At 44.8% G+C, this 72,089-nt stretch overlaps 5 protein-coding genes across 5 annotated transcripts; 2 read left to right on the top strand and 3 right to left on the bottom strand.

Annotated features, from left to right (window-relative positions):
- Positions 1–26,101: 26,101 nt before the first annotated feature.
- Positions 26,102–27,253, bottom strand: LOC123442411 (BTB/POZ and MATH domain-containing protein 2-like). Its single transcript, XM_045118448.1, has one exon. It carries the CDS (start codon positions 27,251–27,253, stop codon positions 26,102–26,104), a length of 1,152 nt encoding a protein of 383 aa, XP_044974383.1.
- Positions 27,254–31,162: 3,909 nt separating this feature from the next.
- LOC123442410 (fructose-bisphosphate aldolase 1, chloroplastic-like) lies at positions 31,163–34,674 on the top strand. The gene is made up of 6 exons (XM_045118447.1): positions 31,163–31,379; positions 32,449–32,718; positions 32,829–32,938; positions 33,028–33,118; positions 33,764–34,033; positions 34,164–34,674. The coding sequence occupies exons 1-6, from the start codon at positions 31,236–31,238 to the stop codon at positions 34,440–34,442; spliced, it is 1,164 nt and encodes a 387-aa protein (XP_044974382.1). The 5' UTR covers positions 31,163–31,235; the 3' UTR covers positions 34,443–34,674.
- Positions 34,675–38,456: 3,782 nt separating this feature from the next.
- Positions 38,457–40,310, bottom strand: LOC123439169 (xyloglucan galactosyltransferase KATAMARI1 homolog). The gene has a single exon (XM_045115913.1). The coding sequence runs from the start codon at positions 40,201–40,203 to the stop codon at positions 38,608–38,610; it is 1,596 nt and encodes a 531-aa protein (XP_044971848.1). The 5' UTR covers positions 40,204–40,310; the 3' UTR covers positions 38,457–38,607.
- Positions 40,311–49,346: 9,036 nt separating this feature from the next.
- LOC123439168 (xyloglucan galactosyltransferase KATAMARI1 homolog) lies at positions 49,347–51,212 on the bottom strand. Its single transcript, XM_045115912.1, has one exon. It carries the CDS (start codon positions 51,155–51,157, stop codon positions 49,523–49,525), a length of 1,635 nt encoding a protein of 544 aa, XP_044971847.1. The 5' UTR covers positions 51,158–51,212; the 3' UTR covers positions 49,347–49,522.
- Positions 51,213–64,386: 13,174 nt separating this feature from the next.
- Positions 64,387–66,143, top strand: LOC123439167 (xyloglucan galactosyltransferase KATAMARI1 homolog). The gene has a single exon (XM_045115911.1). The coding sequence runs from the start codon at positions 64,416–64,418 to the stop codon at positions 65,976–65,978; it is 1,563 nt and encodes a 520-aa protein (XP_044971846.1). The 5' UTR covers positions 64,387–64,415; the 3' UTR covers positions 65,979–66,143.
- Positions 66,144–72,089: the final 5,946 nt, after the last annotated feature.

The raw sequence follows: 72,089 nt of genomic DNA, 5'->3' as shown, positions 1-72,089 counted from the left end.
GAACGGCACGAAGGGAGAGCTTGTGGGCAGTGGTAGGGTAGACGTTGGGGAAGCAAAGACACCCAAACACTCGAAGGTGATCGTAGGTGGGGTGTTGGCCGGAGAGGCGGAAGAAGGGGGTGGCGTTGGCGATGGTGGAGGAGGGACGCCGGTTGAGGAGGTGGGTGGCAGTGTGGAGTGCCTCGACCCAAAAGGTGGGTGGGAGGTGGGCGTGTAGAAGGAGTGTGCGGAGGACATCATTGGTGGAGCGGATCATTCGTTTGGCCTTGCCGTTTTGGGGTGAAGTATATGGGCAGGAGAGACGAAGGGAGGAGCCGCGAGAGGAGAGAAAGCCGCGGAGCGACGCGGTTAGCAATTCGCCTCCGTTGTCGCACTGGAGGCACTTGATGGGGACACGGTATTGTGTGGCGACAAAGGCGAAGAAACGAAACAGGATGGTAGATGTGTCGGACTTAGAGCGTAGGGGGAACGTCCATGAGAAGTGCGAGAAGTGCGAGATCCAGCTTGAAGCGGAGGAGATGGGTGATGGTGGCCGGGAGACCGTCAGCAAGGGGCGGCGCTGGAGCGTCGGGAGGGTCGATGGTGGGGACGAGGGCGTTGCCGACACCGCGGTGGAGGCGAGCCGCGAGGGGTGCGGCGTCGGCCGCTACCGGGAGCGCCGAGATCAAGGGGAGCTGGTGGCGGAGCCGGGGCGCGGAGAGGGCCCGGCGCTGCAGGGGCGGGTCGAATGGCTGCAAGAGGTGCCAGGGGAGGGAGGTTCGCCGCTGCTGCTAGGTCGGCAGAACGAGAGCGGCGGAGCAGGCGATTCATGGCGGAAGTGTGGGGTGGATCAAAACCTGCTCAGGTACCAAGTTGGATTACAGAACACAGCACACACTTGTATTCACATATGATGGGACTATTTATACAGCAGATGTACAAGGGGGTGAGGGAGATCGTGACCAACAGTCGTGGCCCGAGCACGCCGTGCGTGCGAGAGCTGGTCGTCGTGCGCGCGCACAGCGCGGCGCCTTGGAGAAGCGGTTACGTCGTGTGGTGTCTGACAATGGGCTTCCAACACAAATGGGTAAAAAGGTAATTCTGAAGGTGGCTTTCCCATGTCCCAGCTATTCTTTTGGTTCCCGTTGTTATCCTGTAAACAATTTACCAAATGTGGCCCCGATAGAATAGAAAGACCCAAATACATGTGATCTTGAATGGGTAAGGGAATTCTGAAGGTTTGCTTACAAGCTCTTGAATATCCGCAATGAAAATACATGTGATCTTGAGATGTTGGGCAGGTGTTGAGGAGGTGATACTAAAAGATGCAAATGCGCTGTGAGCTGAAGAGCCTATAAATAACCATGACCGTGAGGGTGCCAGTGATGATGCGGATGCTGGTGGCCGGAGTGGCGTGTCGAGGGATTATGGATGATGCTGATTATGGTCGTTCTGCAAGACGGTGCTTCTGGCTTGTGTGCATTGATCTGACAATGACCGCTGCATTTGTCAGGAATAAGGTGATGGGAGCACTAACGAAGGCCTGCAGTTTCTGCAATCAGCAGGTTAATTAAATACCTGGAAGAAGTCGAAGTGATAAATCGTGCGCTGTCAAATTTAGCGTCTCCTTTCTGCAGATGATATACAAGTTGGAGGTGTGCGCGCTGCACTGCCGCTGAAGCAGAAGTTGCTGCCGCTCACGATTTCACGAACCACCTATGTATACGCATGCCAATCGTTATTGTTGTGTATGGTGAGTCGCCGAGGTTATACAATCTCCCCTAATAATAAAGCGCGGAGCGCTTCTTGCATCCGTCGTCGGTTATTTTGTAAAAAAGCCCTCGCAGTTTCAGATAATTAACCCGCAGTCCAATTTTAAGTCAGAACGAACCTTTTTTATCATTTTGCAGAAAAATCCTCACAATTTTAAATAATCAATCCGGGGTCCATCTTTTAGTCACAGCCGAACCGTTTTTTTGCATTTTTCAAAAAAACCCTGATGTTTCAGGTAATCAACCCGTCGTCCCTATTTAAGTCAGCCAAAACGTTTTTTTATTTTAACAAAAAAACCTGACTTTTTAGTTAATCAATCCATATTTTATCTAAAACAAAATTATCCATATCTTTTAAACCGTAACTTCGATTTTAACATGTTATATATGAAATTTGATTGAAAAAATGTGTAGAATCTAAATAGGATGTTATTTTTAGCTGTTGAATACTTCTTAAATATTATTTTTGGTGCAAACTTAATCTGTAGTGCACGGTACTTTTTTTTCCTCTCTTTCCGGCGACCATACGAATTGCAATAAATATCCATTAAATTAAAACTAAATTGACAGGAAAAAAACATCGTTAACCACACATGCACACCTTTGGAAAATCTCGTGGGAAGAAACAACATATTTCTCATCTTATTCCGAGTGATTGTACATTTAAACACGTTTTCGTTATGTGAGCACTGAGGCCATTGTCGACAACACAAATGTGATGCCATCTGAAAATATATTGTGTTCAAAGCGTGTGTTATTTTCTCTTCCGTTGCAACGCACGGATTATTTTGCTAGTGTATGTTTATCTGCTTTTGTTCCTAACAAGCGTGGATATCGCTTAGGACCAATGCTAATCAAGCATCATATAACATCAATTATGGTAAGATCATGGTAGCTAGAAGCAAACCAACAAATACTATGGCCCTGTTTGGATACACTCAGATTATATAATCCGGTTTTTATAATCTATTATGTCTCCAAACAGGACAGATTATATTGCAGTTTATAAAAACTAGATGGCCAGATTATTAAAAACTCATAATCTACTCTACCCCAGCTAAAATCAGATTATGGATTACTAATGACCCATCACCCTTGAAAACTTGGAGATAATTACCTACTGCCACCGCCATCGTCCTCCAAACATGCCCATCTAAATTATTACCTTTGCAGTTAAAAAACAGAGGAAATACATGTCATTGTACAATATAAACCTGGATTACAGTTTATATAATCTGGCCTCCAAACATGCCCACCTAGATTATTTTTATAAACCAGATTATATAATCTATCTTTATAATCCAGATTATTATAATCTATTATGATTCCAAACATGGCCTATATCTCTGTGCGTGCATCTCTTACAAAGCTGCAGGCATGATCGTGTGTGTTGTTTTGAGCAGGATTTGCCAAGCTAACACAACCAACGTGGTATCGTCCAATTTACCCAGAGGGTTGGTTAAAAAACATAAATCCATAGCAAATTAATTAAGGCATTACAATAAAACTGAATAACTTAGAAATGTAAAATACACATAAAGTGGGAGAAGGGTTGCATGCACATCATCTTGATGCACATGGCTGAAAATAAATCGAAGACTTGTAAGAGGCCAAGAAATAATACTTTAGACATGCAAAGTACACGATAATAACTGATTTCAAGTCTTCATGGTTCATATCATGGCTCGGTATTTCTCTTGTGTTGTTGTAGTCTCATTTATTAATTGTTAAAGTACCAACAACTTGGCCTTCCTAATCCTACACTACGAGGAAGAACGCATCGCTTAGAGGTTCTCGTGCTCATGTCAAACACCCACGGCGTGCATAGCACACAATCTATCCAATAGACACAGTTGGGCCTTACTCCCAGCGCGGACTCAGCCTGCACCACTGCCGTGTTGTTATGGCCGATGAACACGGAGTAGCCTCCCAGATCCATCACTACATCCCACCATGGCCATCGCTCCGGGTAGTACCTGAGAACGAGTTGCTAATTTTTTTTTAATATTGCATTTTTTTATTCTTTTTAAAAAATAATGCACCGAATTGAAATTTTCCAAAACTATACCTGCCTCGGCCACCCTCTAGCCGACTGGAGGCTGTCGGCTTTGGTGCGGCCGACAGGAGGCAGTCGGCCGTGCCTAAACCGACTAGTTGCTCTCGGCCACGTGGGAGCCGACTAGTGGCCAGGTCACTGCCTGTCAGCCTTGGGGAAGCCGATAGGGCACTCGGCCTAGCCGTGGCCGACTAGTGGCCACGAGCCAGCCCCAGCCCGCCGCCCCTCTCCTTGTTCCTCCTTCCTTCTCTTTTCTCTATTTCTTATCTCCTTCCTTCTCCCATTCTACCTTATCTCCTTTCTCTATTTCTTCTCCTTCCTTCTCCCCCCACATAAAAATCTTCCATTTCCACGTTTTGAACCGTATATTTGTTGTGTAAGGAGGAGGGCATCCAAACTATCCGTCTCACTCGCGATGATATTTTATGTAAGAAACTTATGTGTATTTTGAACGTTAGCTATTTTCCCTACTCCATTTCCTGTCCATATTCCCCCAATCGGCCACGCCATTTCGTTCCCTCCTCCGTTGCCGCAAATATTTCCACGTCTCCATTCCTGCCTAATTTTTCGCACCACCTTTCCCGCCAAATTGTGCCCGTTTCTTTTCCCGCCACCTTTCCCGCCAGCTATTTAACCTCTTATTTCCCGCCAAATCTTTCCCGCCTCATTTCCCTCCTTGTTTTCCCGCCATCTTCCTGGTCATCTAATTTTATAAAAGGAGGCATTGGACTGCCTTCCTCCATCATCCAGCCTCACTCGAGAACACTATACCTGCCTTCCTTCCTCCATCATCCAGTCAATATGAGTTTGCGTTGCTCGGATCAGAGCATCAGGCCTAAGAAAATGCAGAGTGCGAGTTTGTCTCAGGGTGTGGAAGCAGTTCGATGTTGGTGCGGTGATCTCTGCAAGGTGAAGTAGGTGACGGATTTTTTAGATTGGTTGGCCATGAAGTTTTTCATGTGCGCCAATTATGAATCTGATCCGCCCGAATCTATTTCTGTGTACCTCAGGCCTCCGGTATGCTCAAGTTATCCAGAGTAAATATGTTGTTGATATTATTGTTTACTTGATATTTATATATATTTTTTCTAGTCTCCTCCTCCTCTCTGCATGTACTATCGTTGGATTGACACGGAAATGCCGGACTGGGCGGTGACCGATATTCGTGAAAGAGGTCGCCGTGCATGGGTTAGCTTGGACTTGGAAGAGCGCCGCGCGAAGGCTGAAGCAGAGGAGAAAGCAGAGCAGAAGAAAGAGTGGGCAGATTACTGTGTGGAGCAGAGGACTTTTATTGATGAGATGATAAGGAAGAATCAAGAAGAGAAACTTCGGTTGGAGGAGGTTTACAGACAGCGGGAACAGGCCCGTGAAGCTGAGAGGGAGAGAAAGAGAGAAAGGGCTCGTGCGGCCAAAGCAGCAGAAGAAGCCGGTGATGGAAAAGGCAAATATCCACGCTGGACTCAGTAGATTTATTTTAATTTCAGCAAGTTGTATCTTAGTTTCAGCAAGTTGTGTCAGCACGTTGTATCTTAATTTCAGCAAGTTGTATTTTAATTCCGGCAAGGTGTATCTTAGTTTGTCTGTAATCTCAAGTTATTGGTAGTATATGTGTTATCCACGAAGAACCAACTGAGCATTTTTGTTCCCGCCATTTTGTTCCCGCCTTGCTTTCCCGCCATTTTGTTCCCGCCTCGCTTTCCCGCCATTTATTTCCCGCTCTTCGGCACCTATAAAACCCTCTCCACAGCAAGGTTGGTAAGTAGTGTGCTCAAAATGTCTCATTATCCTTTCGATCGTAGTTTTTACAGTGATATGTCCGAGTGTGTTCTACGCTTGGCTAGCAATTTCAAGATAGACAATAGAATAGTTTCATGGGACGAACTCATCAGTAGTGACACGCTACTGAATGAGGTTGCTCATGCATTAGCTAGGAAGGGGTGGCCTGCAAGGACATATGAGGAGATTCGGAAAGAACTTCTATGGTTGAATGAAAGATGGAAGAAGAAAAGCCAGCACATACGCGTTGGAGGTGGAGTAAAACATCCCTTTTTATGGATTGACGATAGCGAGGACGAAGACGATATCTTCATGCCAAGTAGCAAGGACAAGAGGGCAGCATCAACGAGTGCCAAGAGTACCGCTTCGTCGAAGGGACAGAGCTCTGCATCATCGAAGGATGACGACGACTTTATGTAGTTTTTGTATGAACTCTGCATCTTAATGTATCTTATTTTATGTATCTTATTTCATGTATCTTATTTTATGTATCTTCGGAATCTTACTTTGTTTGTAATCTCAAGTTATTGGTAGTATATGTGTTATCCACGATAAACCAACTGAGCATAGAAATAGATAGGAATATGTCTCATAGATAAAATACACATAAGTCTCATAGATAAAATACACATAAGTCTCATACATAAAATACACATAAGTTTCTTACATAAAATAGACATAAGTCTGAAGTGATACATAGCAGGGCAAAGAGTTTGCTTCACTCACGACGTCTCGGTTGGTGCTCTAGGGGTGTGGGGGGTGTACTCCATCCCCACCTGTGGGGGGGGGCTTAATGTTACGAGGAGGAATCTCGGATCCACCCTGGTCATACTGTGTATCCTGTGTGGGCCACGGTGGAGGAGTCGAAAACATGTCCAACCACATGTTTTGCTACGATGGTGGCTCATCTGGTTCACTCCCTAACCCGGATCCGGACGCCGACACATCATGATATGCAGGAGGGACCATACCTGTTGGATGTGGATGAAACATGAAACCAGGAGTAGGATTGTGATGTTGCGGAGTTGGCTGAAACATGAAGCTCGATGACGAAGCGTGGTGCTGTGGCTGATGCCACGCTGAACTGCCAGGCTGGTCAGATGGGGGTGGATGTGGCGTCGGTTCCACTCCTTGTAGACGTGGACATGGCTGATGTCGATGCACGGAGTGACGTGGCACCGGCGTAGGCTGCGGCTGGTGATGCACAACATCTGAAGTGCGCGTGCACGTGATAGCTTTATAGATATCTCTTATCCTCTGCTCGAGCCTCTTGAACCATGGTTGAATCTGAGACCGAGGTACCATAAGAGGTGCTGATGACAATTGTTGATCAAAGTTCATCACGTCAGTATGAAGACTGTATGCCAACTCACCCTGAAATTGTCATTAAGAATAATAAGTACCGATGATGAAGCAAGTAACAACAACTTAAATGACGTAAAGAGAACAAATATTACCGCATACTGCCTGGAGCCAGAAGTATCATACGTCGGGTACGTTTCAGACGTATGCGGGTCCGGAATCTCATCTGTATTGGAGTGCTGAACAATGCGTAATCGTGTTCCTCTCATGTACCCCTCCAAATATGCATTGTATTCAGCGAGATCAAATGCTTGTTGTTGATGCCACCTACGTTCAGTGACAGTTTCCCATTCTAAAACGTACTCTTCAAGCCTTTGTAGCCACTGAGCCCGTGTCCTATTGGTTCCCTTCCTTGTCATCCTGTAATTTATGATGATATTTAACCATAGGTCATAGAGAAACAAAATATAATATATAGTTAGTATAACATACCTATGGACTACTACTGACAGCAGGTTCTCTGTGTTGGGCGGAGGAGTCAACTGTCAAAGACCGAACTGTCTCATAATGCGTTGTTGCGCCATCTCCTCGACAAAGACATCGAAGATAATCTTCGATTTCATCATCCAGTAACCCCGATCTCTCGTGCATAGCACAGGAATACCACCGGGATATCTAGAAATTCTGGCTGCTTCCGTGTATGGTTGCCAAATAACTCACGTGTACGTATCAAACTGCTCATTTAGTGCAGTGTAGGCTCGCCTAGTCTGTTCACTAGCATATCGTCTATGCGCAAGACATAAGTTAGTTTCAACAATAGTGTAAACTAAGAAGGTGGATAACATTATACCATGGGACATACCTTGCGACGCGTCCAACACAGGCCGAAAGTTGGCAAGTCGATGTCATCACCATCAAGCATGTTGCCCACATGATAACTGTGGTCCACATCTATGTTTGGTCGTCCAATAGAGAACCTCTCCCAGGACCATAGTTGTAAAAACAGCGGGCAACCAAGAATGGCCGACTTGGCCGTGGAAAGCTGACAACCGTTGCACATACCTCGGTAGGTAGCAGCTAATACCGCAGATCCCGAACTCCTCGGTGTGATCTGTTCAGCTGACTCAGCAGTCGCGATTTCCAGTGCAATGGGGATGTAACGCGCACTCAAAGTAGTGACATGGTTCTCTGTGAACATCACCTTCCCGAGAAGCCACAATAGGTATGCCTCCAGGCTACGAGTAATCTGTATAGCACTCAAAGGGACTTGTGAATAACCTGGAAATCTCTCGATCTGCAATCATGTAAGGAGAAAGGGACTTGCGAATAACCTGGAAATATTGCAACTTGAAACATTTACCTTTGATAGATATGCGAGGTAGGAACTAACCCTGAAATGTTGTAACCAGTCATACTTAGGTCCGTGCGCCTCTGACGCCAGTATTGGAGCCCCATCTGAAGTAGGAGTCATCTCACCCCATCTGAAGTGGAAAGTGTGGGTCTGAGTCCTCCATAGGTCCACTAAGCAAGTGAGCAAAGAAGAGTCAATGTTGAGGTGCCGCGACGTCTCAGTGGCCTCAACTAGATGTGCGAACGGTAAAAGTCCGGTCCATTTGAGTCTGCATATCCACCAATCATAAAATTTATGTTACTTACATTGCATATTTAATACAATGATTAAAGTTTAAAATAAAAACATTTACCTTTCAACCCACAGCGGATGTATACTCCAGTTCACCTTAGCAGTACGAGTGACTAGTGGTACGAGCTTCTGCTCAGTTAATAGCGAAGCACGATGCTTACTATCAACGTCCGGATTAAGAAGATACATTCCCTCCATTGCTATACAATACAAAACGTAGTGCAGCACATAGTACAAACTTAAAACATAGTGATAGTACAAACTTAAAACATAGTGATAGTACAAATTTTAAACTCTTCCACCTCCTCTTGCCCTCCCTCTTCCTCCTCTTCTTCCTCGGCTGCCTCGTCCACGCCTAGTGCCCCTTGCAGTGACGAAGGTGGGACAATCAGGATCTCTATGCCCAAATTCATTACATAGAATGCATTGCACGGTGCGCCCGCCGACCTCAGATTCATCCATGTCATTCCGGATGCGCTGACTCTGCCGCCTCCCTCTACTTGTGCGCATATGCGCAGGATGCGGAATGTATCGAATTTGAGCAGGCTCAACAGTGTTGAAGTTACCCATTGGTCGGAAACCCATCAACTCACATGTCCAGGTATTGAGGATAGCCTCTTTTAGAAAATACGGAGACACAAAAGAGATTGCGTCAAGACCTATAAGCCCGCAAGCAGCAAGTACATGCGAGCAAGGTAGGTGAAGCAACTTTGGTTTGTTGCATGTGCATTCGCACGTTGGCCACAATTCATTTCTAATTTTCACCTCGTGTGTTCTCATCTCATTTGCACATCCGAATTTGTTGTTGCTAAGCGAACCTCGAACCTTCGCTCTAGATTTCCAATGGCGACAACACTGTGTGACCGGGCTTTCTTCATCTTTTCATCCATGTACTTCGTAACCCTTTCACAGTAACGTGTGTTCGGATTGTTTGTCATATGCTCCGCAGCAATTTGACGTCTTTCCCTGAAATACTTCACTGTGCCATAGAAAATGCCCTCAACAATCGTTGTAAGTGGCAAAGCTCTGTTTCCTCTTAGGACAAAATTATATGTTTCAGAGGTTGGTAGTCATGACACCATACCTGGCTCCATGTGTGTCATGCAAGAGAGACCACCTCTCCAATGACTCATGCTCTATCCACTGATCGAAGGTTTTAATCGTCCTCGCTAGCCTTCTCCTTGTACCAGGAGGGTCAAATCCTGGCAAGTCACAAAGCCCAACCAGCTCTTCCTCCACGGTAGCAGCTCCAGTTGCTAATTGTGCAGCTACTGCTTCAACATGTGCCCTGACAGCAGCATCTCTTGGAGCTCTCCTGTCCCTAACATGTCTCTGTGTGCAAACATTTAGTCTATTACGTATCAGCTCATATTTCCATTGTTTGTTCTGCTTGCAGAGTTTCTTGAATAGATTCATGAGGTTCTTATTTCTAAACTGCGAGAAGAAATTTGCCCCTAGATGGCGCATGCACCAACGACTCTGAATGTCCTGCCAAGGAGTTTGTTCACCGGGAGCAGGGTTTGACAATGTCTTGATCGCGTTGAGTATACCTGCATGCCTATCATGAAGGATGCACATATTCTGCTTATCTTGCACAACAACTATTTTCAACTGCCTGAAGAACCATGTCCAACTATCGATGTTCTCGCTCTCCACAAAAGCAAATGCAAGTGGGACGACTTGATTTTGCCCATCTTGACCTATGGCTGTGAGGATCTGACCCTTGTACTTGCCGGTGAGAAATGTGTCATCAACACATATCACCGGTCGACAATGTCTGAAAGCTTCAATGCAGGCACCGAAAGAGAAGAACATCCGATGCAACACCCTAACCATTGGGAACTCTGGCAGGTACAACTCTTGGATGTCAACATACGTGCCAGGATTCCGGTTTTGAGTGTCTGCACGAGCCGAACAACAAAGTCATATGCATCAAAATATGAACCAAATCTGGTCTCCAGTGCCTTCTGCTTAGCCCTCCAAGCCTTGCCATATGATATGTTGTACTTAACCTGACGAAGACTTTTTTCTGGATAGCCTTCACTTCCATCGCCTTGCACTCCACAATCTCGTTGTAAAGCAAGCGAGCTATCACAGTGGAAGTAAGGTTAGGATGATCTTGAGGGATGCATAGAATAACACAATTATGACTAACTAAGTCACTTATGACCCAACTTGTGTCGTACTTAGGGAGATATCCATGCACCCTTGCGGGACAACCCTGATTTCTACAAACCATTGTCAACTTATCCGGACAAGAAACTTGAGCTAAAAATACCCTTTGAGTGGACATTGCCCAATTAAGGATGGCATCCTTCAGAGCTTGTTTGTTCGGGTAGAGGGCACCTGTTGCAATGTTGTTTTGGTGATACTGCCAGGAAGAATCATGACCGTCGTTCACCAACATTGTAGATGAGAAGTCCTGATTCCATGATGTAGGAATAGGCACTTCATGTGTGTGCTCTTCTCCATCTGATTCGGCGGATTCATCGGAAATATCACCCGCTATATCTTAATTCTTCATGCATCTCGTTTTGCATGTGCCCATCTATCTCGTCGGCATCCGCCTCACCGCTGAAATAATCATCTGCATCTCCCCCTTCTGCCTGACTACTCTGGCCTGCTTCGTAAAAATCATCCCCAGCATGGGACGCATGAATTGACTGTGAATCATGCATTCCTACACTGCTCTCACCATATTCATAGCTACGTTCCACTTCAGGTTCAGTAACCGGCTTTAACACGGGGAGAAGTAAGGCCACAGGATGACATCCCCTACTCGCAAGATTGTAACAAGCGCACCCACTGGTCGTCCCGCTCTATATGCTTCAAATACCAGAAAATATTACCAGTGGACCGGATCCATAATGCATAAACACCGACGGTGTGTGTTTCAGTATTGAACCCTAAACATCGCGCAAGCCATTCTATCAACTGACTAACATACCATGTTTTAGGGGAGGACACCTGCACCTCTGTGTACTGAAATTCACTAAGATTAGCTCCCATCTCATTTGTTTGAACGGTACCACGACCATAGTGCAAACATAACGTCACTAAATCAGACATCTCTGCTGACCTAACATATTATTCAACAAGGAAAAAAATTAGAAGAACGACAAACCGAAATATATTTTCCAAATCAATGGAAGAACCTAAAAATATTTAAACTACTTCATTTACAAAACTAAATTTGTACTAATCTACCGGAACACCTAAAACTAGTTAAACAACTAAATTTATACTAATCTACCGGAGCACCTAAAACTAGTTAAACAACTAAATTTATACTAATCTACAGGAGCACCTAAAACTAGTTAAACAACTAAATTTATACTAATCTACCGGAGCACCTAAAACTACTTAAACAACAAAAATATTTTACCCTTGAAGCGTGTGCAGAAACGATGAACGACGAACGACTCTTGACGAACACCGAGATTAATCCCACACCACCACCTCCAACTCCACCAAAACAACCAACTTCACCCACACCACCACCACCACCACCACCACTACAACCTCCACCTCAACCTCCACCACCACCACCAAAAATAGCTTCAAAACAAGCACCACAAACTACCCCATCGCGAGTGAGGCGGATAGTTCAGATGCCCTCCTCCTTACACAACAAATGTACGGTTTAAAACGTGGAAATGGAAGATTTTTTGTGTGGGGGAGAAGGTAGGAGGAGAAAGAGAGAAAGGAGATAAGGTAGAATGGGAGAAGGGAGAAGGAAGAAAAAGGAAGGAGGAAGAAAGGAGGAAGGAGGAAGAGAGGGGGAAGGGGCTGCCTCTGCTGGCTAGTGGCCACTAGTCAGCCTCCCCCAGGTCGATAGCCTTATCGGCTACGCTAGGGCCGACAGGCAGAGCCGAGAGGGCAATCGACGTGGCCTGGCCACTAGTCGGCCGCCACGTGGCCGAGAGCCACTAATCGGCCGGGCCTAGGCCGACTGGCCTCCTGTCGGCCACGCCGATTCCGACAGCCTCCTGTTGGCCACGCCAGGGCCGAGACAGGCCTATTTTTGAAAATATTCAAATCGGTGCATTATTTTTCAAAAAGAATAAAAAAATACAATATTAAAAAAAATTGCTCGTCCTTGCATATTGTGAATACGCCGCCATCCGGTAACCAAAACCGCGTGGTCACCCCGATGTTCTGCCACACCTGGTATAGACTGCCCTCGCAGAAGAAGAGGCGCCTGAGATTTATCTTTCTCGACACGGCTTCGTAAGGTGGGGCAAAGGAAGGACCGACACGGTCAGCCAGCAAGGGCATGACGGTGTGTTCCTGCATTTGTTTGCGTCGAGGGATGTGGAGTACTTGCACGCCCCCGTGTTCATCGAGGCAATATACGTCGCCGGCATCGTAGACCAGGTCGACCAGCCTCCATCCATGGCGACATTGAAGATGGTCCACTCGGTGTCGCCGCTCGTCACGTAGGCGACCTTGGTGGATTGTCCATGGTAGCAGATGGCCACGGCGGTGTAGCAACCGGGCCTTGGGTTTGGCCCAAGCACGACTCTTTGCGGGCAGGGGTTGTGGTTGGTTGGCAGAGGAAAGAGGTCGATCTGCTCGCCGGTTACGGGGTTGAAGAAGAGGACTCCGGGACGACGGCCATCGATGCCGTTGTTGATGGTGAGGTAGCCTCTACTGGAGCCGGTGACACTGATGTTGTGGTTCCGGAGCATGGGGAGGTGGAACGCGCGCTGCGTCGGGATGGATAGCGCCTGTGCAAGGGTGTTGTAAAGAACGAAGCCAAGGTGCGAGGCGGCGAGTCGTGGAGCACGAGGACGCACGGCCGTCGGCGTAGTTTGACCCTCGGCATATTTTTCATGAAACGGTTTCTAACGGCGCCGTTACTCCGTCGGCCGTCCCGCGGAGTGACGCGTGACGCATCTATGCCTACAGCCAGGCCGTCGGCATAGATGGTAGATGTCCTGCGCCGGCCGTCCCTCGGACGACACGTGGCGCATCTATGCCTACGACCAGGCCGTCGGCATAGATGGTAAATATATGCCGACAGCTAGGCCGTAGGCATAGATGCGCCACGTGTCGGCTATTGGTGCCATATCTATACGCCGACGAGCTAGCCGTCGGCACAGATGTGCCACGTGGCAGCAACTGGCTTACTTGGACATATCTATACCGACAGCAAAGCTGTAGGCATAGATACCCTCTGTTATTTTTTTATATTCTCTATTTTGACCATTTCATTCAAAATCAACACAATAATATGACAGATATATGACAACAAATATGACATCACACTAAGATCATCATAAAGTCCAACATCATCATCATCTCACATAAAGTTCAACATCATCATCTCACAAATATCACATAAAGTTCAATATGACAACACATATCATGATTATCTCAAGAACATCATCTAATGAACACAAGTAGAAACTTAAAGAACACCATTAAAACTCGACGAAGCAGGAGTCGAGTCATCAGTCCCCTACATGTTTGAGAAAAGATTGTAAGGATAAATATAATATGATAGTGTTGATTGAACGAGAGCTAGTCTGTCAATAGTTAGGTAAATGTACTAACCGGAGTCTGACTGTGTAGTGCCACCCATTCATCGAACGTGGGCACATGTGGGGGTTCTCCAGCAGGTGGTGGTGGGGGTCCCATTTGTTGGGGAACGTCGCATGGGAAACAAAAAATTTCCTACGCGCACGAAGACCTATCATGGTGATGTCCATCTACGAGAGGGGATGAGTGATCTACGTACCCTTGTAGACCGTACAGCAGAAGCGTTAGTGAACGCGGTTGATGTAGTGGAACGTCCTCACGTCCCTCGATCCGCCCCGCGAACAGTCCCGCGATCAGTCCCACGATCTAGTGCCGAACGGACGGCACCTCCGCGTTCAGCACACGTACAGCTCGACGATGATCTCGGCCTTCTTGATCCAGCAAGAGAGACGGAGAGGTAGAAGAGTTCTCCGGCAGCGTGACGGCGCTCCGGAGGTTGGTGATGATCTCGTCTCAGCAGGGCTCCGCCCGAGCTCCGCAGAAACACGATCTAGAGGAAAAACCGTGGAGGTATGTGGTCGGGCTGCCATGGAAAAGTCGTCTCAAATCAGCCCTAAAACCTCCGTATATATAGGTGGGAGAGGGGGGACCTTGCCTTGGGGCTCAAAGAGCCCCAAGGGGGTCGGCCGAGCCAAAGGGGGGAAGGACTCCCCCCCCCCCAAACCGAGTCCTACTTGGTTTGGTGGGTGAAGTCCTTCTTTCCTTTCCCACCTCCTCCTTTTTTTTCTCTTTGATTTTTCTTCCAATGCGCATAGGGCCCTTTTGGGCTGTCCCACCAGCCCACTAAGGGCTGGTGCGCCACCCTCAAGGCCTATGGGCTTCCCCGGGGTGGGTTACCCCCCCCCCCCCCCCCCCCGATGAACTCCCGGAACCCATTCGTCATTCCCGGTACATTCCCGGTAACTCCGAAAACCTTCCGGTAATCAAATGAGGTCATCCTATATATCAATCTTCGTTTCCGGACCATTCCGGAAACCCTCGTGACGTCCGTGATCTCATCCGGGACTCCGAACAACATTCGGTAACCAACCATATAACTCAAATACGCATAAAACAACGTCGAACCTTAAGTGTGCAGACCCTGCGGGTTCGAGAACTATGTAGACATGGCCCGAGAGACTCCTCGGTCAATATTCAATAGCGGGACCTAGATGCCCATATTGGATCCTACATATTCTACGAAGATCTTATCGTTTGAACCTCAGTGCCAAGGATTCATATAATCCCGTATGTCATTCCCTTTGTCCTTCGGTATGTTACTTGCCCGAGATTCGATCGTCAGTATCCGCATACCTATTTCAATCTCGTTTACCGGCAAGTCTCTTTACTCGTTCCGTAATACAAGATCCCGTAACTTACACTAAGTCACATTGCTTGCAAGGCTTGTGTGTGATGTTGTATTATCGAGTGGGCCCCGAGATACCTCTCCGTCACACGGAGTGACAAATCCCAGTCTTGATCCATACTAACTCAACGAACACCTTCGGAAATACCTGTAGAGCATCTTTATAGTCACCCAGTTACGTTGCGACGTTTGATACACACAAAGTATTCCTCCGGTGTTAGTGAGTTATATGATCTTATGGTCATAGGAACAAATACTTGACATGCAAAAAACAATAGCAACAAAATGACACGATCAACATGCTACGTCTATTAGTTTGGGTCTAGTCCATCACGTGATTCTCCTAATGACGTGATCCAGTTATCAAGCAACAACACCTTGTTCATAATCAGAAGACACTGACTATCTTTGATCAACTGGCTAGCCAACTAGAGGCTTGCTAGGGACAGTGTTTTGTCTATGTATCCACGCATGTAAATGAGTCTTCATTCAATACAATTATAGCATGGATAATAAACAATTGTCTTGATACAGGAATTATAATAATAACTATATTTATTATTGCCTCTAGGGCATAATTCCAACACCATTTGTGGTGGCTCCGCGCGGTTATTTCAAGACGCCACCATAGCCTGGATGTTAGTTAACCAAGCAAACTAGAAGGTCAGAAGGAATGAAAGTGCAAATTTTAGCTTTGTTTGAAGAGGGCAAAACTAACCGCCATCATCTCACGATTGTAATTGTCGTTTGCCTTCACTAGGCGCAAGTACTCCCGCGCCGCGCCTCGAGATTCCTAAGCTCGACAAAGGCCATGTATGCCTACAAAAATTAGGTTGTTTGTAAGTGAACAATGTTGAAAATAAACTAAAAAAGTGAGAAAGAAAGATGATAAGGGGGTAATTACTTATATCACGCTGGGGGTCTAAGGGAGGTTGCGAACGCCCCTTACTGATGCACGGGCTTGGATTGGTAGCCCGCAGTTGTGTGTAAGAGACTGAAGGAGTGATCAAGCTATCGAAACATGGATAGCGGCCATGGGCTTTCCCCTGAATAGACACCACCGCTGTCTCATCGATCTGAGACTCAATCACGTCAGGAGCATCCGGACCAGGCGGATGCAACCTCTCAAACTGTTGCTTGTAGGACTCCATGTGCTCCTCTGTATTGTCATAGTACTTGCTCTCGCCTTCCTTGGGATTAGTCCTAGCACGGGCCAGCACCCATGACTGTATGTCTGAGAGTGACCTCTTCAACTTGGCCTCCTGCAACGTCACACGGAAGTTAGCCATACATAGAAAACATGACGGTAAATGTAAAAAGAAGAACAAAAATAAACCATGCATATAGATATACCGTCATTGCCTTGAAGCCCCAGTGGTTCCTGTTTCCTTGGCCGTGTGTCCCATCTTTTCCACGGTTAGCCCGGGCCCTGCTGCTCTTGGCAGCAAACTCTGCATCGTCGCCGAGCCACCTATCCACCAACCTAGCCCATCCATCATCCTTTCCCAAGCACCATTTAGGAATAACCTAAAAATGGAAGCATGACATGTCAGCACAGAACAACATGTCAGCACAGAACAATGAAATTGACTGCTTATACGTTGGATTGAAAAGTCTCTAATACTTACCATCATGTACTGCTCCGTGTTCAAGGTAAGTCGTTGTTTCTGCGCTTCAGTTTTGCTCATCTTTTGATTAAGGTAGGTGTGATAGTAGTGTGAGACGGCAACCCAACGCACCTCGTACAGGAACTGACGAGCTTTATTCTTTGCAGCCGCCAGCAAGACCCCGTCGGCTTGGGCCTTGTGCTCGTCAAGAACTCTATAGAATTCCTGCAATCATGCATAAAACCAGAAGTAAACAAGGCATGAGTTGAGTGATTCAATGACAAACTATGACTGAAACTGAAGACAAGTTATTCAAAACAGAACTTACCCAAAATTTAGTGATCACGGCCTTAGCGGCCGTCCCATACTCCGCGAGGCTGAAAGCCTCGAAGTGGGCCCAGCTCCGGCTCCTTGTCTGGCCACGGGCGGAATAGGCCCGACCAAAACTCCTTCAACAGGACAGTGATAAGGCCGTTCGGTTTAGATGTTCGGTTGAAGGAGTGATAAAGCATTCATCTAGAATCGCAAGATAATCTCCACTAAAATTTAATTACCCATCAACTAAGTTAAAAATTGTCGGGCCAAATTTAAACCAATACAATTGTATAATGTTTCAGTTGCGCATTGCATTTTTTTTTGTTGCGTTAGACATTTCTTTTCAAGTTTTCTTTTTTTTAGCACTCCGCCTGGCTCCGTCCAAGATGCATGTAATTTTTCTTAAAAAAAAATTTAAGAATACTTTTTTTAGCACTCCGCCTGGCTCCGTCCAAGATGTCCATGGAGGTCACGGCTGTAGACTAACCAACATTAATCAGAGAAGACGGGGTTGCGTTCGTATCTGCTTTTACATTACACTAGATCTTTAATGGCGCGCGTTGTTGCGCCCGTGCTTTTATTAATATAGTATGGTAGCTTTAGAGATTTGTGTAAAAACATGAGGTTATTTTATTTAGCAAAGTTCTTGTTTTCTTTTCAAATGTGAGTGCAGACTGGAAGTTTAGTCATTTTCGCTCAGCTGGTTATGGGTCTAATTTGAAGACACTTGAGAAAACATGTATGGTTATAAAACATAAACAATACGAAACTGATATATGTATATAGTGCATATTTCCCAATCCAACAAATGATGTATCCAAATTAGCATACTATTATTTTTGATTCAAGGTATAATAAAACAAAATCATAAAACATAAATCAAACTAACAACAAATTAGCATAGGTACTTCCCCAAATCATCATAGCACTAAAATGAAATAGTTTACATAGCCCACTATCATTTTTTGATTCAAGCTATAATAAAACAAAATCACAAAACACAAATCAAAATTACAACAAATTAGCATTGGTGCTTATCGAAGTCATAGCACTAAACATTAAGAAGCAGCGTGGTATCCTCATTCGGCTACACATACAACTACATGCATCATCACCACTTCAATTGTGCATTATGGCTAACTTGGTCAGACAAAACACTTCCATCTATGTTGTATGTTCAAAGGGTAGCTCGCAGACAAGTTTGCACTTGACAAATAATGAAATGACAAGTATTGTTTCTTTGTTATTAACAAATCACAAGCATTTAGATTAGAAGTCTACAAGGGAGAAGTTTTGGATGGAAACGTTGTTTTCTTTAAATTTGAAAGAAATGTGATATATGTAGTAGCCCAAAATACATGAACATAAAATATCCAAGACCATGCTAAATAAAATATTAACACTGGTAATGAGAGCGAAATTCTCTAGTGGAAATGTTAACTATAACACAAGATGTGATACCTGATTTTGAATTTATCGGTCTAGAAAGTGAATTTTACTTTAACGACATCAACACCCCATTCTAGTATCCCTGAAACAAACAAATAAAGAATATATTCTTTCTCTGATTATTGCATGAAATGTACTCCCTCCGTCCCATATTATAAGATGCTATTACATCCAATATACTCACATATTGGATTTAATAACATTTTATATTCTGAGACGGAGGGAGTATATCACAAATGCAGGAGGAGGAAACAATATAAGACTCAGTAACTCACTCCATAAGGAGTATTGAGTCGGCACGAGCATCTAGTAAGCACTTCATCGTATCAGGTAGGACATTGTTCGTTGCTTGCAGCCATCAATTAACACCTATATGATCAATTTTACACACATAAGCACCAACACGTAAATTAATTATAATTTTTTGAGTAAATGCTTGAAATGTCATCACAGAAAATGTACACACCAATAAATAAAGTTGCATCTATAGACTACGCTGAACGAAGCTCCGTAAATGAAGACATCAAGAAGTAATGTTACATAAAAATAGCAAGAACAATTAAAATAGTATACACACATATTAAATCAAACAAAAAATTTCAGCTATTTCTTCAAACTATGGAAATGAAATTGCTAGGTCTCGATCCTCCTTTATGATGGGCTTGTTTGTAATCACAATTTATTTATTTCAAGGAAAGATATCTACGTAAAGCTTAGAATGGACATCAACAGTTGTGAACTTGCCGGAATGGTCACTCTGTGATGTCTCATTCTAGGAGGTAAGGGGGTTTTAGTGGTGTTTCTCGGGTTAGTGGATAACTGGAAACAAGTTTACCTAGTATCCATACACACATCCGGTGGATACGACAATAACATATGCACTCTAAAGCAAATCTAGTAATAAGGTTAAGTGTTCATATTAAAAACATATGTTCATTTAATCATATTTTACCATTGCTTCTTGGAGAATATATATGCCACCTGGACAGGTGTGTATGCTCCTAACACACACAAAAAAAAGAACTGCTACATGATATCATTAATCTAAGATAGAATGAAAAAACTGAATCCAAAAGTTAGGCAACATAAGTCAGTTAGTACAGTTCATATGACAAACATTTCGGAAACAACATTTTCCAAATACATTTTCTGTTGCAGACTTTCTCTGTTTAAGCCAGGAACCATAAGATAAAAGCACTTAAGGATTTCAAGGTTGAATTTCATTACCCATTGGTTGGAAAAAATAACAAAAACATTGTAGTATTTGATTTCAATAACTTTGTGGCTCTTAAATTTTGCTTCCTTTGGAGTACCTTATCTGAAAAACATGAGAGTAATTATTAGCAAAATTTACCAACTGCATATCAGTATAGTTTCTTAATTCAAAACTTTGTGGAAATCGAGCACCAATATAACCTTCACCATAGTAAAATACCTTCTAATGGATATATTTTTGTGGCATAGATCTAATAATGTTATGCTATCTTTGCCATTTTCGTATATGGATGCATACACCAAAAGGAAGCCTCTGCCAAGATTAAACACCATCACAATTAGTACTTTAGCGGTGGTAATCATCTGCCTTAACTTTAGCATGGAGCTGAATTAGATTCATAATACAGCAGATCAAATCAACCTGTAACCCAGCAGGTAATAGGTCGAAAAGAAATTCTGGCAACAATGATGATTGTTCCTCATGTTGACGCTCGTGAGGAGAAGGCAACGAAGCTCGCCTAGAGATGGGCGCTATGGCATCTGAAAAAAATATTCTCAATTAAAAACATGAAGAACGGCGAACTTGTATGGAAAAGTCAGCAAGTAATCATAAACAAGAGAACTACACTAAGTTACTTCTAAGCCAACCACTACTGTGATATACTAAGTCATAGAGAAACAGTTAGCGCATCACAAATTTTGTAGACATCATTCACTAAAAAGAAATAGAATTTAGTCAAATAGTTCAGATTTGCACATATATGATCCTATAATGAGATAGAGATGGAATAAAACGTGAATTAGACAGCCAAGAATGATTCAGAGCCAAAATCGAACTGTTGAAGTTCCAGATTGCGTGAGAGGGCTGGGAACTTGTATGTTGGTGTTGTGCCATGATGGTCATTGTTGTCATCCGAGCATGAGGTCACACCTGCCGGATCGGATGTCCTTGCAGCTCCGTGCGTGTGGATTGTGTCCAAAGCCTATCGACACACATTGACATTTGCCTCTGCTTCTCCAAGTGGTGATTTGACTCTAGAGCATGAAACATCAAGTACTATGTGAACGAATACAGGGATCGAACATAAAAGGCATGTGTGAATTACAAATCATCAAAAATCAAAATCTGAGTACCAACATGTTCACAAGATAAAGAAAAATGTTCTTCACCAAAATTTTGCTACGGCTTGTTCCTTTTCTTTTCTTTTCCTTCACAAACCTGCACAATTATCTGAAGAAAATGATCTTTGATATATATTGACTGCAGATTAACACTGAAACACTACTGAAAGTGTGTTCTAGGAGAGAGGTTGGGGAGAGGCGGGGAGAAAAAAATCATGAACCACTTAGCATGTACTTGTTCCCCTGGAGAGATAGTGGCAGCAAGGGACATCGGAGTGCAGACACAATGAGGAGCTCGACGGAGTCCATTGAAGCGCTCAAATCCATGGTCGAGGGCTTCCTCCTCCTCATTGCCAGTCACCGTGGCCGCTATAAGTGCGCCGGTGCGGGGTGGCATCATCGAGGTTTGTGAAATCGCTACATGAGGAGCTAGGCGAGGATGCGGTGGGGGAGTCCGGCGGATGGTGACGAGGTGCAGGTGGCGTGGGTCAACGGGGAGGAGGCATCGCTGGATGTGTTAAAGGAGGATCGGAGGAGGGATACGAAGGGGAGCAGCCAGCGGAAGGTGACGAGGTGTATGAGGCCGTGGTAAAGGTCTCGGGGCGGCGTGGCAGCTAGGGTTCGCCAGATCGAGAGGGCAGAGGTCGGGAAAGATGTGGACAGACGCTTGCTCTCTTGGTCACGGGTTGGTGGATGGGGAAATTGTTTAACGGGTTGGTAATTCCGTGAATGAGCGGCCCGAACTAACCACAGGCCTCCGAAAATGCTACGGGAGTAGCAGCCCAGTAGGACAGTCGGTCCAGTTCGCGATCCAAACTTAGATCGGACGGCCATGTATGTATCCAACACGAAATCTAACGGCTTGCGGGTAAGGATGCGTGGGAGGCCAGGGAAATGGTGCAGTTTTACTTTCCTAAATAATCGAAGCCCACGGGATTTATTTCGGCTTACCGTGCATTACCAGGGCCGCGTCAGGTGTTAGGCAAGCCTTAACAAAGCCCGGTCTAAAATGCCTAGCCCGGCACAAAACGGATGAACAATTTAATTATTTTTAATTTTTAAAATATATCATTATATTTTGGGAAGCGAAACTTTTCCTTGGCGCGCCGGTCGCTCGCTGCCCACGCGCCTCGTGCGCGACCCGTGCGTATGGCCATGCAACATTTTCTCCTGTGGCGATCGTTTAAATTTGCTACAACCGGTGTTTAAATTTGTTACATTTGCCCACTAAAAAAGTTGTTTTTTTTCTACAACCGTGTTAATTTTTGCTACATGCGGTATCATATTTTGCTGCAAGCGTTCACTAAAAAAGTTGCATACACGTTCGTCAGAGTTGCAACCTGAGTTCACCGGGTTGTTTTGCTACAACCCTAATTTTGTTTTGCTATCACGCATCATCAGCTTCGTTTTTTTGTTACAAAGACGTTGATATTTCTTTTGCTGCATCTATATTTTTGTTGCAACCGTAGACGAAAATGACTGCATCGTGAATGAAATTTATTGCATCGAGAAATTTTGCTGCATGAAAATCTAAGGTGCGACCCACGTGCAGCTGACGGATCAGACTGCCCGCGCGCGGCCGACCGAAAGTTTTGACCGACGCGCCAGGGCAGAGCACTGCCCTTTTGGGAACGCTTACATTCAGCCGGTTGATCACCTGCGGGCATGTACCATCTCCGTGTCAGTTCGATTGACTCTTATTAGACGATGGAGAGAAATCACTTACGTGTCTACTTTTTATGCAACTGAGCCTCTGCCTTGAAAGAGAATTTGCAGCTGGCCTAGAGTTTTACAGTAACGGAGAATTGTGCGGCTCGAAAGGTGATGGCGGGGATGCGGGCTGTGGGCGGTATGGGCTCCGACGGGCGACCTTCTTGGCGCAACAGCGAGGTGTAGGAGAAGTGACGGATCCAGAAGTTAAGGTTTGCCGGGTCGGTGAACGACAATGAGCTTCATTGTGCTGCGCCGAAGGTCGTTAGGCACGGGAGATACCCTGCTTCGGTGGCCGCCCCAATGGTGGATCCGCCACTGTGTAGGAGGGCTTTGTTGGCTCCTCGTGGTGGCAGGGCGTGCTGGGTGGCCGGGGGCAGCGGTCGGCTCCGTCAGATCTGGGAATGATGGGTGGCCGGGGGCGTTGGCGGTGGGTGCCAGATGTTGGATCTCGTATCGGTGGCTGCAGAGTGGTGGAGGTGGTGCAACGTGGCTGGGGTGCCGTGGGCGCATGCAGGGGTGCGCGGGGGCGGCGCTGGCTCATGCCCTGCGCAGATCTGGCGCAAGGTGCGCGGCTGATATACGGCTCGGGCCGGCGGCCACGGGGGAGGGGGTGGCGGGGCCTCGCCGGTGGCCTGCCTTTTCGGCGGTGCCTCCGGTCTCGGCAGTGACGTGGCTCAGTAGCGGGGTGGCGCATGTGATGGTTCGGGTGAAAGCCTCGTGCTGATTTGGGTCGGCACCAACGGCAGCTTCGCTTCCTAGCGTCGGATCCCTCCTTGGAGGTGTTCTTGTGTGATGCATTGATTTCGCGTTTACTCTGTTCATTCTCTGGGCGAAAGCCTTAGATCCATCTTCTGGATCGGACGGCGGCGACGTCCTTGACGTCGTTTTACCACAATGGTGGTGCCTTTCTTGGGAGATGCGTTGTTACTCTGTTTGCCTGAGATTTGGGATGGTAGTTGGCTGGTTTGAGGTGGGTGGTCGGTGGTGGTGGTGCGGCCGGTCTGGGGTCGACGGTAGTGTGTTGTGCTCGATTGCTCCTGGTGCGTCTCTGCTTGGTGGTCCCTGCAGCTACGCTGTGGGCACGCAGGTGTCAAGGCTCGTCTCGGCCTCGCATTTCCATTTGAATGCACCCCCGACGCAGGTGTTGTCGCGGCGTCGTGCAATCTTGGTTTGTGAGGTGTTGTTCGATTGCGTCGACGATGCATTGCTTCAGATTGGTTTGCTTGGCGATGCCCCTCGACTATGATGATGGCACACATGAGCCGTGGTGTCGTCTCGGCCTTGCATGGCCTTCGACTGTGCCTCGCGATGCAGGTCCTGTGTCGCGGCGTTGTGTAGCCATGGTTAGTGAGGTGTCGTTGGATTGTGTCGACGGTGTTGTGCCATGGTTTTGTCCGGCTGCCAATGTTGGTCTTCTCCTATGGTGCTCTTTGTTGTGTTTTCCTTGTTGTCCCTGCTATGTGTGTTGTTGGCGTGCGTTTTTTGTTTATCTCTTCTTCCTTATGTCTCATGTACTTCTGGTTCGCTTGAAGCTATCTTGCGAGGTTGTAAAGCCTTATATGCAAATTTGAATAGAATTCAGGTCTAAGGCCTTGCCCTCCCCCGCTGACCTTCAAAAAAGACACGAGTAAATCTGAAGTTGCAAGCTTGATTATACTAGCAAAAGAGCCCGTGCGTTGCAACGGAAGAGAAAATAACACACGTTCTGAACGCAATATATTTTCACATGGCATCATATTTGTGTTGCCGACGATGGTTTCAGTGCTCACACAACGAAAACGCGTTTGAATGAGTCACTCGAAATAAGATGAGATATATGTTCTTTCTCCCCATGAGATTTTCCAAAGGTGTGCATGTGTGGTTAACGATGTTTTCTTTCCTCTCAATTTGGTTTTAATTTAATGGATGTTTATGAAATTCGTATCATTGCCGGAAAGAGAAAAAAAAGGACAGTGCACTACAGATTAAGTTTGCACGAAAAATAATATTTAAAAAGTATTCAACTGCTAAAAATAACATCCTATTTAGATTCTACATATTTTTTTAATCAAATTTTATATATAACATGTTAAAATCAGAGTTACGGTTTAAAAGATATGGATAATTTTGTTTTAGGTAGAATGTAGATTGATTAACTAAAAAGTCAGGGGTTTTTTTTGTTACAAAAAAAGTTTCGGCTGACTTAAATACGAATGGCGGGTTGATTACCTAAAACATCAGGGGGTTTTCTAAAAAATGCAAAAAACGGTTCGGCTGTGAGTAAAAGATGGACTACGGGTTAATTATGAAAAAGACAGGGACTTTTCTGCAAAACAGCCAAGACAGACGACGGAAGCACTACATGCTTTATTATCATGGAGAGATTTTTGAAGATATTTACAAATATATTTTCCCTAGTGGACATGCAGTTCGAATAGCAATAACTAATTGTCAGCATGTGCTCCAAAACTGATTGATTTGAAATAAGCTGAGCACAAATAGTTTGTTGATTATTGGTAGCAGGTACAAACACCCTTTTTTTTTTCTTTGTGCTCTAAGTTATATATTTTTATTTCTTTTAGAGTATCTAAGATGAAAATTTGTTAAACAACAACAACAAAGCATTTAGTCCCAAACAAGTTGGGATAAGCTAGAGTTGAAACCCATCAAATCTTACGACCAACTTATGATTTTGGCACATGAGTAGAAGGCTTTCGAGCAACCCTATCCATGGCTAGTTCTTTGGTGATACTCGAGTCCTTTATATCCTTTTTAACAACGGTCGCTGGAGACAGCGTTCCACGGCGCGTAAAAACTGGCTATCAAGGCGTTGTAAATGTTTTTTTGGGAGGCGCTCTTATAAGAATAGCAAAACAAGCTAGTAGGTGACCATATATGATACAGCAGCAGTAGCAAATATCAAAAGGATATGAATGAGTTAGAAAGAAAACAAGAATTGAACAACCCAGCCTCATACATACATACATACATACATACATACATACATACATACAGGAACAAATTTGATTACACGAGAAGAAGCTAGCTGGAGTAGTGGTGGATGAAACAAAAAATCATCTTTACGCAAAGAGGAATTAGTACAATAAAGATAATCGAATACATGGAATTTTCTTCTTTTCTTCTTCTGTTGAATTCATTACAGACCAACAATGTATGCTAGCTGAAAGGATAACACCTAGAAGAATGATAGAGATAGACACAAAGCTTCAAGCAGCAAAAGTAAACTAAATGTGGACGTTGGCAATTTCCTCAATATATAGCTAGCTACATGTTGCTATAATTTATTACAAAAGGGGGTTTACGAGCAAGTTTGGGAATAAGCTCCTTCATAATAGACGGGCAACTTGTTGCCAGATGCTCAAAGTCAGAACTCCGTGTGATCAAATCCAGCGTGCTATTATTACTGGACTCGAGGAATCTCAAGCATTCCTCCTTGAGTGCAGGACAAGCATGTTGCTCGGCGAGTGCCAACGTAGTGGCAACTGTACTAGTGTTGAAGTAACTACATAGTTTCTCTTCACAGGTCAACTTTAGTCTCTTGAGGCCGTACCTGTCAGCGGCAACAAGCAGATGCTGGATCATCCCTAGCGCTTCAGCCTCATCGATCTCGGGCAGCGAGTCGGTGTAGATGAAATGAAGCAATGCCTTGAATACTTTTGGCTCCATGTCCTCTATCTGCACACACGTTGATGTGCTCTCCTTCATTGGTCCCAGAAGCTCCGCCCTGAAGACGAAGGAACGAGCGCCGAGGATACACCTGTGTGCGGCGAACGTCTCACCGCCGACCTCGAACGTGACGTCCACCCCTTCACCGGAGGAGAGGAGCTTGCCGAGATCATGGAGAATATCCGGCGGTGGCACTAGCATGCGGTCATGGTTCCGTCCAGGGACGTATTCGGTGGAGCTCTCATCGGACACAATGATATCGAACTGGACACTGAAACCACCGTTCTCCGACGACACGTGACCTAATCTCTCCAGATCAGCCCTCGTGATGAGCCGAGAGTAACCCCACGGCCCTTCATTGCTCGAGAAGGTGCAGCTCCTCCACGCTCCTCTGCTGCCGTAGGACGGCACCGGCTTCCCGTGCGTGTCGAGTAGGCTGATCTTGAGCTGCGTCGTCACGACCTCGTAGGCGCCGGCCTGGACGAGGAAGAGGAAGAGAGATATCCAGCCAGCGTCCCGCGGGCCATGGCCGTCCGGGTAGAACTCGACGTACCAGCGACGGCCTCCGGCGAGGAAGGTCTCCGATTTGACGCACTTGCCGTTGCCGAGCCGTTGGTATATCGCGTAGGCGTTTATGTAGAGAAGTAGAACATGCGAGCCTGACCTGGGTGAGACGGTCTGAGGCTTGACGTCGGCGGCGGCGGAGGGAGGAGTTGCGGTGGAGAAGCTGGACGACATGGCACAACCCATGGCCGGCGGTTGGCTTGAGTGCACGTACGAGATCGATCATGCGTGCCTGGCGGCCCTGCAGGCCTCCATTGATGAGTTTAGAAGGAAGGTAGTTGGGATTTCAGCCGAGATGCATGGATAGAGATTAGAGAGAGTCAGTTACCATGCATGCAGTCATTACGGCTCGATCTGGATCATGGATGGTTACGCGCTGACTCTATTGGCTTCCGTACGTGGTTGGTGTGCGGCCTGCAAATATACTGAGTTGAATACAATATATATTTTTTTTTTGAACAGAGTACAATCAAATTCGCTCACATACACGAGCATACACTCACCCCTATGAACGCACGCACGCACAGCCTACCCATATGAGCATCTTCGAGAGACTAAGCCGGCACATCATCTTGAGATTGACGAAGTCGTCACTGACGCCTTCGTTGTCGACGGGAACGTCTCCTCCCACTGAAAGCACATCGCCGGAAGACCTGGAATAAATCCAGGAAAATGCAAGCACCGACGTCAAGTCTGGGACTTGAGCTCTGGTGGGCAGGGGATACCACAGTCCTTCTAACCATCCAACCACGGGTTGGTTTGCGAGTTGAATACAATATATCCTAGGTTTTTTTCAAGGGGAAAATATAATTTGGGTCATTGTACGAGTACTCGGCAGCAGCCTCTCGTTACGCTGAATCGCGTCCTAAAACTCAACAGTCTCATCTTTCTTGTTAGGTCCTGTTTGAAACCATTCAGATTATATAATCTGATTTTTATAATCTATTATGTCTCCAAACAAGACAGATTATATTGCAGTTTATAAGAACTAGATGACCAGATGTGTCGCCTGGCTGCTGAGCGTCAAGCCATCCACTAATCCAAATTCAAGGTAATGAACCACAACCTCTGCATGTCTTCACAACACATATCTTCTCCGCATGGTTCTATGATAGATTGGCCGATCTTTGCAAGGTTTTTAATGTCTGCTGGCCGATCTTTCCCTGTTGCAAGCCGTCAGATCTAGTGGATCATGCAGCCAATTGACGTCTCCATTATTGCAATCAAAATCTTGTTGCTGATATTTTTGTAACAAAGTTCTTGTCACATCAATTTTTGACAACAATAAATTTTTTTGTAAGAGAGGACTTATTGCAGAATTTTTTGCCACACAGGTTTTGCTGCAGAAATATTTTTTACAACAAAGTTGATGTTGCAGGAATTTTCTCCCAGGCGAGGAGGTAGCCCACCGGGCCGTGGCGTTTCCCTACTGCAGGTGATGTACATGCTCAAGTAGTGTGAGGTGGGGAACTGGTCCATGACAGGATGTCACACGTCGGCAATGCGAGAGGAAAGGTGAGGTGCGGAGAAGGGCTGGGACGAAGCAGATGCGGGCAATGGCGGCCATGCACAGCTCAGCAGTGGCGGTGCAGTCCAGCGACCGGCGAGCCCAATCATTTCCATGGAACTTCCGGCCGACACCGGTGACCTTGCAGGGGCAGCGCGGTTAGATGCAGCGGCACGGCGAGTGGAGCGAGAGAAAGAGAGCGAGCGGCGGCGGGGTACTTTAGATGCACGAACGACAACCCTTGAGGGCTTTAGATCCTGCAACATACGAGCTGTTGCGCGGGGCAAACTGTAACAAGTTTGCAATAACAAAAAAGTGATAATGCTAGATGAGACCACGCAAGACGCCCGCCTGCAATCTGCCGGCTGAAGCCGATCGTTTCCCATTGCTTATCACCTATGCTTTGGTTGATATAGACTATGGAATAATATTTAATTATTTATCAACTAATTATCAATCGCCATATCCAAATAATGATGTGGTCACTCCAAATAAAGTCGGTAGATCCAAGGAAAGTGCATCAAATATCTATGCTGCAAGTAATCTGTCTGATCGAAAGATAATTCGTACGTAGAAATTCCTATAAGAAGTAATATGTGCTTAGGTGAAAATAGTTGACCATAGGACCTTGCTGTCCACCACCTAATTTTCATTATACATAGAGGGTCATTGGATGTTGATAACCTACAAATATAGGAGATTATAACACTCTTTGATGTTAGTATTTCACCTAATTTATAGATTTGATGTAAAGGGAGTCAAATAATATTTATGAGTTTTAACAGTTGAGTTGTCAATTCAATCACACCTGAAAAACTAAATATCCACAGCAAAGTGTTTAGTAGCATAGTAATATGGTAGTTTGATAGTAGTCGTAACAGTAACATTAGTAGTAGTTGTTTATAATGATTATAATAGCAGCAACAGTAATAACTTAGCAGAAACGAATATGAGAAAAGTATAGACATTAGATTGGTGATGGATATTTCGATGACATTCATCATATAACAACCACAACCGAGAGGACACAACTAGTTCCCATTAATCAATGTAATATAGGCATGTATTCTATAAATAGTTATACATACTTACAATAAGACCTTGCATAAAATCTTTTGTCGTACCCTCCTGTCGCAGGAAATATAAGGAATATTAAGGCCTCTTTTTATTTACTAGCAAAAGGGCCCATGCGTTGCAACGGGAGAAAGAAATACCACACGGCACACGCTCTTAATTTATAAAAAATGTCTATAATTTGAGAATATAAGGAATATAAGGAATATTAAGGCCTCTTTTTATTTACTAGCAAAAGGGCCCATACGTTGCAACGGGAGAAAGAAATACCACACGACACACGCTCTTAATTTATGTGACGCCTCATCATGGTTTTGGGGTATACAAACGAGGCACTAAGTGGATGTCGATGACAAGTTCAAGACTTATATATTTTAATTTCACCACCCTAATATGTACAATCTGGTTCGCCAGGATTAATTGATTAGTTCAATCAAAGAAAGTCCATGCTAGCAAAGTGACACACGTTTTCTTTCCCGACGGGTCGCGTCATATTGTAACGGATGCGTCCTCTTAACCCCTTCGATCGAATCCATCATGTTTGTGCAACGTGTCTCTTCACAGAATATAAATATGTGCATCATCATTATTAACAGAAAGCGATTTTTATTGTTTATTCGCACTGTTTTTCACATGATCAATGGTGGTACTGAGGTGGGAGAATATCATACGAAAACCAACGTTCAATGAAAACTTCGTGAAAACCATATTTTAAAGTTCCAAAAAAATCTGAAAAAATATGGGATGTTAAGATGATGATGTTTCATTGCCACACAAAATTTCAAATTGAAACACAGTACAACATATGAGCTACGAAAAAGGAAAATTTCAGCCTTAAATAGTGACATTGCTATTTGACATTATTCAAAGCTGGTTTTATCTTTTTCGTAGCTCATTTCTCGTAATGTGTTTTAATTTAAAATTTAACATGATAATAAAACATCACCGTCCTAAAATCCAGTATTTTTTTCATTTTTTGTTGGAATTTTAATATACATTTTTTGGTTTTCATCGGTTTTCGTGGAACGTCGGTTTTCGTATTCTCTCTCTAGTGATGTACTCCTTCCATTTCTAAATATAAGTCTTTGTAGAGATTTCACTAGTGAACTACATGCGGATGTATATAGACATACTTTAGAGTGTACATTCAATTATTTTACTCCGTATGTAGACACATAGTAAAATGGATTAAAAGACTTATATTTAGCAACGGAGGGAGTAGGAACGGATGGTCGTTGTGGTGAGTTGGTGAGAAAAAGAGGGGCGTTCTCGTGATTTCCACTTCCATTGTGGGCGTCTCATCTCGCCTCGGCGGATCCGCCATGCGGCGGAGAGATCCACGGCCAATATAAAAAGGGAACTATCTCACTTTGACCCGTCACCTTTCACATATCACGCAAATCGCCGCATTCCTCGGAGGAGATGGTTGGTCAGGGGCTCGAACGAACTCATGCACAGCAAATGGAGGGCTGATGTGCATAAATCCGCGGCCCTACTTCCTCCTCCGCCAGCCACCACCAACCCACCCCCTCCCTATTTCTCGCCGTCGCGTCCAAGAGCAGAACGCATCGACCGATCGGAGAATCAATGGCGATGGTGACGGCCAAGCTCAGCTCCCCGGCCACCGCCCGGCTCGGCCCCGTCCGGTCCGCGCAGCCCGCCCGCCGCGCCTCGCTCGTCCGCGTCCGCGCCTCCGGCGGCTCCTACGCCGACGAGCTCGTCTCCACCGCGGTGAGCGCCCCCCAGCCCCAACCCCGTCCGTGCCTGATCCCCGTAGGCCATACGAGTCGGTGGCCCGTGGAAAGATCTAAGCTTTGGGGGCGTTGCACGTGTCGCCTACTCGTGTGCCGCGATCTGTTCGGTTTGCGTTGGCGCCTAGCGATCCGTGATGGGGACTGCTCTGCCGTGGGGTTGGGGAGTCGAATTCAATCCGGGTTGCAACAGACCTCTTGTCCATGGGATGTATTCTTCTTCCATCCAATTATATTATATTAGCACAATCAAAGGGATCGCAATTCTTTTTCCGTTGCAATCGAGTTCGGGCTGGTAGATGAGCGGGCATGCCGTGTTCAGTCAAATCCTCTGTTGTTATTTTAGATGGCGGGTTGCGTGCTGTGGGGAAACCACGGATAGATAGATTGGCGCGGCTACTCTGTTTTTTTCTGCTACTTGCATCGTCCCAGATCAGGACATGGTAAATCTGCTTGTCTTTGTTAGGGTTGACTTATAAATTAAGGTTGAACAACGAGCTTGAGTATCAGGGTGATTGTCCCAGCGGATACGCAAGGAGGTAATGTGATGCTAGGTGTTGCTCTTAAAAGTAAATTCTCAGATCCAAATACCGTACAACTGTTTCTGGGAGATGTGGCCAACTGGACACCCATGTGTTCATATTTGGTTTGTCGATTGATGGCTGGACTTGCTGTCGTATGGTTGCTCTGCGATGGTTTGCTGTGCGGCAAACCTACCAGCAGTGTCTTAAGTTTTGGTTTTGCTAGAATTAATGTTGGCCTCTCTGCTCGGATGAAAAGGATTTGTCTGCTTTCATGCTATGTCCTTTCCATCATGTGTATGTTAGGTTTTATTCTGTTTCAACTGTAATGTTCTGTTCAAGTGTTGATTTGGCAGTTAGTGTGAAGCATGCCCTCATGTAAACGAACCGTGCCTTTAGATTTTGAACCACCGCAAGTCTAAAACTAACACTGATGACCACATTTATTCAGTGTTCCTTCCTTCACAGCTGCAATGCATTCTCTGTTGCGTTTCGTGACTGCAAATCTAATAGTTCGCCCCGTTGCAGAAAACTGTTGCTTCCCCTGGCCGTGGGATCCTTGCGATCGACGAGTCAAGTGCAACATGTGGAAAGAGATTGGCATCTATTGGTTTGGACAACACGGAAGTTAACCGCCAGGCTTACAGGCAGCTTTTGCTGACCACTGCTGGTCTTGGTGAATATATCTCTGGTGCTATTCTTTTTGAGGAAACTCTCTACCAGTCCACTACAGATGGCAAGACCTTTGTTGACGTCTTGAAGGACCAGAATATCATGCCTGGTATCAAGGTTGACAAGGTATGTATGCCATGATATGACAATTGTTGACTCATCGTGCTGTTGTAGTCAGCAAGACACCTCTAGCATTCTAATTTTTATTACTTGGTTTATTTTGTTCTGCTCAAAAGGGTTTGGTTCCATTGCCCGGATCCAACAATGAATCCTGGTGCCAAGGTCTTGATGGTTTGGCCTCAAGGTGTGCTGAGTACTACAAGCAGGGTGCACGCTTTGCGAAGTGGTGAGTTCATACTGTCCTTGTGCATTTTCTGACTAGTTTTATTCTCTTGCCCTTTCTAAACTTGCTATGCTAATATCGATCTTGTACAGGCGGACTGTTGTTAGCATCCCTTGTGGTCCTACTGCATTAGCTGTCAAGGAAGCGGCATGGGGACTTGCTCGCTATGCTGCTATTGCTCAGGTCACTATACAGGCTTTCAACTACTGAACATTTTGCAATGAAGAAGTAATCCTTCATTTAGTTTGATATTTTACTCATGGAGAGTTGATGAACACCATAATCATTTTTATGCTTGTAGGAGTATTTGATATCTTATACCTGGAAACCTATGTGACGACATAACATATCCTACAGTATTTTCATCCGTTGAACACTATCTGATACTCCCTCCGTCCGGAAATACTTGTCCTAGAGATGAATGTATCTAGACTTATTTTAGTTATAGATACATCCATTATATCCATTTCTAGGACAAGTATTTCCGGACGGAGGGAGTACATAGTAAGTAGGGAGAACTAATTAACAAGTGAAAAAAGTAAATTTTTGTATGCTCGTGTCGGTATGCTGTTATTGAAATCATATATACCATTGAACACTAGCATGGTGGTTTTGCTCTGACACCACCGATTGGAACTATTTGTCCCTTTGAAATTTCGAAATCAGGTTCCTGTTGTAAGCTGATACTAGAATTCGATGAAATAGATACAATAATAGTAGTACATATTATTATTGCTGAAAATATGCAACCAAATACACTACAATCTCTACTATTTTGCGCCCCTCTTTATCTTTACTCATCTTGTTTCAAACCTGAATAATCTGCAGGACAATGGTTTAGTGCCAATTGTGGAGCCAGAGATCCTTCTTGATGGTGACCATGGCATCGAGAGAACTCTCGAGGTAGCAGAGAAGGTGTGGTCCGAGGTGTTCTTCTACCTGGCCCAAAACAATGTTCTGTTTGAGGGCATCCTGCTGAAGCCCAGCATGGTTACCCCTGGTGCTGAGCACAAGGAGAAGGCTTCTCCAGAAGCCATTGCGCAGAACACCCTCACAATGCTGAGGAGGAGAGTACCACCTGCTGTCCCTGGAATCATGGTATTGTCTTCAACCTTGAACCATCTGAGCTTCTGCTGATTATCTTTCGTCGGTCCATTTCTGATGGGTATATACATAAACAGAGTAAAAAACAGTAGCTATAAGTAACCTGATCACCCTTTTTCCTCAGTTCCTTTCGGGTGGACAGTCCGAACTGGAGGCGACCATGAACCTGAATGCGATGAACCAGTCCGCCAACCCGTGGCACGTGTCCTTCTCCTATGCCCGGGCCCTACAGAACTCGGTTTTGAAGACGTGGCAGGGGCAGCCCGAGAACATCGAGGCGGCGCAGAAGGCCCTGCTGGTCCGCGCCAAGGCCAACTCGTTGGCGCAGCTCGGCAGCTACACCGGCGAGGGCGAGAGCGACGAGGCCAAGAAGGGCATGTTCCAGAAGGGTTACACCTACTGATGAGGCGGCGGCGGGATGATTTATATATGAGATGCACGTCATTTTGCGGGGTTTTGTTTTCTTAATTATTATTGGTGTGAATAACAACCAATCGCCAGCGTGTTGGTGCCAAGGACTGTTAGCTGTATTGGCAGTGCGGAAACTCTAGAGTTGCCTGAAGTTATATTTATGAGAACAAACAATTACTGTATGCATACCCTGAGAAAGTTGATGATGAGAACAGCTTTGGTTATGGACCTGAGAAGCTATGGCACACATGGAGAATTTACCCAGGCATCGGGCTTCTGCAGACTACAGTTTTCTGAAATTTCCTGAAAATTCAGATAACATAGATTCAAAAAAAATATACAATTTCTTGAAAAATCAATTCAAAATTCAACCTATAACCCTAGAAAAATAAATTGTGATGATATTCTGAATATTTAGGGTGTGCAATGCATTATATACCGTGTATGGTCTCACAAAATTTCTGAATATTTTAGGAACACTAGAATGTTCTAATAAGCCTTGACATGGGGATTCTATGATCATCTTCCGCAGACTGCCAAAAAAATCTCTCATTTAGTTTGTAGGAATTTCATAGGATAATAGTTTTGTAGGATTTTTTTTAGAACCCTTTGGTGCACATGAATGTATTCCTTTTCTACATAGGATTGATTTTTATTCTTCAAATTTCAAAGAAAGAAAAACATGAGCATTGAGTCAATGATTTTTTTAATGATCAGAATCAAATGATATCTCTTTTTCTAATACTACTCATAAGATTTTCATCGCATTTCCTACATTTCCTACAAGTTTTCTATTTCTATGATAATCCCATCCTATTAATCAAAGGAGGCCTAAGTGTTTGCAGGAGCTCTATACCAATACCTTTATTGGTATTCATATACACACCATTACAAAACCATAAGCAATACTTTTTTTATAAAAAAAATATATATTAATATCAAGATGTACCAATCCAGCCTCTGCAACAACATAATGTCCAGAGAAAGTCTAGACATCATGGATGCACATAACCAAAGAATAAAAAAATAAGAAAAAGAAAAATAAAGGCTCGAAACAAAGAGAGGCTCGCAACACCAACAACACCATCAGTGGTGCAAACACCTAGACTCCAAAAAATGATTCTGCAAAAATGACGCCATCTGGAGGTAACAGCGCACAAACACCATCATCGTCCGGTCCAACCACCATAGTCAGATCCTAAGTTTTCACCCTTGAGAAGGTCCTATCTCAAAACAATGCCTTCAACAAGAAAACGACTAGGAAGTCCTCATTGCTAGGTACAAGACATAGGGTTATCACCCCAGAAGTTGAGACCGCCAAGAACGAAGTCTGCCAGTGTCGTCACCCCACTTGCCGAGATTACTACTGCAAAACTCCAATCGTCCAACACACAAACTTCTTCCGACCAGTCCCATCCATTCTTCTTCTTACCAAGAAGTCTCACACAATATAAGTGTGTAAAACCTATGGTCTTCGATCCATCTTGACATACCCACCTCCGTTAATCCGTGGCCGGGGGGGGGGGGGGGGGGGGGGTAATGTGTTGTGGTGGCACCGCCACTTGTACCTCATCAGGGTGATTTGTGCGCAACATCGAAGATCTCGGGCAAAGACCACACAATGGTACCAGACAAGGAACATTTATGGGCAGCTCTGGATGGCATCATGCCCCTCGCCTATGGATGACCGCGGCTGGAGGGGCGCGCTCCTGCCAGATTGTGATCAAACGCTGGGATCGACGCCGCGATCTTGACCAAGTTGTCTCGGCAATCAGACCAGTTCAGATTGAACGGATGTGGGGATAGGAGAATGAGCTAGTGCAAGGATAAAAATGAAGGAAAAACTGAGGGCGGAGGTGAGGGTAGGGACAGGGGCGGGCCCACCTCAATTCAAGGATATTTAGCTGAATACCCATTATTCTGGCTAAAAAAATGAGGTATATATGTATATATATTGTGTTAGAACATTGTGCCCATATGTTTGGTTTTGGTAATTGATGACAATTCTTATGGACTAATGGTTGCCTTAAGTTATATTTGAAGAATTTGCCTATAGGCATTTTTTGAAGTTCATTTTTTTTGTTTCAAGGAGTTTATGAGATGATCAAGGTGGTATTTAAAAATTTATTCAAAGATTGGCCATGTGAGAATTGAGCTTAATGCAAGCATGTCTTAAAAAAAAGATTATGTAAACATTCATGTTTACCTTCAAGACATCACTTTTATAGAAAGAAGATAAGTCTCAAGACTTGAAGATAAATCTCATGTTTACCTTCAAGGCATTCTTTCAATATGATTGTATCACCTGGACATATCAATTGAATGAAATGTTCTCCATATAAAAAAGAGGGTCTGCTACGCATCCACCGACGGATGTTTTATATACATCCGTCACCCGCACAACCGTACGATCGAGGCGAGCAGCCGTCCGATCCGCAGATGGGTGCTTCGTCGGGCATCAAAATTTTCCTGAAACGGCGGTCAAGTTGCAGAAACAATCGTTTTGTTGCAAAAAAAAAAACTTTGGACCTAACAATTCCTGAAACAACTGTCGAGTTTCAAAAACAATCGCTTTGTTGCAGAATTTTTTTTGTGTCTTTCTGCAACATAGATAGTATTGCGAGAGAAATTTTTGCAACAAAGGTCATGTTGCAGAAAACTTTTGCAGCAAAGGTCAGGTTGCAAGAATTTTTGCAAACTTGCTGCGGGCTGGGATGCGACGGCGCTCCGGCGGCGCGGGGCGACGGGCGGCTGGCCCGTGGCCGCGGGAGGCGAGGCGGCTGCCCCCTTGGTCGTGTGAGCTCGCCGGCGTGGCCGCCGTCGGACATGGCCACGGTGGCCCTCTTGTCTTCCCAGATCCGTTCCATGTCAGATCTGAGGCATGCGATTCCTGTATAATCCAACGGTTGGGTAAGAGGTGGAAGCATCAGTTGAATCACCCGGTTGAACGAAAACTTTTCCCATAAAAAAGACACAAATAAGGGGCACCTATGCCTCACGCGACTCAAAAAACTTAATCGCATACGTTACTTATAGTTCAGGCCATCATCATCATCATCATCTCAGATCAATAATACAAGGACTATTTCCATCGCCCGGCGGATCCTATTATTGCATCGGTCTTCTTCATTGATAACCACATGTCCTCATGGTCCTAAACAGCACGTGTCCCTTCTTTACAAATTTCATGAGCATTACATCTCCTTCCCCGCCTCTCTATGCCCGCTTGCAGCCATGGTCACTACTCGGGCGCGTATGCATCGCTCCGGCCACCGTCGACCTAGCTACGCTGCTCCAGCCTCCCCTCTAGCCCTTCGTTGCCGCTCCGGCAGACTGCGGTTTTTATACTTCCCAACGAGAACCTTGTTGCACAAGTCACGCCACGCCGCTATGGCATGTTCGTACCGCGGGAACTGTTGGCGTCACTCTGTCATGGCATGTTTGTCCAGCTCAACGATGCCGAGGCAACGCTCCCGCCTCCATTCCTGGCACGGTCCTTTCCGATGACAAACCACGGAGGAGGTGTGAGCCGCTGCGTCCACTCCCGCGTCATCACCTCGAAGAAATTCATATTCCTACTAGGCCGGCCGAGGCGTCATACGTGCAGGCGGCCTCTTCGACGGTGTCGAATGTGACGAGACCGAGGCATATGTCGTCGGAGCGGATCTCGATGTAGAAGGTGCCGGAGGGCGCTCGCAGACACCCCGAAAGTCTAAACTTTCACGACGGTGCGGCGGCGGCGAGGTGAGTAGAGACGAGAAAGTGCGGCGGAAAGAACAGCGTAAAGACGCGTAACAAGGCACAAAGCGGTAAGAACACGTGTGAAGAGACGCTAAATTTAAAAAACACATCGAACGTTATATGTCAAAACTAGCGCGCGCAGGAATCTCCCGCGCCCGCTGGATCGGGCGAAACCCACACGTTTTTTATCGTCCCTCTTATGGAATCGACTGACACATGAATTATTTTAGGGCACCCAACGAATACCAAACCGTGCAAATAAACATTTAACCGCGGAAAATAGACCGTGCATGGCTTCTTATGAGCACTTTATTAAGTGAGAAAACAGTACTAACTCTCTAAATTCCAAATTAAGTCCCAAAAGGTAAATTTGATGCTGGTTAATTTCGCTGGACAAACATGAGCTGAATCTGCATTTACGTGTTGATATACGGATCGAACTCGTGCGGGGCAAACATTTTCTCCCTATCTTGTAGCAGGTCGTACTTCCAGCTATATTTCCCGTCGAAGCTGTCCACGTACTCCCGTCCCTCGGCGGCGGCGCGCCGGCGCTTGGCCACCCGGTCGATGACGCGCTCGAGGGCGACGTCGAACGCGTCCTTGAACGCCACCCCCTCGGCCGCCGGATCCCGGTACAGCACGGTGGGGATCAGCCGGATGACCCGCTCCCGCATCCGCGCCACCTTCGCCGCCGGTATCCTGCCCAGCACCTCCTCGATGCTCGCGTTCCGCTCCACCACGTCGCCGTGCGGGATGAACACCGAGTAGCTCCGGTGGTCCCTCGGCAGGTGCCACATGTACTGCAGGTAGGCGGAGATGGGGTGGAAGAAGACCGGGATGCAGCCTGCCAGGATGGTGTCGAACGTGGACTTGCGCGTGTACCCGTCGCCCCGCGGCTGCACGCAGAACTCGGCGCTCTCCAGCAGCCGCATGGCGCGGCCCGGCGCGTACTGCCCCGGCGCCGGCACGCCGAGGAGCGCGCACCGGCTCGACCGCCCGCACTGCTCGATGATCTGGGCGCGCACGGTGCGCTGGCTGCCGCCTCGGGGCCCGCCGGCGAATCCCCAGAGGAACGGGCGGTTCGTCCGCCACATGCGGTCCTGCCAGGCCACCACCTCGGCGTTGGACGACGGGTGGAAGTGCGACGGGAACGGCACGGCGAAGTCGTTGCCGTGCCACGGGCTCGCCTCGGTGGTCAGGAACGTGGCGTTGAGGATCGCCGGGAAGGACATGAGCGCGTTGCCCCAGCCCACGGCGTCGGGCCGGACGATGAAGTCCCACGTGCCCCGCCCGGACACCAGCAGGTGGTCGCGCCCGCCCATGGCGCGCCACTCCGGCCGCTGCGCCAGCCAGTCCACCACGTCCCGCGACAGGGCGTCCCGCGCGGCGAGGTCCTTGCTCCCCAGGTGCATCGCCGAGTCGAGCCCGGCGTAGAACGGGACGTACACCACGGCGGCCGCGGCGGGGTCGGCCGTGAGGCACTCGTGCCGCCGCATCCGGGCGTGGAAGATGAGGCCGAGCATGTACTGGTCGGTGTCGTAGGCGCCCCGCTCCGGCAGCGACCCGGCCTCGCCGCCGCCGGTGATGGACGGGCCGAACCCGTCGTTGGCCACGTCCTTGCACACGTCGGTGGAACCCGAGATCCGGCGGCACTCGCGGACGAGGTCGGCGTTGAACCGCGGCGGCAGGTCGTACATGTACACGTACCGGCCGGCGCACGGGTCGCGGCGGAAGAAGCGGGGCACCGAGAAGAAGGCCGCCGGCTTGAGCTGGAGCACGGTGGGCGCTGCGCCGACCGATTGCTGCACGCTGGTGGAGAAGTGGTGGTAGAACACCAGCGCCCAGAAGACGACGTAGAGGAGCGCGAGGAAGAAGAGCCGGGACGGCCGCCGTGCGCCCCTCTCGGAGCTCTGCTTGCCGCTGCCGTCGTCGGCGGAGTACTGCTTAACATCGTCGTCGTCGTCGGCCGCGGCGTCGAGATCTCGCTGGAGGCTCCGCGAGAAGGGCTTCATCGGTGGTACCGCCGTGCTTGTGCTGATGCTGGTGCTCTGCGGCGTGCAGCTGCTCCAGTGAGTGTCAGTGTGTGCGACCGTACTACTCGTATAGTAATATAATTTCATCGAGGTTACTCGTATTACTCGTCGAGTTGACTCCATTAATGGCGCTGCACTGCACTACACTACACTACGAACGCCAAAAAGAATTCTCATGTAGATCCTTCGAGCAGCTTTGGATCCCGCGCGGTAAATAAGTTTTCTTTGTGAGCAGCTCGCGCTAGTACTAATTAAGTTTAATTACTAATTACCTGCACCGAGACTTTGGAACCGTCGAACAGCTTTGGATCCCGACCTGTTTACCCTATCTTCCACGTTTCCCAGGCTCACCGACGCATGTACCATCCGCTGTGATCCGTGCTACCTTTTTTCACTTTTTTTTTTACTTTGTGTATAAGATTTGTTTGAGGTCAATCTCTGTTAAGTTTGATTAATTTTACAGAAAAAATATCGACATTCACAACGCAAAATCGTTATCGTCGTTAGATGCATCATGAAACTAATTTTGATATAGTATATCTTTAGCATTATAGATGTTGATATGTTTTTATACAATGGTGTGGCTAGGTCTGGGTGGACTGGTATTTAACCAAGTCTCAGTCAAGTGACAAAGTATATAAGAATAAAATGGAAAAATTGAAAAGAAAAAATTGTCTGGAGCCCGATGCAAGATCAAAGGCATATAGCATCGACTGAAACATAACGAAGTCTAAGTCGACTGAGACTTAGCAAAACTGTTTATACAAATTTGGCCACATTTTACTAAGTTTGGCTTCAAACATATCTTGTATGTGAAGTATAAAACAAACAGAGGGTAGATGTGACCTTTTGCTAAATATTCAAATACCCCTAACACAACCTGCCAATGCTTGAATCGTACCAGATCAGGTTCGTCCGATCAAAGTGAGAAAGTGCGGAGAAGGGAAACTGTGAAATGACGGTTGTATGTAGATGACTCTTTTGGATACTTCAGTTCGCATTGAGAAGATCTTCAGAAGCAAGATCAATGTTGGATGCATTTGAACTAGTTTCGATTTTACTATTTTAATAATCTTTGAAACCAGTTTCTTAAACATTATGTTGCCTCGAATGATATTAAACACACATTTCATCTATTGACTCAACTCTAGAAAAACAACATCGGATTATTTCATGCAATTAAACATTAGCACATATCTCAATTACTTCACTCAATTTCAATATTCAAATATACATTTAATTTTTCACATACATTAGACAAATATTTCAATTATGTTGGGAAAAAGTGAACACACATTTTCAATTATTTCACTCACCTTTCGAAAAAAATGAACACATATTTTAGTTATTTTACACAATTTCAGAAGAAGTATTGCTTATCAGGGTTGTCAGAATTGGGATTCTGAATCGGATCGTAGCTTTGATGATAGGATCGCAACTGCACAATCTTAACTATCAGGATCATAGAAACATAGATCCTATGAACTAAAATCGTAGAATTAGAGGGGTCAATTTGGATCGTAATGCCCTAGAATCGTATAAAAGAACCGTGATTCTGACAACCTTGTTTCTTATACATTGAATTATATTTTTATTTATTTCACACATATTTTAATCATTTTTAAAAATATACACATTTCTATTATTTCATTCATCAATTTTAGAAAATATTTAACACATGTTTAAAACGATTAGAACTGAACACATATGATAAAACAATAACTCATGTTGTTTCTCTCTATTTTGGAAAATATTTAGCACACATTCCAGTTATTTCACTAAGAAAAATATTGGGTAAAATAATTAAAATTACTTATTACATCTTTATTCAATTTATTGAAATATAACCAATGTGAATTTACTTTGAAAAACATTTCCCATACATTTCAAACATTCCACTCAATCATACAAAATCATTTGTGGAACTAGTTCTAACTTTGTATATATGTAATGAATTCGCATGTGAAGATTTTTAGAAGCAAGGTAAATCTTGGATGCATTTGACCTAGTTTTATTTTTACTATTTTAATAATCATTGAAATCACATTCATAAACATATTATAGTGTCTCAAATGATATTAAATACATATTTCACTTATTTAATCAACTCCATAAAAGATAACCATCCGATTATTTCACCCAATATTTACAAATTGACACATATTTCAATTACTTCACTCAATTTTAGAAAATGTTGCACATACGTTCAAATATGTTTATTTTTTTCACATACATTAGACAAATATTTCAATTATGTTGGACACAACATAACTCACATTTTCAGTTATTTCACTGAACTTTCTTAAAAAATGAACACACATTTCAATTATTTCACTCAATTTTAGAAGAAGTATTACAAATACATTTCAATTATATTTTAATTGTTTCACACGTATGTTATTATTTTGAAAAATACGTAAATTTCTATTTTTATGCAGAAATTTTAGAAAATATTTAACACAGATTTAAGACCATTGAAACATTACACATAATACAAAATAAATATTCATGTTGTTTCACTTTACTTTGAAAAATATTTAGCACATATTTCAACTATTTTAATGGTAACAACATTGAGTCAAATAGTTTAATATTCCTATTACATCTTTATGCAATTTAATGAAACAGAACCAATATAAAAAAAAATCCCATACATTTCAACCATTCAACTCAATCATACAAATCACGTAACACATATTCCATGCTTTCGCTCGATGTTTTAGCATACTATTCAAACTTCCATCTTGTATCAATTTTTTTAACTGAGGTGTTTGTGGTAAAAGTGATATTCTCTTCTTCCATGTATATTTCGGCTCCATGTCAAGTCGGATGGATTAAACTGAACACAGATGGTTTGTATGGTGAAAACTAATCCTCATGAACGTGCATGCTTCTTCAAGATCACTCAGGGTACAAAATATTCTCCTCATATCAACATACAATATCATTTATCTATATGCATTTGTGCCCGAGGATGATTCGCTCGCCGGTGCCGGGCCCACCAACAAGTGCCTCCCAATTACAACAACTATCAATATGCGTATATCCTCAATTACTAACTTTATCTGCAGCAACTAGACCAACGTGAGCTTGAACGAGGCCTCGGCAAACGTGTGTTGCAAGCAGGGAAGATAGTAAGTCATTCTTGCACACCAATATAAGAGCAGCGGTAAGGCTAGCCAGGCATTTAGGGATGCTCTTCAACTCTGTGAAGTGGTGGATCTAGGCTTTATGGGCACGCCCTACACATTCGACAATGGCCAACTGGGACAAGGTAATGTCCGTGTCCGTCTAGACCGGGCATGTGCCTGTGAAGAATGGCGGTAACTCTTCCCTTATGCTAGGGTGCAGCACCTTGTCTCCCCTAGATCAGATCATTGCCCTATAGTGATGATCCTAGATTCAACTGAGGATCGACGGCGCAAGGGAACCCCAAAGTATGAGATTATGTGGGAGCGTGACCACAAACTCCCGGAGCTTATTTCACAAACATGGGCCAACGTACGGTCTGGTGGAGACCTGGGCAATGTGTCCAATTCTCTAAGCTCGGTCATGAGTGCCTTACGCCGATGGAGCAAAGCAAACTTTGGGCAGGTGGAAAAACAGATTGAGGAACTACGTAAAGAGCTTGAGAACGTGCAACTAGCTAATGCTGACCGACTCTTACTACGTATGAAAATGCAAAAACTTGATGAACTCCTGTATAGAGAAGAGATGATGTGGTTGCAACGGAGCAGAATATCATGGTTGAAAGAAGGGGATCGTAACACAAAATACTTTCATCGTCAAGCTGTCTGGAGGGCAAGGAGAAACAATATCCGTAGACTCCAGAAGGAGGATGGTTCCTGGTGTCATTCTCCAAAAGAGATGGAACGTATGGCTCCGTCCTACTTCAAGGAATTATACACTAAGGATCCAACCCTGAATCCGACCCCCGTTCTGGATACCCTTGTGCAGAAAGTCTCCCCTGAAACAAATGATCGTTTGTTAGCCCCGTTTACAGATCAGGAAATTTCAGATGCTCTCTTCCAGATTGGCCCCTTAAAAGCCCCCGGTCTGGACGGCTTCCCGGCAAGGTTTTTCCAAAGGAATTGGGGATGCCTAAAAGAGGATATAGTGGCTGCGGGGCATCGGTTTTTCGAGACTGGACAGATGCCCTTGGGTGTCAATGATACTAGTATTGTTCTTATTCCAAAAGTCCAACACCCGGCCACCTTGAAAGAGCTACGGCCTATATCCCTCTGCAACGTAATCTACAAGGTGGTCTCTAAATGTCTGGTGAACAGGTTGAGGCCGTGCTTGACGGATTTGATCTCTGAAAATCAAAGTGCTTTCATCCCAGGGAGATTGATTTCGGACAATTCCCTTATTGCATTCGAATGCATTCACCACATCCAAACTAATACCGGGAATTTAGATTTCTGTGCCTACAAACTTGATCTATCCAAAGCATATGACAGAGTGGACGGGGATTATTTGGAAGGAGCTCTATTGAGATGGGGTTTTGCCCCACGTTGGGTCTCTCTTATTATGGTTTGTGTCCGATCAGTCAAGTTCTCTGTCAAGTTTAATGGGCGTTTGCTGCAACAGTTCACTCCCACACGCGGTATTCGTCAAGGTGATCCCCTATCTCCCTTTTTGTTCCTCTTTGTGGAGGATTCATTGTCTTCATTACTGCATAAGGCTATACAACAAGATGGGCTGGAGGCGCTCCAAATCTGCCGTAGAGCACCGGCTGTGTCACATCTTCTTTTTGCGGACGATTCATTGCTTTTCTTCCGAGCAAATCTTGAGAATGCAACAATTGTCAAGGGTGTCTTGAACACTTATGCCTCAGCGACGGGTCAACTTATTAACCCTTCAAAGTGTTCCATCCTTTTTCATGACAACTGTGCTCCTCCAGTGGCTGATGAGGTAAATCTAGTCCTCCAAATCACACAGCAAGCATTTGAGCCAAAGTATCTCGGCCTCCCTGTGCCGGAAGGTCGCATGCATAAGGGACGTTTTGAATCTTTACAAGCTAGGGTGAGCAAAGGTCTAATTGAATGGAGTGAACGCTATTCCTCATACTCGGGTAAGGAAGTGCTTATTAAAGCTGTGGCGCAAGCTATTCCAGTATATGTCATGAGAATCCTTAAACTCCCGGTGGCAGTGTGTGATGAACTATCAAGAATAATGCGACAATTCTGGTGGGGTGTTGAGAATGGAAAAAGGAAAATGGCGGGTAGCTTGGGATCGACTTTCTCTTCCAAAATCCCGTGGTGGTCTGGGTTTTAGAGATATGCAGGCCTACAATCAAGCTCTCCTTGCAAAGCAAGCATGGCGGCTCATCACCACTCCCGATTCCTTATGTGCTTGTCTTCTTAAGGCAAAATATTACCCCAATGGTAACCTAGTGGACACGGTCTTCCCTGCTAACTCTTCGGCAATATGGAAAGGCATAGAACACGAACTCGCCCTTGTCAAAAAAGGTATGTTATGGAGGGTAGGGAACGGTGAACATATTCGGGTTTGGAGAGACCCTTGGATTCCACGAGGGCCACCTTTCACGCCTATTCTTCCGAAAAGAACATGTTGGCTCACAAAGATTAAGGACTTCCTCGATGTTCATGGGAATTGGAAGACTGAACTGCTGCAAAAAAAATTCTGCCACGTAGATGTGGCATCCATCACAAAGATCCGTACTTCAGTGCACCAATTGGATGATTTTATTGCTTGGCCATGGGACAAATCTAGAAATTTTTCGGTCAAATCTGCTTACCACCTAGCTATGACCACATGTTGGAACCAGCTGAGTCCTGGTGCAACCTCCTCTCCTCCTACGGGTGACCGTTCTATGTGGAAGCTAATTTGGAAAATCGCAGCTCCCCCAAAGTTGCGCCACTTCGCGTGGCAGGTGATCTCTGGTTCCCTTACTTCTTCGGCAGAGATGCACAGGCGCCATATGACTACCCAATCTACATGCCTCTTATGTGACCGCGATGTGGAATCATCATTTCATGCTCTCCTGGTTTGCCCGCATGCGGCTACCCTGTGGGACGCAATGCAGACAGTGTGGCCTTTACCTCCTCGTACGGACATCAAATGCACTGGCAAGGAGTGGCTGTTTCACTTCCTACTGGAGGTTCCGGAGTCTATTCATAGCAGGATCATCATGGTCTTATGGAGGATATGGTACTTGCGGAATGAAGTTGTTCATGGCAAAACGGTACCCCCCCCCTTGATATCTCCTGTTCTTTCCTGGCTAGCTACTATAACTCCTACAAGAACATATCATTGAGTGTGGAGGATACGGTGAAAGGGAAAGCCCCAGTGATGGAACTACTCCCTCCAACACCTGCACCCGTAAGAGTGATGAAGAAGTAGCCGGCTCCGGATTCTAACATGGTGGGCTTATCTACTGATGGCTCCTTCAACCTCGAGGATGGAACAACTGGTTCAGGGATGATCCTTAGAGATTGTCAAGTAGATGTCATATTTGCATCCTACCAGAAATTGTTCCAATGCAATGATGCGCTAGAGGCGGAGCTTCAAGCAATAAAAGAAGGGCTACAACTGGCTTTTATTCATGCCTCATCACCGGTGGTGCTGCAATCTGATTCGGCTATGGCTCTAAAGATGATAGTTACTGGTGCTTATGATAGATCACTCTACGGTGTCCTAGTGGTAGAAATTAAGAGTTTAGTTTTGAATAGGGAGGTTACTTTCTGTAAGATTAGTCGTGAACAAAACAGAGTTGCACATTGCTTAGCAAACTTTGGTCGTAGTGGTGATAGCACGGCATGTTGGTTGGGTAGACCACCTCCATGTGTCACTATGCTAGTTGCTGAGGATTGTAAGTCCGTTGCAGTTTAATAAATCTCCCTATTTCCCCGCTAATAAAGACTGTTGTAGAGCGATAGACAACCGAAACATGCTACTCCATGGATTTGTGAGTTGGGTGGTTGCTAATTAGCTAATTTAAAGACCATGACAACCATCACCACAACCCCGTGGGCTAGCCGAGTAGCCATCCCCACGCGCAATCCAGGGCTTTTCACTCACTTGTAAAAAGAGATTAGCCTGGCCTGGCCTGCTCTCTATATGTGTGTCTATCCTGTCACTGCATGTCAGGGCGAAAAAAATAACTTGTGGATGTGAGGAGCAAGGAATGTGCATGCTCCGAATCCAATGCTTTCCAGGTTATATAATATTATTCTAGTATATGTTGAAAATTCTGCTATTATATTCTTATTCTAGTATATTATTAAAATGCACAATTTATATGTAAATTAATTACAAATTTTACCATTATTTGTTTTTCTTATTTTTTTTGTTTTCTTTCTTATTAAAGGTAAATCAATTACACCAATTCATTCTTTGTTAGAAAAAAAAATCATTATTTCGATAAGTTTTTATCCCATATTTTTTCTTCTTCAAGGTAATATCATCCCATATTCTTTCTTCTTCAAGGTAATATCATTGCCACTAATTCATTCTTTAATATTATAAAAACACAATTGCTGTGTAAATTGTATGCAAAATTTCAATATTATATGCTTATTGTTTAATATTATAAAAACACAATTGCTATGTAAATTGTATGCAAAAATTTGAAATTATTTGCTTATTCTTGGCTTTTCTTTCTTCTTAAAGGGTAATACTGATGTCGCAAGTTCATTCTTCCTTGGAAAACTTCATTATATTGATTTTGTTTTTTTTACTTGAAGGTTAATATCAATACTACTAATTAATTGCTTCTTAGGAACTATTGTATTCTTATTCTTTCATATTATAAAAAGGAGCTATTTCCACGTAACATTGTTTGTAATTTTTGTCATTATTTTCTTTTTAAAGTGTAATTCCGATGTCATCAATTCATTTTTCTTTTAGAAAACTTCATCATTTTGATTTTGAGAAATAGAGACTCCATGGATTAAATACGAGTAATGCATTCTTTCTTTAGAAAGCTTAGTTTTTTGCAAAAACAAATCGACTATTATATATTAGGTCTTGCATATTATAATAAAGCATAATTCGTGGATCCAACCGTCCTTAACCACTTCCCAGCATTGCTGATAAAACTCAATGGAGAAACTGTCAGTCCAGGGGACCTATTAGAGTCGATAGCAAACAAGGCCTTTATAATCTCCTTAGTTAATATTAAAATGTCTAGTCAAAGCAGCATTGTCATCCTCAGTAGTAATTTTTTCATTGTCACTCCACAAGTCAGGAGAGCAGGAGCAAAAAGGTTCTTATAATAAGGAGTTGCATGATTAATCAAATCATCAGTGACATCAGTCATAGCATCACTACATTGAAGAAAGTGAATTGCTCTTTTTTCTTTTCATACCATTAACTGCTTGATGAAAGCAAGCATTATTAATTAGGCCCCTCCTAATACTTCACCTTAGACATGTGCTAAGCCTGCCATGTAGGCAAAAAGGATGATGTGGCAAGGCAATTATGAATGTGGTGACCCCAGAAAAAAACAATGTCAAGCGCGCGAACCTAGGCAAAATACTTAAATTAAAGAAACCTAGCAATGCATGAAGAACTTTAGTAGCTAAATCATTAAGTAAAGAATGCTTAGCTAGAACAAGTTAATCATCTATGCATTAGGGGCTTCAGTTGCTAAATATTTTAATGTGCTTAGCACCTTATCTTAACATCAATACATTGGAAGTAGCCTTACCAACCCCATGGAGCAAGCATCTCTCGTTAGTCATTTTAAACCAATGAAGTTCCTCATGAGCATACATATTATGCAATTCAACCACAATTTCTTTTTTTTTCCTAAAAAGTCTCCAGATCATGAATAGTAAGTTCCCGAAGACTCTCCAGGATTTGCAAGTCAACTTGCAATTCTGGCTTCTTCTTTTTATTATGCCCACCAAACACATTAATTAGGTCTAGTTTGGTTATCCCATCCCTGCGGGGATTGGAAGGGATTTGCAGGAATTTTGGCTTGTAGGGAATTTAATCCCCATCAATCCCCTTCAAATCCACCTTAACCGAACAAGCTCTTAGCGAAATCCGCCAACATCATACGTATCATGGAAGGAAGAAGAGGAGGTGCCGGAGGTTGAAGATGAACAGTAAAAGGACGACATTCGTTGAATTCACATCGTACGGCTCAGATAGAATCGACCAAAACCTTTTCTTGTTTTATTTTTTTCATCGGTCACTTGATCGCTCTCAACAATAACTATGTTTGACAATCCATTTCAAAAAAAAAAAACTATGTTTGACGACAATCCTGCTAAAAAAAAGTATGTTTGACTAGAAACGAAACTAGGCAAAGTAAATTGATCTGCGGTTAGTGCAGATATTGATCAAACTCATGCGGACCAACCTTGGTCTGCCCATCTTCTAGCAAGTCGTACTTCCAACTATCAGCTCCGTCGACGCTGTCCACGTACTCCCGTCGTCCCTCGGCCGCCGCCCGCCGGCGTTTCGCCACCCGGTCGACGACACGCTCGAGGGCGACGTCGAACGCGTCCTTGAACGTGACCCCCTGCGCCGCCGGGTGCCGGTACATCACGGTGGGTATAAGCTGGATGATCCGCTCCCGCATCCGCGCCACCTTCTCCGGCGGTATCTTACGCAGCACCTCCTCGATGCTGGCGTTCCGGCCGACCACGTCGGCGTGATGGATGTAGACGGAGTAGCTCCGGTAGTCCCTGGGCAGGTGCCAGGTGTACTGGAGGTAGGCGGACACCGGGTGGAAGAAGACGGGGATGCAGCCGGCGAGGATGGAGTCGAAGGTGGACTTGCGCGTGTACCCGTCGCCGCGCGGCTGCATGCAGAACTCGGCGCTCTCCAGCAGCCGCATGGCGTGGCCCGGGACGTAGTGCTTCAGCTTGCCGAGCAGGGAGCAGCGGGTCGAGTTGCCGCACTGCTCGATGATCTCGGCGCGCTCCGGCCCCATGCCGCCGCCGCGGGGACGTGGCCAGCCGGCGAAGCACCAGAGCCACGCGCGGTCTAGCCGGCGCACGCGGTCCTGCCAGGCGGTGACCTCGGCGTCGGAGGATGGGTGGAAGTGCGACGGGAACGGCACGGCGAAGTCGTTGCCGTGCCGCGAGCTGGCCTCGGTGGTGAGGAAGGTGGCGTTGCGGATGGCCAGGTCGTAGGTCAGTAGCGTGTTACCCCAGCCGGCGGACTCCGGGCTGCGGAGGAAATCCCATGTGCCCCGCCCGGCGACCAGGAGGTGGTCGCGCCCGCCCATGGCGCGCCACTCCGGCCGCTGCGCCAGCCAGTCCATCAGGTCCCGAGACAGGGCGTCCCGCACCGCGAGGTCTTTGTTGCCCAGGTGCATGGCCGCGTCGAGGCCGGCGTAGAACGGGATGTAAACCACGGCGGCGGCGGCTGGGTCGGCCGTGAGGCAGTCGTACCGCCGCATCCGGGCGTGGAAGATGATGCTGAGCATGAACTGGTCGGTGTCGTAGGCGCCCCGCTCCGGCAGCGACCCGGCCTCGCCGCCGCCCGTGACGGGCGGGCCGAACCCGTCGTTGGACACGTCCTTGCACACGTCGGAGGAGGCCGAGACCCGGCGGCACTGGCGGACGAGGTCGGCGTTGAACCGCGGCGGCAGGTCGTACATGTACACGTATCGGCCGGCGCACGGGTCCGGGCGGAAGAAGCGGGGCACCGGGAAGAAGGCCGCCGGCGTGAGCTGGAGCACGGTGGGCGTCGTTGCCGCCGCCGCGGTGCCTGAGGCTGACTGTTGCACGCTGGTGGAGAAGTGGTGGTAGAATACCAGGCCCCAGAAGACGGTGTAGATGAGGGCGAGGTAGAACAGCCGGGGCGGCCACCGGACGCCTCTCTCGGAGTTGTGCTTGCCACTGCCGTCGTCGGCGGAGTAGTGCTTGCCGTCGTCGACGTCCAGATCTTTCTGGAGGCTCCGTGAGAAGGGCTTCATCGGTGGTGCGGCCGTGCTGGTGCTGTGCGGCATGCCGCGCGCGCTCCAATGGTAGCTCAGCGTCACTCACTCTCACTCTCACTCTCACTCTCACTGAGCGAGCAGTAAGTATTAATAATCTTTTTTTTATATCAGGGCATCGAAGTTGACTTCATTAATGGAACTGCACTACACACATGCATGCATGCGTGGCCCAAATTTTCTCATTTGCAGCAGCTTTGGATCCCGCGCGGGTGTACTAATTTACGTGCGCCGAGATGCCATCGCCGAGCTTTGGATCATCAGCTTTGGAACCGTCGAGCGGCTTTGGCTCCCGGCCTGTTTACGCTATCGTCCACATTTCCCAAAAAAGAATACATGCATTGATGAAGACATGGTGCATAAGTGTGTAAATATTCAGGACGAAATACGTAGAAATGAGGGCTGCGCAAAAAAAAAAGAAATTTGAACAGCCTATGAGACAATGAATTTCTCCGTTTTGTACAGGTCGTGTATCAAAGTATTTCTTTCTGAAATTTTACACACATAAGCCTCGTATCCTTGTTTAGTTGTACAAAAAAAAATCAGATTTTTTGAAACCAAAATTCTCTAATTTCAAAATTTTAAATTGTTTGGCCTCAATGGAGGCCGAGAGCCAAAACGGCATTCTCTATTCTATCTTGTGTCCTGTTTAGTTCTATTTTTTCCCCTTACAAGCTGTCAAATAAGCAACAATGTCTGGTTACGCCCAAGGCCAACCTAGTTTGAGTGACGTGATTTTCTATACTCTCTTCAGTTTTATTTGTTCTGCATATTAACTTTGTCACAAGTTAAGCTTTATGAACTTTGACCAAATTCGTATGATATTATGACATCCACAGCCCCCACATTTTTTTGACATCCACAATACTAGATCAACAGTATTAGAATCATCATTGAGTATATTTCACATCATATATATTTCTTACCGTGAAAGTTCATATTATTCTCTATAAACATGGTCATGCATTATAATTTTGATTTAGGTCAAATCTAATCCTTAGTAAATAAAAATGACGATTGTACTTTTTTAGGATACACTAGCAAAATGGTTCGTGCGTTGCCACGAAATAAAAAAAATATAATCTCCAATGATGATGAACACATTATGTTCACATATCATCGTTTGATTTAGAAATTTTGTACACAAATGCAAAAAAATGTTTCTTCTTTTAAATTTATTCACAAGTTGAAGCAATCTTTACATTTTCAAAAATCTTGGTAACTCAAAGATTTATTCTGAATTTCAAGATTTTTTAAAAAAAACATACAATAATAATCCGATGCATCCAACAGTTAATTCTTCAAAATTCACACAGCTATATTGTCACGTAGACTTAGAAGCATTAATGTTTAACTACATACATTAGATCTTTCGTGAACAATTTTGCAAATATGGGAACAATTTTAAAATCGAGAACATTTTTTACAATTTACAAACATTTACTAAAAATCGTGAATATTTTTTATATTTCGAACGGGTTTAATATTTTCTTTTGAATTGGCGACCAATTCAAGAAAAGACAAACATAACTTTTGATGTTGGAGGATTTTATTTTAAATTCACAAACATTTTTTGAAACGCATGAAGTTTTCTGAATAAACAAACATTTTTATAAATCAGTAATATATTTATTAAATTCATGGACATTGTTTTGGAATTTGCAAAAAAAATATAAAAATCCGGCGCTTTTTTTGAATCCTATTTTTAATTCAAAATAAAAATTCGTCAGCATTTTAATTGAAAATTCCTATTTTTTAGTATGCAAAAGTTTTTGTAATTCTAAATTATTTAAATTGTAGATAAACAAAAATGGAACGGAAATTTTAAATAAAAAAAAGAAACTATCAAAACAGGCATTAGCTATTTTTAAAATATTAGGACATCTTTTAAATGCATTAACATATTTTAAATTAGAAAGCATTTTGTTAAATGCCTTTAATAGATTTTTATACATGGAATTGTATTTGAGATCATGGACTTTTCTTATTGTACAAATATTTTTCTAAAATTGCAAACATTTTATTGTATATGCGAGCATTTTTTACAAAACTCCGAGCAGTTTTTGAAGTCACAAACATTTTAATTTTTGAAATGTGTTGATTTATAATTTTCAGTTTATTAAAATTTTAAAGATTGTTTGAAGTTCTAAATTATTTAAAATAAAAAAATAAAACGGAACTGAGAATAAGTAAATTAATGGAACTAAAAGCAGACGCCTGTGCATGAGCCGGCCCATATAGTGTGATGGATATTCTCCGAGCATGCAGAGCGTAATATAGGGTGTTTTTACATGGGCCGGCCCAGTCCAAGATTTTTTGCTCTATGAAACGTTTTCTATTACTTACCGGGGGCATGGTGGATAATTTATGCAAACTTTAGGGGTAATTTCTAAGACGGACGACCACAACCCGTATTTCCTTTATTATTACTAGTACAAATGCCCGTGCGTTGCACCGGGCGAAAAATAATAACAGCAAAATCCATTACCGCACACACAATGTGCTTCATCCGTTTGAATACGGCCACCCATCCATTTCATAGTTGTCCTTCTTTCTGCCGTCGATGACGTAGGTCGTTCACCTTGTCGCACATGTGCGAACATGATTAATCTTGAGGTCGCAAATCAGTGTTCTTCATAGAAACTGTATGGAGAACACTGTACTTTGCTAGCTGCTCCTCTAGCACCAAGATCTTTCCATTACTCTTCATGATTTGAGGATGTTCAGGATTAATAAACTAACACTCATAGTGGAATGAATGGATGGAGTATCTAGCTAGTAGGATCAAACAATTGATCCTTTGCTGATTGATTAATTACCAAATTGTCATTTTTCTGAACCTTTCGTTGTATGGAAGTGTAGGATGAATTAGTTAACACAGTCGGGGTCTCGGGGGAGCATATTCTAGTGGAGCGGGCGCGACCCTACTTGACCAGCAAGCTTCATGTCTTCCCTATCCTGGACATGTAGATGTGCAAGGAGTGCTCGATCGCCGGCACACATAGGTGATCGCACTCGCGGGATGGAGCAACAGGTGAGCGTGTCAAAGTGAATAACGTCATACATAGTAGCAATGGATGTAATCCAGGTTATTCAGTATTTTTTGATAAATGAGAACACTTAACATCCTCTGATGAAATTAATTTCCTTTAGTTTCGATACAATTTACCATTTTGTAATGTAAGTACTATCTATCTACCCAATCAACCATTTAGTGTCGATGAAAATGTTATTGATAGGAACCCCAAGTAACAATTATGATCAAATATAAAAAAGATCACAATGTGTCAGGAGTGCTATTAAAACATTATTTATATCAAAACTATAATATGTTAAGTCAAGATCTCTCTTCCGTATAGCATGGTCCAAACGAAGTGGGGGTGGATACAAGGATGTCGCAATGCATATCCTTGAAATTGCCATCTTGTGATAGATCTTTGGAGATTAATCTGACACCAAACTTCCTCCCTTTTGCCAACTTCTTGCGCTCTCGCGTGGTCTGTGCTGCCAATTCCCTTGTCGGGCAAAGAATAATAGCCTTAACACATCCTTTAGACCCTGGCTATTAGAACAATATACTCATCATAAAGCATGCCCAACAAATCTAAATAACATTACACAATACCATGGAGATTAATACCAACTGATTTCGGACTTCCATGGAATTTGATTAAGAAAAACATCAGCTACATATGTATCTCCCACTCCCAGGATAATTTAATTTCCTCGTATGACAAAGCTCGATATTTTGGATTACATTTGTTACAGCTGGTGGTGGTGCTACCTTGTATCAGAATGGCACATACTGCTGTTCCTACTTATGCTTCACCAGTTGATACCCTGTGATTGCATCTTAAAGTATCTCCATACTGCAGGCTCATCAAAAACTGGTGAAGCAACACTCTAAAATCCAGGATGTACATGAACAAGTAAGAATAACTGCAAAGCATGATTGAATTCTGTAGCTGGATTGATTGAATGAGACTGGGCTAACTCTTCTACTTTCTGTTGCTGCTAGCTTGCTTCTGCTAAAACAGTTGAAAAGGAAATTAAAACTCGTAAAGCTAAGCAAGAATGCCAGTGTCTTGCCAGAGCCTGTAGGTGCACAAGCAAAGCACTCCCTGCCCTGAGCCTGTAGGTGCATACGTGGTGGTTGCTAATGGCCACGGCCACGGGCGTGTGATGGCCAGGCTCGGCTCATGCGCCTCATCCTGAGGTAGGAGGAGCTCTCCCACGGAGGTGGCCGTTGATGCCCGGAATGTTGGAGGCGCGCGTCATCGAGGGAGCTCGAGATGCGGCGGATCCTGCCGATCTCGACCGTATTCCACGATGGAGGAGCGAGGACGGGCACCACGGATAGGATGGATGGGGCACGACGGTAGAGGCGGGCGCCACATAGAGGATGGATGGGGGCGTCGGTGCCGGCGGCGGGCACCGTGGATATGATAGATGGGGGCGTGGCGACGCTGGCGGAGGAACCGTTCTCGTGCGGCTAAGGTCCGTGCGTTGCAACGGGAGAAATATAATCCTGAAAATTGGGTTCTCTTTTCTTACTAAAAAATCATTTTGACAAGTGTTGTGAATAACCAAAACACATTTTGTAAGAAATGCAGTGATGTTTTAAAAACATGATGCATATTGGTTTTACTGCTGAAAGTCATTACTTTCTTTCTAGACAAGCCAATACCTTTGATTTACCGACGAATGGCCAACCTAAAAAAATCTAACATCAAATCTTGCAACGTGCGCATAGGTTGGGGTAGCAAAATACACGTGCACATACTCGAGATGTTTATTCGGTGAAGGGATCATCCCTACTTCTACTTGCGTGCCAGAAGTAAATCGTTTCTTTTTTAGGTTGAATCTATGTTATCTTCATTTCTTTTCCCCTCTCTGGCTCTCTCCTACCTCTGTTACTGCTTCCCCTGCCTCCTTCGACCGCGTGAGAGAGGAGCTCCTCTGCCCCGTGCCGTCTGAAAAGTAGGCCAGCTCCGTCACTCTCCTACTCTCTCTCTCTCTCGGTCCCTTGATTCATAAAAACTGGTTGCATGCTCTTGATTCAGAATTCACACACACCAAGATTTAGATCAGGGTTCACAAGTTGAGCGCAGCCCCAAATCTGCTTCATGTAGCAAGTTAGTTAACGGAGTATATATGAAGCAATCGTAATCTCGAGCACTGATTTTCTATACACATTATTTACTCATTGACAGAAAATGGACCAAAAGATTAGTCCTAACATTTTCTAGCACAGCAAATACAAAGATTGCAGAAAAAAATGCTGAGTACAGGAGTAAATCTATCGCATGATCTCCCAGTTTTATTTGTTCATGAACTTATTCACCAATAATAGCAATGCATACAGGGAATTAAGCACTCAATTATTTGTGACCTTTCTTCACTGATTGGCCAAGAAGAAAAGGGAACAGGGAGTTCAAGTATCCACCGCCATGTTAATGTCAAACTCACATCATTGTTGTAATCTTATAAATAATATTCCACTAATTTGACAAATTAAGCACAATCACCATCAGGAACATTCTCCATAAAGCAAAAGAAATCCAACCTTCTCTAGAAATTTCTTGCCAAAGTTTGCACTTTTTTTCTACTCTGTTAGTACACACAATCAGACCACTGAAATTGATGGCAGCCATCCCTTCCTAATTCCTACCAACCTCAATCCAATACTCTTTTAAGTCAGATAGATCACTAAATCCTTTTCTAAAAAAGATAGATCACTAAATAACAGAAGAACATAAGATTGCAAGATGAATTCAAATTAAATCAACATGGATTCAACCTAAGCTAAACGAATCAATAAGCAAGCAAATCTGGAGCTTGACTCACCAGTTTCTTCGGCGGGGCGGGAGGCGAAGCCCTATCACGCTTGCCACAGGATATCTTCTTGTTTATTAAGGCAATAAAGTTGATTTGCTAGCTTCTCGATCTGCATTGGTAGAGAACAAAACACCATTAGACACCGCGCCTGCATTACTGAGGAGGGAGGAGGATCCCATGGATGAAAGCAACAACAACGGCGGAGAGGCTAAGAGGACGTGTGACCCCACCGCCAGCCCGCACGGCAGTTCCACCGTCCGGACCCCGTCTACGGGGAGCTTGTCCGCGTGCAGCGAGATGGAGAGCGGGCAGGTCGGGGAGGACGGGGGCGGGGGCGGGGATGCGGCGGTTAATCCAGCGAGAAGGAGTCGCCATTGCCATCGACGGAGCAGCGGGGTGGCCTGCCGCCGGTGCGAGGCGGCCGAATCTGGCGAGATCGAGGAACGGCGGCACCATGGTCCTCATGGAGGTCCGTGTCAGTGAGAAAGAGAAAGAGATGTGAGAGGAGATCGAGAGGAAGAAGGAGAAGGGAGAGGGGCGAGGTGGCGGAGCGGCCGGATCTCCGGCGGGGAAGATCGCCGGCGACGGGGCGTGGCGGAGATGCAGGCTCGACGACGAGGTGGATCTAGGACGCGAGGGGAGCGATGGGGGCTTGATGAGGAGGGAGCTCGAGCGGTGTACGGTCCGGTAAAACACAGGGGCTTTTTTTACAAAAAACGAAACATTTTTCCCCACTTACAAAAGGACTGCGGGTTTATTAACAGAAAACGGAAGGGCCTTTTTGCAAAAATGCCATGACGGACGACCAGAAACCCTATTTGCTTTATTATTATTAGGGAGAGATATTAGGGAAAGATTGAAATAGTATAAAACGTGCTACCCCTATTTAGTTTTGAATTCTCGCGCTGCATTTTTGTCACTAGTCCTCTTCAATCGTAGTGGCTAGCACCAAAAAAATGTTCATGTTTCATCATTTACGAAAATGTTCACGTTTCAAAAAAGTTTCGCGGTTTCAACATTTTCGTTGCAATTTTAACAAATATCGTGTTTCAAATTTTGTCCGCATTTGTAAAAACATGGACAATATAAAATTTGCGTGCATTTAAAAACAGTTTCTGCTTAAAAAAATGTTCTGAAGTGATTTTTTTTCCTATTATCCATTTTTTTCAAAATTAAAAAGTGTTCTTGATCTCAGAAAAGATTTCGAAATTTCAAAAATTATTTGCATTTTTCATAATTTTTCTTTTTCAGAAAATATCCATTTTTTAAGAAAAAGTTGATGTTTAGAAAACTGTTCGGGAATTGAAAAAAGAATCATGTTTATTTTTTGAATGGGAATTACAAAAAACCTTTACTTCTTCAAAAAATTGTTGGAATATATAAATATTGGGATGAAAACTGCTTGCAATTTCAAGAAATGTTTATCCAATCACAATCCTAATGCGTGCTCCTATAAGGTTTTGCACGTACTACATTCACGTAACTGTGGGCATTTCCTATCTGGCGCCACAGACGCCAGTTAACAAGCAGTTTTGTCAACTGGCCCCTGTCGCATCCGTAATTGGCCCGGCCCATCTTGGCATAGGTTGACGATTTCTTTTTGAATACCCTAGTAACTTTTTTAAAATATCGATTAACTTTTTAAAAAATTCAACTACTATTTTTTGAGATTGATGAAGTTTTCTCTGAAAATTGATGAACCTTATCTAAAATATTAAAATTCTATGAACGTTTTTGAATATAGATGAACTTTTTTGAAATTTGATGAACATCTTTTGGAAAATGGATGAACTTTTAATCAAAATTGATGAGACTTTTTCAGATTTATGAACTTTTTTTCCAGTCCAATGAACTTTTTTAAAAAAATACTTGAAATTTTTTGAATTTAGGTGATTTATTTTCAAATTTAATGAAAATTTCCCAAATTGGATGATTTGTTTTTCCAATTTCAATGATCTTATTTTGAAATAGTTGAACTTTAAAAAAAAATTATGAACCTTTTGTAAAGATATGATATTTTTTTGAAATGCATGAACCTTTTTCTTTAAACCTGTGTAAAACTTTTTTGATTTCATATTTATTTTTGTAACAAAAAGAAAATATCGATGTTTTTTTTCTACTGGATCAATAGAAACAAAACAGATGAAAAATAAAAACTGGGCAGCACGCTAATGGGCTGGCCCATGCGAGCGAGGCCTCAGGCACACGATCGTTAACGGAAGTCTACAACGCTGTATGGGAGGTCCTGTAACTGTGTGGTGTAGTGGTTAATGGCGCAGGGTCAGTTTTCCTCTGGGCGGGCCTAGTCGCACGTCACCCACGTGTGTCAACATCCTTTATGACAGAAAATGCGTCATATACGAGGCCACGAAAAGGACACCTCCTCTTGAGCGCCTGTTTTTTTAACACAACATGACGACCACCACCAAGAGATAGAGCGCCTTATTAAATCGTCACAATGTTTACAGGGGCGGATGATAGATTTTCAGGTTGACCTAACCAAACATGACGACCACCACCAAGAGATAGAGCATGCTTCGCTAAGTTGTGAACTTCATAATTTGAGCTCCTAAACTCATGACTAAAATTGTAAATTTCTAAAGCTGAAGAGTGGTCTAATATTTCATGTATAATTGCCCCGTAGCTTGCTAAATTCTTCTTCTGAATGTATTGTATCACCACTTTGCAGTTCGACGCAACTTGAATCCGTCTTATATGTAGATCATCTGCTCTTGAGGGCATTTATCTGAGGTAATCCAGTTAAGGAAATTGCGCTCACGCGAGACGGCATTGTGGACCGGCCCAAAAACAAATTGGTGTTCACCACACTCAGCTTGTGCTCACAAAAAAAGAGCCAGCATCTGAGATGGTTGATGGTCGAACGTTTTGACCGCTGACACATTGAATGGTTGGCGTTGGACATGTTGCCCTTGACCAGACCATTGACTTTAAAAAGTTCATGAAATAGAAAAATTGTAGCATTAAGAAAAAATGTTCGGGGATATTAAAAAATCACAATTTTTGGAAAAGTTCACACATTTTAAAAATTCACAATTTAGGAAAAACCTTCATGGGTTTAAAAAAATGCTGGCAGTTTTTAAAAAATAATTTAAATTTGAAAGAAGTTCATTTATTTCAATACATTCATGCATTTGGTTAGTATTTCATCAATTGACACCTTGGCTTGACTCACCGAAGCGTCACACAACACCGTCTTCGTCGTCACCTAGCACACTGATATCAAATGTTGGAGCTAACTCTCGAGCTCATTTTTTCTGTTTTGGCTATTTCACACAACACAGAAGAATACAAAGGCAATGAGTTTGGTGTCGAGCTACCTCACACAACCCAATCTTTTCTCCTCTGCATTTTTCTTGACAAAGAAAGAATGCTTAGAATTTTATTCTAGATATTACTCTTATATATATATATAAAATCTCAAAACTATAATAAAGTTTTAAGATATTTTAGTTCTATGACCTTGTGACTCTCGACTAGGCTGAAGAGGCGTTCATATTAGGGATGAAGACGTACACTTCGTTCTCGGTTTGACCAAAGATTCGCTCTTCCGTTGGTGTCGAAGAGTTGCTCTTCGTTCCCCAACAAGTGGAAGAACAAAAGGGCCTCGACAAACCGGATCGACTTTCTCCTTCCTCTCACATTTTCTTCTCTCTTTCTATGTTCTTCGTCACGCATACCGATGGATGGGGACATCTTAGGTCCATGTTGGTGTATGCACAACTCACACTGATTGCGCCTCGTGTCCAACTAACTGGCTAACAGAAATTAAACGTGAATTATACGTGACAACATGATCATTGGGGCCCCTCCGCTCTTTTCTTTCGCTGGCAGAATGAAGGGCCACTCTTCCACTACCGTAGGAATGCCTAGTAGTGGTGGACGCTAAAAGCCTATCAGTGGCGGACAAGGCACTTAGGGGCGTCCGCCACTGACCGCCTACCACTGCTAACATGACACTAGTGTGAGGCATATTTTGATGCAGGCCTTCTCAATGTGTTGAAGCAGTGGCGGACATATTTGAGTGCCCGCCGCTTACATCTTTGACATTCAAATAAAAAATTTATAGCCACGACAACATATGTGCATGCTATCATGGATGGGTCTTGCATAAAACCCATATCATAAATTACAATACGCTGCAACATTATAATGATTGAGGTAAGAAACTACGATACATTGTAGCACACGTAAACCACTAGCTACGTGTTATCAAGGATGACTTAGAATGCACTAACTAATTGTTATCATCTTACCTAGATAGCTACCCAACACATAGTAGTCAAAACATGATTGAGGGTACAGACATCTAGTAGTTTGTTACTACCGATCATGACAAGTATTAGGACCTACTCCTCATTTTTAGGCAAAAATGAAAACCCCTCCATGTCCTGATGGATCTCATAGATCCACCAGCCTCCAATTTTTTATTTGTGTCCACACTCCGCGACCGACGGACGCTAACACGCACCGCCTCTCCGCTCCGCCCTCCCTTCAACCTCATCGCACTGTCGTTGTTTGCTGCTATCCTGGCTATCCTTCTAAGCTAGAACTCCAACGATCCTTGCACACCCACCGTTAAGGATAGATAATGGGGCAATGGCTTCTCCCTAAGATAGATAGTGGGGCAATAGCTTACTCCTAAGATAGATAGTGGGTTGTCCCTTTGCCAGCAAGACCCCTTCTTCTCCGGTGAGCTCAGGGTGAAGTATAAAAAGTGACTTGCGCGAAGTACATTTTGTTTGTTTTGTGTAGATCACAGGGAAATGCTCAATTTTGTTTGTTTGTTTTGTGTAGTTTTACTAGGTTTTTAGATACATATACTCAATGTGATAGCTAGTTTGAAGTGTCAATGCTTTTTTTGTGACCTAGTGTGAAGTGCAATGCTATTTTTCTCTAAGTATGAAACTCGTAGTATTAGGGCCTGTTTGGGACTGTTTCAATTCATCAAAATCAGCTTCACTTCATCAAATTCACTTTAGAGCAGTTTCATACAGAAGCTATAGCACTACTAAGAGAATGTTTGGCTTCCACCTAGCTCCAGCTTCAGGAATAAAAAATTTGGTGGAAAGAATCTATTTGATTGGTTGAGGGGAAAGAAATGAAGGGGTATCCACTTACTGGTGGCAGTGGTGGGTAATTTCTCCCCAACTCCAGCTGCTAGAGTTTTTTGGATCACCCTCTCATGAGCTTCATAAAAACTTTGAAGTTGTACCCCTGATTCTATTTTTTTGGCGGAGCGGCATATCGGCTTGTCTTTTCTGGAGTAGAGCTGAATTTGAAGGAGCAGAGCAGTCCAAAACAGACTCTTAATACTTTGCATTTTTCCTTGAGGTTTGCAACGAAACTGTGCATCTTTGGATCATGATCAGTAAGGTTGTTTTGTTGAGGGTAATTAGTACATGCTTGCCATGCTCTTTGTTACCATGAAAACCTGATGTAGCATATATTTTACTTGCCTCAAAGGTTGCAACATGAATCTGTTTTCTGCCACTCTATGCAAATATCACTAAGTCTAAAAATTTGTTAATAGTTGTCAACTTCTCATGATGATTGCCATTGATCTAGGGGTCATTTGAATTAGTTCAGGAAGCATGATTTGCCATGTGTTACATGTACATTCATGTCATGCCATTTGTTTCCATATAGAAATTCTATAGCATGTCCAAATCTCGCTTTCAAATTGGTATCTAGCTATAATGGACAGATTTGCATTGCATATTGCTTTGATCACCACTTGGGTTCCGTGCATCCGTTTGCCATGACCTTTAGGTCCATTTCATATCTCTTGTAGATTTTGTTTTGCCATCATCATACATGTTAAAATAAATAAACTTGTTGTTCTATATCCAACATACTAAAACTGTATAACATGCATATGAAATAACTTGCAAGTGATTGTAGAAACTATGGATCCGGAACACGCTAGAGACGAAGAACTAGAAAACCCGTTTGAAGAAATGATTCGCGAGGGAGATGATGATATCACCACACAATTTCTGAACGACTCCGGTGAGGGACTTGACGTCTCCGGCGAGAGAACGGAGCGAGAAGATGACGGCTCCGGTGTTGGAACCGTCATTACTACAAAGTCCGGCGAGGTATATTAATTAAGCCTCTACTGACTAGATGCATTACTTGATTTGTATATACATATATTAACGCTTCTTTTCTCTTTTAGCCCTCCGGATCGAGCGAATCTTCGATACATAAACGAGGCCTGAAAAAAGGTTGGGCGATAATGAAAGGTTCAACATTGAAGAAGTTCTTCACCCGAGATGGAATCAATCCATGGAGCGCTCTCCGCTCGAAATTTTAAACTTTGCAGGTATTTGAAGACCCCATAATTTCTTCCATACATTACTCCCTTGAGAGCCTCGAGTGTCCATAACATTTGGGTTATTCGTTCCAAGTTGTACTCAGATCGTATCATAATAGGAGTATCATAAGCAGTATCATGCATGCCAACTAGGCTTATTTGATGATGTGGCACACCATTTGATGATGAAGTATCATATTATGATATTGTATCATATTTAAATGTTGTACTACTTTGTGTCATGCATGACAATTAATAAGGCACTCTAAGGAAAATACACTTTGGTTCCTGATTGTATATGCATCCTATATGAAGAATTTTTGTAATAATTAATGAAAAAGTCTAAATAGTTTCAAAGTATTTTTAGATTAAATTTATTTTTGGTTTACACTAGTATATAAATTTTCAAAAGAAAAAAGTCAACATCGACTTCTGGACAAAAAAAATAAAATTTATTTGCTATTATAGGTCATTATTCACTCTATTTTGACTGAGAATTTGTCTTTTTTGAAAAGAAGTCAAGGTGTAATTTTTCTTTGTGAAATTCTTCTTACAAGTACAATGAAAGGTCAAGTTTATTTCAAAATTATTTTCAGATTTTTATACTTTTTATTGGATTGCTATTTTCTTTTTAATATAAGGTGTATGTGTATATACACCCACGTTCTAAAAGTTTCCGTTCAACAATCTAGATACTAACTTATGATAATATGCATTATAGAAACAATCTAGATACTAACTTATGATAATATTAACATGTATGATATTCCACAATACAGTCAGCCTAATATATCACACTCCAGCAGGACAGCCTGACAGTACTTCATATGAGTCTCGCGTTCTGACCGGCCTTAGCAATTTCAGAACATGAATGTGTAGTACTACCATTAATGAAGTCAACTCGAGTAGTACGAGCTTGGATCGAACCTCGATGCGATGATGAAATATTATTTGGACTTTGTACTGCGTCAACGGCCGTGTACTACCCACTAATTAAATCCTTCTCAGGTGCTCCTGCTACACATTACTTGTATAGTGCTTGTTGCACTGCGCAGGTCTTGAGGTCATCAGCTTGCAGATCCAGCACCACATACGATGAAGTCCTTCTCGCGGAACATCCAGAGAGATATCGACGCCGCGGCCGTGGCCGACGGTGACCACGTCGGCAAGCCGCACTCCGAGAGAGGCGTACGGCGGCCGTCCCGGCTCTTCTTCCTCGGCCTCCTCTACACCGTCTTATGGACGTCCCTGGTATTCCTCCACCACATCTCCACCAGCGTGCTCGACCTCAAGCCGTCGGCTTTCTTCCTCCGGGACCCATGCGCCGGCCGGTACGTGTACATGTACGACCTTCCACCCCGCTTCAACGCCGACCTCGCCCGCGACTGCCGCCGGATCTCGGGCTCCCCCGACGTGTGCAAGGACGTGAGGAACGACGGCTTCGGCCCGCCCCTCACGGGCGGCGGCGAGGGCGGCCGGTCGCTGCCGGACCGGGGAGCCTACGAGACCGACCAGTACATGCTGGGCATCATCTTCCACGCCCGGATGCGGCGGCACGAGTGCCTCACGGCCGACCCCGCCGCGGCCGCCGCGGTGTACGTCCCGTTCTACGCTGGGCTCGACGCGGCGATGCACCTGGACAACGCAGACCTGGCGGCGCGGGACGCCCTGTCGCTGGACCTGGTAGACTGGCTGGCGCAGCGGCCCGAGTGGCGCGCCATGGGCGGGCGCGACCACTTCCTGGTCTCCGGCCGGGGCACGTGGGACTTCCTCCGCCGCCCCGACGCCGGCGGCTGGGGCAACGCGCTCATGACCTACCCGGCCATCCGCAACGCCACGTTCCTCACCACCGAGGCCAGTCCGTGGCACGGCCACGACTTCGCCGTGCCGTTCCCGTCGCACTTCCACCCCTCGTCCGACGCCGACGTCGCCGGCTGGCAGGACCGCATGCGCCGCGCGCGCCGCGGCCTGCTCTGGTGCTTCGCCGGCGGGCCTCGCGGCGGCGACACGGGAACCGTGCGTGCCCAGATCATCGAGCAGTGCGGCCGGTCGTCGAGCCGCTGCTCCCTGCTCGGCAGGTCGGCGGTGACGAAGCCGGGGCACTACGCGCCGGGCCACGCCATGCGGCTACTCGGGAGCGCCGAGTTCTGCATGCAGCCGCGCGGGGACGGGTACACGCGCAAGTCCACCTTCGATGCCATCCTCGCCGGCTGCATCCCGGTTTTCTTCCACCCGGTGTCGGCTTACCTACAGTACACTTGGCACCTGCCCAGGGACTACCGGAGCTACTCCGTGTTCATCCCCGCCGGCGACTTGAGCCGGAACGCCAGCATCGAGGAGGTCTTGCTCAATATACCGCCGGAGAAGGTGGCGCAGATGCGGGAGCAGGTCATCCGGCTCATACCCACCGTGATGTACCGGCACCCGGCGGCCATGGGGGTTACGTTCAAAGACGCGGTAGACGTGGCCCTGGAGCGCGTCATCCACCGGGTGGCGAAGCGCCGGCGTGACGCGGCCGAGGGGCGGGAGCACGTGGACGGCGTCGACGGAGGTGATAGCTGGAAGTATGACTTGCTAGAAGATGGGGAGGAGAAGATAGGTCCGCATGAGTTTGATCAATATCTATACATGCACGTAACAAAAGATTTACTTGCCTAGCTAGTTCTAGCGGCCGGCCGCCGCCGGCCGGCCGTCGTCGCCGCTGCTTATTCCGATCGACCCATCGGCGTTGCGGCAGGAGTGTGGACGTGTCGTCTCCATCGATCCAGTCCTCTTGCTTTGTCAGGGCGTTGTGTTCTTTATACGACTCCTCCGTGGCATCAAGTTCCGGCGTGGATTCTCAACTTGATGGTATTGTGATGCGCGCATGTTGAGATCGATCTCACACAAAAGTGATTTGCTCAAGAGTCACGGATGAAATGAATCATAACCTGACTCGGATTTTTTCTGAAGAGGAGGTAAAAAATAATTGTTTCAGATTGAAGAGTCTACATGCCGTATTCTATAAAAGGTGTTGGTCTATGCTTGGGGATGACTTGACGCATGAGGTTTTGCGTGCTGTGAATTTGGGTATTACCCCCGATGGATGGAATGATACCGTGGTTGTGCTAATTCCCCAAAGTTGATAATACTAAGAAGATATCGCAATACCGTTCTATTAGTTTATGTAATGTTATTTACAAAGTCATCTAAAAAAGCTAGCGAATTGATTGACCCTTACTTTGCCAGAGATTATTAGCCAACATCAAAGCGTGTTAATTCCAGAACGCCTAATTAATCACGGATAATACACTCATTGCTTATGAGTGTATACATACAATAAATAAGAAGCGGGGAAGAAAGGGACTCTATGCTATGAAGCTAGAAATGCATAAGGCTTATGACAGAGTTGAATGATGTTCCTTGGAAAAGATGGTGATGAGATCGGGTTTTGATCCAACCAAGATGGGTGAAACTTATTATGGCTTATGTTTCATCGGTTTGGTACCGGATCCGTTTTAATTCGAATGAGACGGATATGTTTACTTCCCCAGGGGGATTCGCCAAGATAATCCCCATTCATCTTATCCTTTTTTGATAATATGTGCAAAGGGTTTATCAAACTTCTTGGCGCATGCTGAAATAACTAGTGAATTGACTGGTATAAAGGTATGTCGTCAGGCACCTACAGTGTCTCGTCTCCTTTTTGCCAATGATTCACTCATTTTGATGGGTGCTGATGGTGACAATGCAAGAGCACTGAAACAAGTTCTTGATTCATATTGTGGTAGTACTAGACAACTAGTGAGTGCAAGCAAATGTAGCATCTTTTTCAGTCCAAATAAGTTGGTCAACAATAGGGTGGAAGAATGTGAAATTCGGGATATTTGGAAAGGCTCTTTGAATGATAAACATCTCAGTTTGCCACTCATGGTGGGCGTTGATAGAAGTGATTGTTTTAAGTACCGTATCGAGAGAGAGTTCAAGGTATTATTAGTGGGTGGAAGGAGAAAATGTTATCAATGGGAGGAACATAATTACTAATAAAGGCGGTTGCTCAAACTATACCACTCTTTGTGATGACAATATTCAATATCCCAAAGAAAATTATGAAGAGAATTATTGATGACATTTCACAGCTATGGTGGGGTAATGATGATGACCACAAGAAGATGCATTGGCTACCATGGTGGAAGTTGTGTATGCCAAAGGAGAAAGCAGGTATGGGCTTCGGAGATCTCACTGGTAGAAAAAGAGGCTTCCGACCAGCCCCATAAGTCGCGACACTGTAGGAACCGCGACTAATGATTTCTTTAGTCGCGGTTCGGCAGACGAACCGCGACCAAAGGCCTGGGCCAGGGCGCTCGGTGGCCAGCTGGTGCACGTGAGGGGCTTTAGTCGCGGTTGGCCAGGCCAACCGCGACTAAAGGTGCCCAAAGGCCTTTAGTCGCGGTTTGCCATGCCAACCGCGACTAAATCTCCTCCCCTATAGATACCAGTTCAGCACACTCACTTAGCCATTTGGTGCCACTTCTCTTCACAAGCTTCACAAGGGGGTGTAGGTTTGCTTTTGGTTCCTCTTATGCACACAAGGTGTTTGATGAAATGCCCCAAGAGCGTGAAACAAACATGATATGAAGTGTTGGAGCCACACTTGAGGTTCCTCATTTATTTTTTCCTCCTCGATCGCGGTTAGCAACTTGAACCTTTCATGCATGTGTGTCATTGATAAAATATGCATGTGTGTTGTTCATTGTTTAATTTCTATTGTTTATAGCTAGTTAGTTTAACAAATGCATGATGGTTAATTATATATTTTATATTATAATAATGCAGATGAATCGGCAATGGATGTACGGTAACCGACTCTCCCGCGAGTTCACTACGGGTTTGAAAGATTTCCTCGTAGTGGCTAATGCGAACAAGCAGAAGGGTTTTGTTATCTGTCCATGTGTTGACTGTAAGAATCAGAAGGGTTACTCTTCCTCAAGAGAAGTTCACCTGCACCTGCTTCGGCACGGTTTCATGCCAAGCTATAATTGTTGGACCAAGCATGGAGAAAGAGGGGTTATAACGGAAGAAGATGAAGAAGGGGATGATTTCATGGATGAAAGCTATCTTGCTCATTTCGGTGATACTTTCATGGAGGATGCTGAAGGGGAAGGTGAAGGTGAAGAAGAGGCACGTGATGAGACCGTTGATGATCTTGGTCGGACCATTGCTGATGCACGGAGACGCTGCGAAACTGAAAAGGAGAGGGAGAATTTGGATCGCATGTTAGAGGATCACAGAAAGTCGTTGTACCCCGGATGCGATGATGGTCTGAAAAAGCTGGGCTGCACACTGGATTTGCTGAAATGGAAGGCACAGGCAGGTGTAGCTGACTCGGCATTTGAAAACTTGCTGAAAATGTTGAAGAATATGTTTCCAAAGAATAACGAGTTGCCCGCCAGTACGTACGAAGCAAAGAAGGTTGTATGCCCTCTAGGTTTAGAGGTTCTGAAGATACATGCATGCATCAACGACTGCATCCTCTACCGCGGTGAATACGAGAATTTGAATGAATTCCCGGTATGCACTGCATTGCGTTATAAGATCAGAGGCGATGACCCTGGTGACGATGTTGAGGGCGAGAAACCCAGGAAGAGGGTTCCCGCCAAGGTGATGTGGTATGCTCCTATAATACCACGGTTGAAACGTTTGTTCAGGAACAAAGAGCATGCCAAGTTGTTGCGATGGCACAAAGAGGACCGTAAGTCGGACGGGGAGTTGAGACACACCGCAGATGGAACGCAATGGAGAAAGATCGACAGAGAGTTCAAAGATTTTGCAGCTGACGCAAGGAACATAAGATTTGGTCTAAGTACAGATGGCATGAATCCTTTTGGCGAGCAGAGCTCCAGCCATAGCACCTGGCCCGTGACTCTATGCATCTACAACCTTCCTCCTTGGTTGTGCATGAAGCGGAAGTTCATTATGATGCCAGTGCTCATCCAAGGTCCGAAGCAACCCGGCAACGACATCGATGTGTACCTAAGGCCATTAGTTGATGAACTTTTACAGCTGTGGGGCAGACCTGGTGTCCGTGTGTGGGATGAGCACAAAGAAGAGGAATTTGACCTACGAGCGTTGCTTTTCGTAACCATCAACGATTGGCCTGCTCTTAGTAACCTTTCGGGACTGTCAAATAAGGGATACAATGCATGCACGCACTGCTTACATGAGACTGAAAGTGTACATTTGCCAAATTGTAAGAAGAACGTGTACCTTGGGCATCGTCGATTTCTTCCGAAAATTCATCCAGTAAGAAAGAAAGGCAAGCATTACAACGGCAAGGCAGATCACCGGCCGAAGCCTGCGGAACGCACTGGTGCTGAGGTATTTGATATAGTCAAGGATTTGAAAGTCATCTTTGGAAAGGGTCCTGGCGGACAATCAGTTCCGAAGGGAGCTGACGGGCACGCAGCCATGTGGAAGAAGAAATCTATATTCTGGGAGCTAGAATATTGGAAAGTCCTAGAAGTCCGCTCTGCAATCGACGTGATGCACGTTACGAAGAATATTTGCGTGAACCTCCTAAGCTTCTTGGGCGTGTATGGGAAGACAAATGATACAAAGGAAGCACGGCAGGACCAGCAACGTTTGAAAGACCCTGATGACCGGCATCCGGAATGGTTTCAAGGTCGTGCCAGCTAAGCTCTGACCAAAGAAGAGAAGGTCATCTTTTTTGAATGCCTGAGCAGTATGAAGGTCCCGTCTGGATTCTCGTCCAATATAAAGGGAATAATAAACATGGCGGAGAAAAAGTTCCAAAACCTGAAGTCTCACGACTGCCACGTGATTATGACGCAATTGCTTCCGATTGCTTTGAGGGGGCTCCTGCCGCAAAATGTTCGAGTAGCCATTGTGAAGCTATGTGCATTCCTCAATGCAATCTCTCAGAAGGTAATCAATCCAGAAGTTCTACCACGGTTACAGAATGATGTGATCCAATGTCTTGTCAGTTTCGAGCTGGTGTTCCCGCCATCCTTCTTCAATATTATGACGCACCTCCTGGTTCACCTAGTCGAAGAGATTTTCGTTCTCGGTCCTGTATTTCTACACAATATGTTCCCCTTCGAGAGGTTCATGGGAGTATTAAAGAAATATGTTCGTAACCGTGCTAGGCCAGAAGGAAGCATCGCCAAGGGCTATGGAAATGAGGAGGTAATTGAGTTTTGTGTTGACTTTGTTCCTGACCTTAAGCCGATTGGTCTTCCTCGATCGCGGCACGAGGGGAGACTAAGTGGAAAAGGCACGATCGGAAGGAAATCAACGATATGTATGGACGACCATTCTCTGACTGAAACACACCACACTGTACTGACCAATTCCAGCTTGGTGGCTCCGTACTTTGAGAAACACAAGAATATTTTACGCTCGGACAACCCGGGGAAGCCTGAATCCTGGATTAGGAAGGCCCACATGGAGACTTTCGGCAGTTGGTTGAGAAAACATTTAATGAATGACAATGATGTTGTAGATCAGCTGTACATGTTGGCCAAGACACCATCTTCGACTATAACGACTTTCCAAGGGTACGAGATAAATGGGAATACATTTTACACGATCGCCCAAGATAAAAAGAGCACCAACCAAAACAGTGGTGTCCGCTTTGATGCAGCAACCGAGAATGGGCAAGAGGTCACATATTATGGTTACATAGAGGAGATATGGGAACTTGACTATGGACCCTCCTTTAAGGTCCCTTTGTTCCGGTGCAAATGGTTCAAGCTAACAGGAGGTGGGGTAAAGGTGGACCAGCAATACGGAATGACAATGGTGGATTTCAACAATCTTGGTTACCTTGACGAACCATTCGTCCTAGCGAAAGATGTCGCTCAGGCACGTGAACTTCGTAGGCAGGCACTCATGTTGAAGGAGAAGAAAGAGCGGGCGGAGAACCAGGAGAACAAAGCCTTGGAGGAGGCCGAGAAAACGGAATTAGAAAGTAAAAAAAGCGGGAAACGAGTTGCCCAGCTCGGGGAACAAAGTAAACAATCGATTGCCCCGCTTATAGTGAAAGCCGCCGGTCCGGATGACCCCGATATCATAGCAGCTGCGGCAGCACATGGATTGACTGTAACGAGTGCCAGAGAACAAGCGGCCAACTTAGGTATTACTCTTCGTGAAATGTTAGGCCTTGATGAGGCGCCAGTGAAGGAGGTAGTAATTACATATGTGAAGAATGGGCCTCTCGTCGAGCCTGCGCAGGAAGAGGATCTACCTCCACAAATGAAAGGTCTGCTGAAATGGTACAAGGGTTACATAAAAAATAAAAACGCCAAAGATTATATTTATGCGGAAGTTAGATATGAGCATCACTTCAAACATTACTATGTACAAATTCATCTGAGTGAATTGTTCCAGCTTTTCAATCTGCGCGAGCTCGACAAATCTATCATCAGTTGCTACGTTCTGTAAGTGATTTATTTATACCCCATCTCATTCATATTGCCTGCACTATATATATGTCGTAACTATATTGTTGTGTCCGCTATTATACATGCAGAATGAAGATTAAGGAATGCAGAGTAAGGAACATCCATGATGTTGGGTTCATTGACCCACACATCGTTAATGGATATGTGTTGGAGCATCACCCCGCCGACATGGAGGCAGACCTGTGGCAGTTTCTTACAAAGCAGGAACTCAAAAGTGATATTCTATTTCCTTACCATTTTGGGTGAGTGTTTCTGTCTTGAGCACATTCTCTTTTGTTTACTCCATGCATGGTATGTGGCCGGCTAA

This window comes from Hordeum vulgare, chromosome 3H (assembly GCF_904849725.1).
Source record: "Hordeum vulgare subsp. vulgare chromosome 3H, MorexV3_pseudomolecules_assembly, whole genome shotgun sequence".
NCBI lineage: Eukaryota > Viridiplantae > Streptophyta > Magnoliopsida > Poales > Poaceae > Hordeum > Hordeum vulgare.
Note: the sequence above shows the minus strand (reverse complement) of the source record. Positions and strands in the feature narration are given on the sequence as shown.

What these genes read in the sequence shown, in the direction of transcription:
- LOC123442411 (XM_045118448.1), bottom strand. Translation starts at nt 27,253, where the DNA reads ATGGGTTGTGCCATGTCGTCCAGCTTCTCCACCGCAACTCCTCCCTCC.
- LOC123442410 (XM_045118447.1), top strand. Translation starts at nt 31,236, where the DNA reads ATGGCGATGGTGACGGCCAAGCTCAGCTCCCCGGCCACCGCCCGGCTC. An exon ending in ACGAGCTCGTCTCCACCGCG is followed by an intron (nt 31,380 to 32,448) that starts GTGAGCGCCCCC and finishes GCCCCGTTGCAG; the next exon opens with AAAACTGTTGCTTCCCCTGG. An exon ending in CTGCTGTCCCTGGAATCATG is followed by an intron (nt 34,034 to 34,163) that starts GTATTGTCTTCA and finishes CTTTTTCCTCAG; the next exon opens with TTCCTTTCGGGTGGACAGTC.
- LOC123439169 (XM_045115913.1), bottom strand. Translation starts at nt 40,203, where the DNA reads ATGAAGCCCTTCTCGCGGAGCCTCCAGCGAGATCTCGACGCCGCGGCC.
- LOC123439168 (XM_045115912.1), bottom strand. Translation starts at nt 51,157, where the DNA reads ATGCCGCACAGCACCAGCACGGCCGCACCACCGATGAAGCCCTTCTCA.
- LOC123439167 (XM_045115911.1), top strand. Translation starts at nt 64,416, where the DNA reads ATGAAGTCCTTCTCGCGGAACATCCAGAGAGATATCGACGCCGCGGCC.